Source organism: Hyalella azteca, unplaced genomic scaffold (genome assembly GCF_000764305.2).
Source record: "Hyalella azteca isolate HAZT.00-mixed unplaced genomic scaffold, Hazt_2.0.2 contig10740, whole genome shotgun sequence".
Lineage (NCBI taxonomy): Eukaryota > Metazoa > Arthropoda > Malacostraca > Amphipoda > Hyalellidae > Hyalella > Hyalella azteca.
This window is the reverse complement of record NW_025940764.1, coordinates 62,935-135,023: the sequence shown is the minus strand read 5'-3', so window position 1 is coordinate 135,023 and position 72,089 is coordinate 62,935. Positions and strand designations below refer to the sequence as shown.

Genomic DNA, 72,089 nt, shown 5'->3' with positions numbered 1-72,089 from the left:
GTTTGAGTCTGCTTTTTGCCATCATACCATCCATCACTTCTAATATCAAAGATTGCCAAACTAATGAACCAAAAGAGTATATGTACCCATAATATGTACCCATATCTAATAATATATGAACATATTTTTAATTTATTTGTCCGTGATGAGCTCGTAAGTTCCTAGCTAATTACATATGCTTCCGAGAAGTTCTATGAAAATACGACTGTATTAGAAAAGTTATTTTATCAAAATACGCATTTTTTGTCAGCATTACAAGTGTCTTTATTCAAAGTCAATACCTTCATCTTAAATTGCATGACTGAGAGCAGAGGCTAGATTTATTGCTTCGGTTTTTATAAAGAAGTTGACAGCCTAACGCAGGAGAGTTTATTAAACAATGAATATATACAAAGTTTTTGTCCTGAGAAACAAAGCTTGGTTTGTATAAAGCCTTTTGGTTAGCCTGATATTGACGCAGGACGCAGCGTCATCTATTTTTTTTTTTTTTTTCTGAAATATTGTCATGCCCATAGCGTCGTATTGTTTACCTGCACGTGTGCACAACACACCTCGCTACGTTGTATCAATCTTTGAATATGTTATATCAAAGAATAGAAAAATCTATCATCCTCCTCCTTTAATTCATGAAATCCATCCAGCATTAAAGGTCCGATAGAACTGTATCGGCAATTAAACCTTCCAATTTATAGTAAGCCTGGAATTTTTTCTTTGTTAATAATGATTAGATTGCAGCACATTAATAGTCAAGCGAACACAAAATAGAATAATGAAAAACTTTTTCAAGAAAGCCTTAAATAAGCAAAAGCCCAAGAAAATAGTTCGTTGGTGATATAGACAACATAGAGGAAAATTATTAAAGTAATCAGTAAGAAAAAACATTATTTAGAAACCTTGTTTCTGACTGTTTAACTTTGAAAAAGTGCTTCTAATGATGGTCAATGAAAAAAGTAAACAAAAAAAAGAAATAAGAAGTATCAAAAAGAATATTCTAAGGAAAAAAATAAAGAGTAAAGAACTGAATAAAGTGAAAAGATTTATTAAGAGGAGGCAAATTCATATTTCAAAAACCTTTTGATGTCTATAGCATTCTGTAATGACCTCAGATTTCACCGTAGGAGTGAGATTTCTATATAAGCAATGGCATAATTCAACCTTCGTTTCAACCTTACGATTTCTTTGAAATTTTTCACGACTGAGTAAATGAAGATCGTACTTCCTGATTTTTTAGAAAGATACCTCCAAAATCTCTGTTATTTGGCCTCAATGAAAAACCTGATTTTCGGCCCAAACGTAACCCATGGCAGTAATCGACGGAATTTGGCATGGTTCTTCCGTCATGGCGGTAAGTGGGACCATGACTATTAATTGTGAACGTATCTTTATTATATAAATAATTAGGGAGTTAATAAGGAAACATATTGTAACACATAGAAACTTTTTATTTTCATTGCTGCGTAACTGACTTCTTTAGAGCGAGAAACTTAAGTTCCATTCAGTGCTGTAGACAAAACAATAGTTTTCCTAATTTTAAATTCAATGAGATGAACTAATTAGAAGTTTTAACTTGAATTTAGATACTCGTAAGATTGGAAGAGAATTTCGATGGCCCTTAGAAATTCCATGTACGCTTAGGTATCAACTTTACTTTGGTTTCCGCTCCAAAAAAGTTTTCGCATATCGGTAAAAATGAAATAAATCAAACGAAATTCTTATATTATTTGCAAATCCAACTGCAGGGGAATTTTTTGGCAATGAGCATTTTTTAGAGCAAAATAACTTTTATGTTCTGATTTTATGTCATTTTTCAAATTCTACTATATACTTTATCAAATATTGTGCTAAAGTACCGAATCGCTGCTTGATCACAACAAGCCATCCAGTGAAATTTTAATGAAGAGGTAAAACTTAAGAAATTCTGACATGAAATTTACTCTGCAACTTTTCGTTACTGTTTGGTGAATCGGAATAAAGAAAATGCCGTCTCACTGTAGTTGCTGGGGTAACTTGCGTAAATAATTATACAGCTACACCACTGAAAAACATTCAGCAATCGTACTCGCAAATGACTCAATTTAGCTGTAAGTCCGTAGTCAATTATATCTGTTAAGACTTCAAACAACAATAAAGCAAAATGAAATTGAATATAAAATTTTATAGGTAAATATAACTATTTAGCGACTATTATTACTTTAAAATAATTTCTCTACACGTCGGTATATTTTCAAACGGTTAACTAATAAATACCCTAATAAATGGGGTAATTCATTTTAGTCTAAATAAAACGAATATCAAACACGGTTTTTTTATATCATTTTATTTTGTAATCTCATTATTTTTGAAGTAAATTATAGTCAATAACTTCACGATGAAAGATTAAGTTGAGGGTTTCCGAAAATAATTCTCTATATACTGACATCACAATTAATCGATTGTTTCTAAAGAAAAAATTCAATGAGGACGAATAATAACATTTTTGTGAGGAAATATGCTGCTATTCGCAATTACTCATTAAAGAATAAATAATATATACAGCCACCAAACCAGGAACAATTTTTTGGCGAAAATGTTTTTATTATCAATTCCAAAGCGAAATAATTCCAATATATGAGAATAAATTATATTCAATGTACGGTATCAGCAACCGTACAAATATTATCAGACTTTCCACCTAAATAAAGACGAGAGGATCCTGTTAATTCAGGTATCGCAATAGCAATAACGCCGAGAACAACGCCAAAAATTTAACAATCAATAAGTAAATTTAGCCTTAGTAACAGATTAAAGCTAGAATACACTTTAATTTGCGCAAAATCAGATGCATTCAGTTGTCATTCACTTCACACTTTACACGGAAGCCAGAAACTTCACAGTAACAGAAGGTTTTGTAGTTATGGCTTAAATCTTTTTAAATTGGTGGCTTGGTCAAGTCTTATATACTGCTGAGTAAAGAGCTAATAACAATGTTCGTTTTATGCAAACTCTAAGTAGAAAGAACGACAAGTTACTTCTTATTAAAACTCCCACTGAAATACGAAGTTTAAATTAGTGATATTTACGCTAAAATTCATACATACAAATTAAAAATCTTTTATGTATTTTACCCCATTTGTTTGGTAATTTTTTAAAATTCTAAGTTCAAAATAAAAAAAAATCAGATCCAGGTAATTTTTTAATGAACACACTATATACAGAAGCCAAATGTAGTCCATGTAAACCTCTGAAAATGTTCAGGTTAAGGTTCCTGTATTAATATTATGTGTAGTTGTGTTGCTAATCATCTTTGGTTCGAATGGTTTTCTTAATATTATTTACGATATATTCCTCTAAGTTCTCTTCGTGGTGTCTTAGTTGCTTGCTACTGGAAATTCGATTATTTATAAATGCGAACGCGTCCCCACAATACATGTCCTGTCAAAATATAACCCGGGCTTACAATTTTATATACATGTTTGGATCGCACAATTTGAGGAGGATTATCGAATTCGTATATCAATACAGACGGTGCTGCGGGGAAGCTGAGCAACATACATATTACCTAGATAGCTGATTACCCAGATATGACTGAATAGTTGTGACTTACTTGACATCATTTCAAGGGAACATAGAGAATAACAGTGCTAAATTTATTGAGTTAACACAAAATAAATGTCTATGAATTTGCCGTTGATCTACAATCTACATATTTAACCTAATTTACCTATTTAACTGATGACGGTCACTCGGTTCAAGAACCGATGACGGTCCCTTCGGTGGGTTCAGGGAATGTTTCTAGTGAATTAGTAAACTCTGCATCGGCTATTAGTAACGACCATTTACGCGTCACATTATGCTGCGTAAATGGTGATTATGGCTAGGAACAAATTAGACAAGATAATGAATTCATCAGTGAATGCAGTGGGGCTCGTTCTTTCAATTTTTCATCCCGACTTCCATTGCTAACTCGTTCCGTAATGACGCTTATAAGCACGAACGGTTATTCTTTATAATATCAATAGTTGGTGGAACTCTTTAAAGCTTTTTTGCAAGGGTCGCACCAAACACTTCGGCCCTGGCAACATTATTCCAGCACTGACGATTTTAGCACAAGATCTGGGCTGCGTTACATTATTCCCACACGGAAACCGGGTTTTGACACATCTTGATTAAAGAAGTATTTCTCTGGAATAATACTGACACAGGTAGGCATATGTTGAAGGCCTTGACAGGGAAATCACTGAAGCTGGTTTCCAGTGATCGACGCTCCAGTATCGCAACCTACATCGTTTGTCGGTCAAGTGCTGGTTTCCCAGGGTCCTTATGCGGCGAAGGTCAGAGGTACATGACCCAGTTCAATCTAACTCAATACTTATATCAATTTCGAGCAAAGCATGGCTGAAAAACGCAAGATTGTTGGTTCTTCAGACCTCGGTCCTGCTACAACGTCGTTGAGAACGATTGGACTGAGCCTCACTGCTCCTTGTCTATTATTCCGCATAGTTGATTTGTCATTGTTTACTTGAAAATTAATTCATAAGATAGTAAAGAGAGTCCGATTCAGTAATACACACTCGTAGAACAATATCTGCGAGACCTGCACAAACAAAGCAATCTGCTGAACGGTGCATCCGGACCGCCGCGATAGCAGAAGCTTTCGGTGACTGGGATGGCCGACTTAACGTCCGGTCGACATTTGAGTCTGGATGAAAAATGAATATGAGACGTACTGCTCACTGTCTCAGTGGTCAATGAGCTCATTCTTTACATAAAGGCGTTTATTTCGTCACTGCATAGATAAATTAAATTCACTACTGCATCCGTAATCAGTGAAACTATTCTACTTTGCAATTCGTTCATTTTGTCATTGCATACATAACTGTAACTCGCTCACTTCGTCAGTGGTCAATGTGAGCATTTTATTTTCCAAGACGTTTCTGTTGTCACTGTCACGCGCTCACTGCAGCACAGGTGAGTTAGAGATATTTTTTGTTAAGCCATAAACTACAATAGTTAATTGTTGGACAAAACTGACCAAAAATATAAATTGACCCTAGTTTAAGACCGACGTGAGAACCCTTCGTTTAGAATCATTATTCAAAACGCTAGCTTATAACTGAAGGACAGACAGAACGCTTGTTCAAAACAGAATTCGTGTAATTAGGCAGAAGTTCTTCAGTTATACAGGTTTTATTGAAGACCAGAGTTTGATTTTTATTAAAAAATTTTTTTACTGTTTTTGTTCTCCAATAAGCCGAACAAAATTTTTTGCTGGTGTTGGGAGATCAAATGCAGGTTATCAAATAAAATTTTACTGGAATACGACGTTTCGAATATTCGATGTTCATTCTCAAGTAGGCGAAGAGTTTTGGAAATGACATAAGTAAGTACAAAAGGTATTGTAGATACGATTCTAAATCAAAACTTAAAATTATCCCGGGAATAACTTCAACGTCTTGACAAATCTGGTGGTTTGTCAATTGATATACAGTAGCTGCGAAGACTGATCCTTAATGATGAGAGCTTCTGCTATTTCCAGTCTTGTAGTATCGGGGACACGGCACGATGATGCTGGTGCAGGCTCCTACATCGCGGGTGATGGTTGTATTATGAGGCTCAAATGGTTCTCAAATGGTTCTCAATGAGGCCCTCAAATGGTTCTTTGGTTTCTCCAGTTTGTTTTCCCGAAATAATTTTAGGTATTGATTTCAAACCGTAACTACGATATCTTTTGTATTCACTTATGTCATTTCCAGATTTCAAGTGTTGTAAAACATTTTGCCTACTTGTGAATGAATATTAAATATTCGAAACGTCGTATTCCAGTAAAATGTCATTTGTTAACCTTCTTTTCGTTCTCCCAAAGTCAGCAAGAAATTTTGTTCGGCTTTTTGAAAGAAAAAATTGAAAATTGTAAATAAAGAGCATGCTCTGGTCTTCAATAAAACTTGTCTAAAACATAATTACTAAACACTTGTTCAAAACCGGTGCTCATATTACTTGTTCGCAACCGGTGTACCAAACGCATATTTAAAACCTCTTCCTGCCCGCCATTTCACAACGAGTGTATGTAAAGCTTTTATTTATACGATATATTGAACACTTTGTAGGCACGTGGAATGTATAAATGTTTATGCTTGCCTTCCATGAGGCTTTTAAAACGTACGCTTCTTTTCGTAAAGAATTTGATCTGACTGTTGATCTGCACAGCTGACAGCAATAACTGAAGAGTTTCTATAGTTTTCAGTTCAGTTCCAATCGAAACGTGCTAAGCGTAAAATTATTTTTATACCTAAATATGATAATTTGGTAGTAAGAAAAATATAAATACCTCGAGTATTTATAATGATCAATTTAATGATATAATATGATGAGCATTTAATGATGAATTATGTGTATGTATGGCAATGAAGTCATGTCAAATGCACAGCGCACTCCAAGGCCACCGCTGCTGAACGTTTGCGTCGCTCTTCCGCTTTCTGACGCCTTACGACCTGGAAAATCCGCCTCCGTCATCCGCTCTTAAATGACGTCGCATAGCCAGGAAGTGCGGTTAGAATAAAAATACGAGACGACAGGGATCAAGGTGCCTGATATATTATTAATTAATGAGGAGAAACTATAAGGATTACATGCACAATAAGCAGTAAGGAAAGAGATCACTTATGCAATATAATGTTCAACCTGCCTTTAACCCATTCAACCTATCTGTAACCGGATCAAGGTCGATGTCCCCATTATATATTTTTGCTTTAAGTTTGACATTTGACCCTCAAATAAGCCAGAACAAGTTTTTCTGTTCCTTATTGTGTTCCTAAGTCAATATTATTGACGCAATCCTAGACAACAAAAAAGTCAATTCTCGTAAAAATAATTTTGACATCAAATTTTCGTTTACACGATGGTAAAAATTTCGAATAAAGACATTTTTTGCTCAGAAATTTTTTTATGCTCGAATAATACATTTTATTATTTATGAAATTAAATTTGATTTGCAAAGGGCTGTACTTGAATTGAATAGGATTAGTTGGCGTTGTTTTTTTACCAAATTTAGTTCAGAAAGGCCCAGGATCTCCTTATACCGAAACATTACAATTGAACTGATTTTTTTTGCATTTCTGAATGAAAACGAGTACGAAATATTGTTGAAAATATGGTATTGTAATATGATTTTAACTTAAATACTTAATTTTATACATACATAATGTATGTATAAAATTAATGAAAAATAATAAAATTAAATAAAAATGTATTAAAAATAAAATGTATGTATAAATTTTATACATACATAATTTTATACATTTTTCATGCAAAATGAGATAAAATTAAAATTTGATTGTGAACTACTATACAAGTAATTTTTGCGAGATTACATTATAAATAATTTTAAACTCTTCATTAAACTGTTCTCTGTAGCATCGAACATATAATCATATAATCCAAACTAATAGCATTTATTTTCATTATTTCGATTATGCTCCATGCGAATTTCGAATCAAGGCATCATAAAAGTTTCATTGCATCAAGGGCACGTAATTATGATAGAGTTTCTAGTAAATAATAATGTACTTAATGTTAAATCATACGAGTCCTTAATCTATTTACTGCATGGCAATGCTCTGTTCTTAGACTATTGAACGATGAATAGAATCAAATAATCATAGGAAAAATTTGAAATAATTTGAAAGGTTTTAATGGTGAATTCAAATAATGACTTCCGCTGGCAGTATAATTTTTTCTGAAATTCGTAAGGTTACCAACCATAAAGAGAACACTAGAAATTTTCTTCGGAATCTATCTGACGAACTATTTGCTTGTAGATTGACTGAATGAGACCCATCTTGTGTATAACTTGAGTACTTTGTATCTGATTCGTCTGAAATTACGATGAGCTTTCATAGCTGGAAAAAAGAGATTAATAACAATAATTGTAGTAGGTGTCCTCGAGACGTACGATAGCGTGAGCGCTCCAGTCGATGCGGGTTGGGCACCTGTTAGCGTCTGGCAGCGCGCGTCTGGCACCATGCGCAGCGTTCAAGTCTCAGTGGTACACAGGACAGTGCGGTGTTAGGCACCGCTCGTGGACTTTGAGTGCTCTGGATTCAAATAAAGCTTAAAATTCGGATCTTGGTTGTGTTTCTACCGTAACAAGTGAGTGGCCCGATGAAAATCCTTTATTGATGTTTGTGCTTACTTCTCGAGTTGGGTGATTAGCACCTGTCGTGGTCATCCAATCAGAAGCCTCGATGTGATCCACTTGACCAAGTTGAATCTTCACCGATCGAAAAAAGTGGAATTGGCTTGGTCCCAACAAACACCAGACGACTCATTACCAACGCAGGCGAATACCATTACTATATTTGAACCAATTTTGAAAGCTTGTAAGTTTGATTCAATACATACATATGTTAGTCACGCCATTTTGAAAAAATGTCCTAGTCTAAAAATGTAATCATAGTTCTCCTCAATTGATCTTTAAAATTTCTATGAACTGAAAAATCAGCATTACTGATCGGCTAATTAAAAACTATCGACTACTATCAGGTTACCCCGGCGTTGCTCGGGATATGTTATAACTGTGATATTATAATCACGTTATTCACAATCCCAACTTCCCGGATCCAGTTTTTAATTTTGAAACTAAAGTAAGTTATATAGAGAAAACTAGTAAAAAATTCACATTTAAGATGGTGGAACTATCGAAGGTCCATTTTTACATTTAACAGTGATTTCATAATAGATTTAGCTACAGTCGTGGCACAAAACCTATTTTCCGATTTGCCACACCAAGCTTATTTTGTTCCATGATTAATTTCATTTTAAAAAATTTACAATTATTTTAATCGTCTGGAACTGCTTGAGACTTTATAAGTCATGGTCTGTAACTTTTCGATGCATGTTTTTGGTGCGCTAAAAAGTTTTCTTGGAACTGCTGGTCGAGTCCCACGACGCGCACGTACAAACGCTACCACGAATCCCACAAGCAAACATTGATTTAAAAATATTATTCTCTTGTACAATCAATCAATATTCGGGTTTTCGACTGAGCCTAGTAGAAAACTCGAATAGGCTTATACGACTGTTATATGCAACGCGAATCCAATCAGAATGTAAGATCGTTGAAAAACTTTCGACCACAATGATGTTTTACAACTGCAAACAAATTTTTGCGACGGACTCGTCCTCTTAATTAAGATAAACGCTAAAACTTTGTTCCCTCTTAAGCATTGTGAACGAGAATTGATACTCAATATAAAGGAATTGGCAATCCACGCAATCATTTGGGAACATAACGTGTAATGAGTAATAATTTTTGTAAATTTACCATATGGTATTCCGTGTAATGAGTAATAATTCTTAGATCGTACTTGATATCAATCAGCCAATGCAGAGACGAGCATGAAAACAAGAGATTTCAGAGAGAAGCATAAAGACAATTACCTCTCCTAGAATTAGGGAATTCCTCTCCTTATAGAAAGAAAAAATTTCGCGCTAGACCAAAAATTTCAAAATTATATTTCTATTGATGTTTAGCTTAAGCGTAGTTTCAGACGCGTATGTGAGTGTACCCTATTTTTTTCGTGGGATGATCGATTACTTTCTCGAATTTCCAATTTCATGGAAGCAAAAGTATTTAGTGGGTATGAAATACATTTTTGAAGATAAAACACGAGCGCGTTCCAAACGTAGATAAATCTCTTACTTGGATAAAATGTTTCTTTCAAAATAAAATTATAAGTAATTTTACAAATTTAAATCAATAGTATTACGCTTCAAATTTATCACAGTTATAATGCTGGGATACTCGTTGATTGCTATTCCTCATCAAAATGTAGATGGTAGTGGAAGGAATCCATCTCAATATAAATTATGTCAATTTTGGTTTTTTCCCCCGATGCCCTCCAAACTTCCTTAAACAAAAATATGTTTCTCTGTGAAACAAAGAACAGTTTTAATCCGCTTGTATCCCACTAATCCCAGCTATGACTTAAAAAAAACAATGGAGCGCGAGAAAGATCAGGCTAAGTTTTATTGCCTCAATAACGCAAATTATCCTAAATGCATCCACGAGTAAATAACGTGCATATATGTAGGACATCATGAGGAGAGCATGAGCTACCATGATACTTAGGCTAGTAACTATACTAGACTAGAGAGTAACCGAGTTCAAACTAGACTCAAGTAGGTACGTACGAAACTTTGTTATCCTGCGCAACGTAGCGGGGACTTCCGTTGGGGGGGGGTTGATGTTGTTTTTTCCTTTTGGTAAAAATAGAATTTGTTGCTGCCTGTTTTTAACACGTTGACTACGTATTGGTACATATGCGTACCACGAAATGTATTTCTCCAGGAGGTAGTGGTACATAATTCAGGTTGCCTAAAATCGGCCAAATCCTAGAACAAAAATGGCCAAAAAAGGCCGATTATTTAATGTATACTAGTTTATTTGTAGGTTCCGCTATAAAAATTCAATTTATTTTCTTTTTGCGGTATTTAAAATATGATTAGGAAGTACCCCTATAATAAATTTTAGCCACAATAAATTAAATAATAGTACAAGATGAAGCAATCGTAGTCAACGTGTTTAAGGTTATCAGCGACGTAGTTGAACTGAGTGTGCAAGTAAATTGGACAAATCCAGTCTTTTTTATGCATCCCATCGTTAGACATCGAAACTTTCAAGCAGCATTTGCGAATACTGATGAAGCTTGAAGACAAAATGTATGAAAATTTTGGTTTAATATGAGATTAAAGCGTATAATAATGTAGCCATATTAACTTAAAACATCTAAGTAAAAAAACTTGCTTATTGGTCCCTTAATTACATCAAATAATGTTATAAAGATGTAAATAATTAGTTCTTATAAAATTTTTACCTTCATGCTGAATATCTATTTATTCAACGAATATTTCTATTGATAAATTCAGTTCATAATTAAAGTTTGTGCTAAAAACACGTCGCACCATCAACTACCCATAAATGCAAAAAGTTATTTTTTACCGTTTTTCCGTATTCAGCGTTATCTACATAACTTAATCAAAGTTTACAGTAATCAGTTTATATTAATCATGATCAAGTCTACGACCATGAGATCTCGTATGCTTCAGCAATGCAGAGCCTTTATTCGGATTTCACGCAAAACCTCAACTCAGCACAAAAACCTGTTACTAAAACACCACTGCATCTCTAAACCGGTTCAGCCGAGATAAAACTAAAAGAAGGAAAATTATTTGCAGTCTTAACGTTCTGTAATTCCACGAAGCCTGCAGTGCTGAGGCCAACTGTAAGAAAAAACAAAAATGTTGTGGAGTTGGAAAGCTAGTTTCTCGATCATACATTCAACATTATTTAACATAAATGATTTAAACGATACCATAAACATCTGTTCTGATCTCGTAGGTTTATTTAGTTAAGCTTAACTAAGCTTGTCGTACGAGAGAAATTAACGTCTTTTCCACTAATGAATAAAGTGTGATTGGTATAAATTAAATTAGTTTTACATGGTTGTTGAAAATTGTAAGAATGCGAAAACTGTACCGATTTTATTTTGATTCTCTTGTTGTTAGCAAATTATTCTTCTTGTTGTTAACAAATGATCTCTTTTTAAGATTACGTGTATTATTTTGAAATTACTTTGTTCAGTTCCAGCTGCACGAAAAATAACCTTGAACATTCGGTTTCAAAGTCAAACCCGGAACCTGTCGTCAGGTTCAGGCGCTTGCGTACGCCTGTGGAAGTGGAAAAAAGTGCAAAGTATCCATTTATTCTGAGTTTGTCCACTTATTCACAATATTTATGCCTGACTCTCAAACAACTGAAAGCTCACTAACGTATGGAGTCAAAATCTTTTAGATTTATTATTTATTGGGCCTATTTATTCAACGCCGACACTTCTATTCTATTCTATTCTATTGCAATATCAGCCTTGATTAAACATGAAATAAAAATTATTTGAATCTCAAAGAATTGCAAGCTAACCAAAGTTATAAGGTCAAATGCTTTTGGATTCATTATGCATATCATTATCAGACATTTTTTAATTATTCACTATTACCGTTATATATAAAGTCGAGACACATGACGTCGTTGAAGCGGAATATTATAAAGTTCGTCTATATTGTGATGTTGATTACCTGAGTTGATGAGTTTACTAGGTATCATGCTGACAGGTCTACTAGGTATTGAGCTGACTAGGTGACATGCTGACATATTTATTAGGTAATGAGTTAAATAGGTGACATGTTGACAGATTTTCTAGTTGATGAGTTGACTAGGTGACGTGCTGACAGACTTACTAGGTGATGAGCTGGCTAGGTGACGTGCAGACAGATTTACTAGGTGATAAACTGACTAGGTGACATGCTTACAGATTTACTAGTTGATGCTCTGACTAGGTGACATGCTGACATATTTACTAGGTGATGAGTTGACCAGGTGATGTGCTGACTCGGTGGCTAGGTAGTAAGCAAAGGTCTTGGCTGGGTGGTGAGCTGACTATGTGACATTACTAGTTGACTAGGTAGTAGTGAGCAGATAGGTAGCGTGGAAGAAAAAAAAAAATTCGAAAAATTAAAATTTTCATTTTTTTAGATATCAAATTATCGAAAATATATAAAAAAATCTAAGCTAAAAATTGAAAGAAATTACCGAAATTTTTGAAATATAAATAACTTACCACTACCACTATCGGGTATAATACTTGCACGGTGTATAAGCACCTCGAGTGACCATTTGGTGGTGAGGAACGGAATTTAGGAGGGAGGGTGCGCAACAGATGGCGCTATACTGTACGTAAAGATTGATCTGATTTCTGTGAATGTTGACTTCATTCGATGTAAATTATTGTTATTATCCTTGGAAATCGTGCGTAAAGCTTGGTAAAGAATTGCGCGATATGGCCTACATCGGCATCATATATAGACTTTGCACCGAACTGACTTGCCTATCTCATATAAGGAGGTATATTGTGTGCAAAGTATTCAAGAAACTAAACTACTTTTTAGCGACGTGTGCTTCCTTGAGTACTGCAATAAAAAGAACTGCCATTGGGCCAGCTAGTTTGAGCAGGACTAGGGCTTAGTAATAAAAAAAATATTTGTCAATACAGGTGTACGATTGCTTTGTTTTTAAGACAATTATGCATGTGAGTATTAAAAAATATACTTTGTTTAATATTTTATGTAAAATTAAAAAAGTTTAGCACATTATGATGCACATTTTTATTATGTTCAAGGTTGTCAGAAATTCAATGCCGTAAGCGTAAATTTACGTTTCGTTTAATTTTTAATCATTAAGAAAACTGCGTCCAAAACTCGAAACAATATGAAAAAATCCTTTTTTGAAAGTTCCGAGCGTTTTGGGTAACAATTGGAAATAATTTTTTGGGGTTATATGTCATAATTTAGGAAAACAGACAATCTGAAAGGCTTTCAAGTCAATTTTAAAATATGCGATCGTTTTCAGCTCCTGGTCACTGGAAATGAACAAGCAAATGGCTTAGACTTCCTTCACAATTAGACTAACATGTGCAACGTATACCATATATATAATATTTTTAGCACCTTAGTATATAGTAGGCAATTCAAGTGCATAATTCAGTACCTGATATACTACGGTTATCTTCGGCTATAAACTGTTGCATGTACGATACAAAGTTTCTCACGTCGTATCAGTACTGCAGATGAGACGACTCAGTGCTGTCATGACGTCAAGTGATCTCAAATGATACAATAATTTTCCACGGTGTACAACGTGGGTATTAGTTTTATGCTTACTTATTTATGTGTTATTTTGGCACGGAGGTACCACCCATTCCTGAAATTTATTTCATTTCCTGCGACAAATAAATTATTTTGAGCATCGAAAGATATTCATGATTTGCGATAAAAATTTAACTATTAAAATGAGGCCTGATGATCATCATATTTCTTATCGTGAAGTGTGTGCTGGCAGAGAACAAAATTCTGTATCTATTAAGGATCTCGTTCCCAAATTTTTGATAAAGGTAGTGATGCTTCTATCCCTTGTCTGGGCAATGCAAGAGACAACAGGATTAAATATATCCGTGTGTGTTAGCTTGAATTTTCTAATGATGCGTAATGTTTGCTAATGCCTCCCTCTGCCAAGTCAAGAAAATATGTACAGCTACATTAGCATTCCTTGTGGAAAAATCTATCATGATAAAATCGTGAGTTTAACTGAATAGTAACAATTAAAATTCGAATAAGCTTTCTCTAACGAATCAAATCGGTTTAGAGTGTAGTGTAAACTATTTAGTGTTGGTGGACCAGTGGCCCACAAAAGCTCATATACTAAATAGTAAGTTTATTTTTGAAATTTTATAGACTAGCTTAAACATACATAGTTTCGCCGCTGCAGGATTTTTCCACTTCGTCCCTCCAAGCTTCACAAAAGTTCATTCACCACCTTCATGTTGGTGAGCAATTTATAATTAGGGCACGAAATCACTCAGCATAAATCTATTGTGATGAAGAAAACGTTCCTGATTAAGTAAAGAATCCTTATAATCCAGAATCCAGACATCTTAAACGTAACGTATAGTTTACTTTTATGGCGTAACGTATGTTTTTGGTCTATTCACTCTGTTCTCTAATTTTGGTCCATTCACTCTAATGCTTCCATTAAAATTAGATGAACATCCCGTTTCATTTCCTTAGTAAAGAAAGAGGTCGCAGTTGCGCTAGCTCGCTTCTGAAGTATAAACCCAATAAAATCCCCCTTAAATTCGAACAAATAATTATTTTAGAGAAAACAAAAAGGAAGGCTCCACGTGGAAAAATCAGTTCGTCTTGCTGCTTTGAATACATGGTCCAAGAAAGATAACAGAGGACCTGAAACGAAACACGATGTCTTGATAAACACAGAATAGGAAAGCAATAACCTCAGGCCGAGCACGGAAACATTTCCCGGATATTTTGATGTTCGCTGACCAATGATCATTCCGAGGCTTGGACGTGACCAAAATGGTGAGCCATAAGCTGACATCGAGGCCTTAAATCAGCGAATCCTAAACTAGATAAAAACTAATAGACCAATGCGAAAAATTGCACGATGTGTGCAGTTTCACAGCTCAAGGTCACCTGTATGAAGTTCTCTATGTATATATTTTGTTTTCATTTCAAAGGATGGGAAGTTGAACGAGACGAAGATTATATGAGAAGATAAAATATAATAATATTATTTGAAATATTAAAAGTTTCTGGTTGATTGCAGATGATTCTGAGTAGTGGCTTGAGATTAAAGGCCGTTCCGTCAGATTTCCATCACTTATGGTTTCGTCAAAAAACCTTGCATTGTCAAAGAATTTTGACAAAAGTGGTTTTATAATCGATCTGAGATTGTTAACTGATAAAACTAAAAATATTATAATCAAGTTAATAATCGACCTGTAACAAATGCATTGATTTAAACTGCATGGGAAACTGAATATGTAGATCAGCCCAACAGTGGCTTAAATTTGTGTTTTTTTAGAAATTGAGAGCCTTTAAGCATTTATATGAGTCCTTTATACTATTCCTGTTGCTGCCTGAATGTTCCACCTTCTGAATTTGATTTAAATTTCAACTCTAAGTATGACTCGAACAACTTCAAAGCAGAAATGTGACTTCTTTTTGATAGCCGAATTTTTATAAATTAAGGTTCAGAGGAACTCTGAACAATATAATACAACCTTTATATAAGTGGAAGATTCGCTGTTCGCTCCACGTTTCAAAAACTGCACTCAAACATTGTCTGGAAGATGAGAAAATATTTTTCTGTCACCTCTTGAACAGGAAGTCTTCGTCGCTGTTTTATTGAATGTTGAATGCTGATGTGAAGAATTTTTTATCGAACATACTTCTCCCGTGTACATAAGGTTGTGACCTTTTACGTAGGACCAGAGTCAATGAGCTCAGGCAAAATTCAGTTTTAACTAAACTTGCAATTGATTGTTCAGCAATTTGGTATGTTATCATTTACTTGTGTTATGATTATTTTATTGCTTGTTAACCTCGATTATTTTCTCTATATTGTTTATAATTTCGAATAACCTCGACTTTGTGTTCAAAATGTTCATTATTTGTTTTCAGAAACCGTTACAATCCACAACGAGTTTTCATTCTGAACAATCCCCCGAACTAAAAGCCATAATCTTTAGAGCTGAATCAAAAACAATACGAGGCTGACCGTATTTAATAACATTTACTACGTAATATGATAGTTAATTTTTACGTAATATGATTTACGTAATATGATTGTTAAGAAGCGCATAATTTTCAATTGTCATCAGTAAAAGGCATACTAAAGTCTTTATAGATAAATTCATGATGATACATTTTGTTTGCTCTGTCGTGTTTGTCGTCACAATATCTATATAAACGCTGGTCGGTGATGACGGAAGATTTCATCATTAGACGAATGGCTTCGAATTGATTTAAACTCTATCTTCTTCTTATCAGTAATTAATTGCTCTACACTGGAATGTAGATAGTACCTGATCCAGCAAATATATAATTTAACCGGCCTTGACAAGTTCGCATTGAACAATCGAAAATTGAGCCCTATAAGATTGATCAGTTAGAACAGGCAGGAGTTCGCATTAATGTTGGCGCAACGAAAAAATATCAGGGATCTGCTGAGCAGAGAAATCCACGAATAACTATCATATAAGTTCATTTTATATACTTCTCAACAAATTATATATTTGGTTTACAGAGCGTAATGCAGGTGTGGTTAGGACTTCTCTTCGTCGGCGTGCTGGCGGCCGCGACGACCGACGATGGCACCGGCGACACGCTGGACGTGGCCGGCGGAGACCCGAGCTTGGTTCGCGTTAAACGCCAGTGTGAGTGACGTCTTAGTACATAATTTAGGCAGGTATGGCTTCATTGTAGTGAGGAGGAATATTTTGACTAGGTTACTGCAAGTTTAAAAGCTGTCTTCATTATTCAACAGTCATTTTTATTAAATTGCTTTTCAATTTTTATTTAATGATACGGCCAAAAAGTTTTACATTTTTTATTTTTAGGTATTTCCGGAGTTCTTAAGTTAAGAAGGCAAAATATGTAGTCTTAATACTTTAAGTAATGCTGGAATTAGTTACCTACCAGGATTAATAAGGATCAAAATACATTAATAATAATGCATTTATGTCAATATAATACGTTTTTTTACCCAATCAGTCGGACGCTGCCAATAAAAGCATTTTTTAGTTCTAGTAATTTTCACTTCGAACGTTTAATAAAATTATACATGTCTTCAAGTATCTTTTTTTTCAAGGTTTTCAGGATGTATTTTTCATACCAACGGATCAATTTCATTTGCAAAACGTTCAAAAATTTCCCACCTTGTTAAGATTGATCTAAACTTCTAAAGTTTTCGTTAAACCATCGACTACATCTTCTTTAGTATAAATTTTTTTTCATGATTCACCAAAATGGAGAATCGCTTCTTGGTCTTTAAATTGATTCACTAATGAAGCTACACGATATTGGCATAAAAGAAACACCGAGTTTTTTGAGCTGCCAGAAATCAGAAATTTATGCTGGTAGTTTTTTCGAGTCTAACTCTTTGTATTTAATTCCCTGTAAGTTTAGATCTTAATTAAGAGAATCTTTTAGATTCTGGAACATCATTTCTTATATATCAATTAGAATACTTTGTTTGTGCATATTAACGTCTAATTCAAACGTTGAATTTCAGTCAATAACTTCGGACACTTTCAAGGCCATCACGGAGGATTTTTCCCTCACAACCACGGCGGATTCTTCCCACAAAATCAGCATTTCCCGCAGGGTGAGTAGCCAAGAACAAAATACTATTAGAAAACAAAGTTCTCACTAAACCTTATTCGTATGAGTCACCTTACAAATGACAGCAAGTTGCACTTCCATCTGAGCTTATGTACATTCTTATACAGTGAAGCCAGCAAGTCGACTTTAATTCGCTGAAGCGTTAATCCGCTTACTCCTGAAGCGTCGAGTCCGAATAATTTTCTGCGAAAAATTGCTGAAAACCAGAAAAATTCGGTCTTCACTTACAAAAAAAAAATTCCATTAATGAGTGCATTTCAGCATGAATAAAAACAATGAAAATACGTAGCATAATACACCGTTTAATTATGTAATTTTCATTTATCAATTTATATGGCAATTTGAATTTTCTGGCCGATTCTGAAACACGGTGTGAGTCATTCTCGTACCTTTTAGTGACCGACAGTTTAAAGTCGAGAGTTCTTCTTATATTTATCATTCTCTGAATATATCTCCATCTCTGTTGTAGCTTTCTTGGACTCATTTTATTCGCTATAAAGAAAATTAAATTTCGTAAAACACACAAAAAGAGCAGCATAGTCAGGAATCTCAGAAACCAAGTACGAGATTCCTGAACAACGCAGCGGTGCTGAACAGCGGAGGAGGAGCGATGCAGAGCGGTGTTTGTTTGTCTCTAAATTTCCGTACTTCTGAGTAAAGACTTTGGCAAAATTTTTTATCGAGTTTAAAACCGGTTGAATTTTGGAAGCCACTGCTCACATGACCGAGATCCGAAATGAAATAAAAGTTTAAAGTATGTCAAATTAGTTAACAATCAAATAACCTCATTGCATTTTAAAAACTAAGCTAAACTACACCATGCACGCGTATACGAGGTAACTTCGATAAATTTTATACGCCAGCAAAAAAAAATGAATATTTTATGTTTGATTGAAAATTTGTGTGCTAAAAATTTCAAGCCCATGTAATCTTTATACCAGTGCAATGACAATGTAACTTCCATATGGAATTGCAATAATATTTAATAATAATATATTCTTTTTTAAGTGGGTGCTATAAATCTACATAGTCCGGCTGTTAAATCATCAGCCACCTAACTAACCATTAAAAACGACCGCCTCAAACTTAGCATCAGGAGAAGCTGTATCATAAATGAATGGAATAAACGAAAGGGCGAAAAATATTTTTCCACATGTAACTATCATAATACCTACATGAGGATGCTAATTCATTTAGGACAGTGGATGAGAGGTAGGTCGATTAACTTCACAGTCATGAACTCTGCAAGTCTGTGTCTACTATGGATGGCTTCATCTATGCTTGGGGGATTTTTTTATTTTTGCTTCATCTCAACTATTAATGTAGTTACCGCGCAAGCTTTATTCAAAGAAATGTTGAACGTCATTGTAGGCAATATATTTTTGAAGAAGGCAATCGATACAACACCGCATTCGGTCCCCTTGAACGAATGTGTGGGAACGGTACAGTTTGTTCCAGAAGCACAATCTTGTAAACTCTTGAAATTTTTTACGAACTTGCGTTAAAGTTTATTATTTATTTAATATTTTTATTCATCCCAATTAATGTAATTACCGCACAAGCTTCATTAATAGGAATGGTGAACGTCATTGTAGGAAATATCATTTTAAGGAATGCAATCGATAACACCTCATTCGGTCCCATTGAACGAATGTGTGGAAACTGTACAGCCTTTGTTCCAGAAGTAAAATCTTGTAAACTCTTGAAATTATTTACGAACTTGCGTTAAAGTTTAGATGAAGCTTCGGACAATAGACTGGCGAGATAGGAATTGTCAGGTGAATTTGATATATTATTCACCTATTTTTATTACACGTTTCACTGAACACGGAGATTATCTACAACATCAGGTTTCCGTTTTGTGTTTCATTAATTTGTCAGATTTTGGGCTATGCCGCTTTTTTCCTTACCTTAATTCCTCCCATCATCCTTTATACTGTTTTAAAAAAACTTTTTTAAACCTTCCGATTCATTTTTTTGTTCGTTGATTTATATGCACTGGAATTTTACCTGTTTTTTTTTTGTTATTGGCAGCCAGCAGCCAGTTTTTTTTCGGGGTAATACATGTAGCTTGCATACCTTACACAATAATGTAACCTTTCTTATCAGCTATTATTATCGGCTATTAATAAATAATCTAACCATGAATATTGTGATGTTACGATACGTAACATATGACCAGAAATCTATCTGTGTATCCAAAGCATTTTTTCGATAAAATATTTTGAATGATACGTAACATATGACCAGAAATCTATCTGTGTATCCAAATCAATTTTTCGATAAAATATTTTGAATCAATAAGTAGTCGTTTAATACGAAGAGACCAAGTTTCTAATCGCAGTGACAGGCATGCAGGGCCTTATTAACGAATCGTGTTTCTTTCCATGACGAAAATTCAATACTCATTAAAACACTGCAATGATATAACAGTAATCAAAATAAGTATCTATCGCCTTATATTGCTGGTAGTCTAATCAAGTAGAACTTACGCTTCCCACTAACCAATTATAGTTTAAGGCTACTACCGCAGTCAAGCAATGCTTTTGCTTCCCACTTACTGATTATACTGTATAATATTGTTAGGACCACAATTAATTTAAGCTTCCGCTTCTCGCAAACTGATAACATTGTACTGTTAATGCCACCGCCCCGTTGAAAAGAAAGCTTTCCAATCATAATATTTAAATTATTGATAAAGTTAGAACCATGTATCGATCTTGTGTCATAATGTACTGTTACCAGTATCCTGTGAAGGTAGTTTTTCTCAATGACCATTTTCCAAAATACGATGCAGTGTCGGTGCAACGTATTACGTATCTTATGTCTTGTTCTGTCAATCTGTCAAAGCACGAGCTGTGAAGACAACGCTTCTCGATGAACAAATTAAAAAATGTGGCCAGTCGCTGCAACGTATCTTGTGTCATATTGTTCCGGTGATAGCACGAGTTGTAAAAACAACTATAAACGAATGCTAAAATGTGATCAGCAAAGAATTTTTTATCTTATTGTACTGTCAATAACATAACCCCCGCATTACCTCTCCTCCTCCTGACCCCATCCCAGGTCAGCGGTTTCCCGGTCACGGTCAGTCATCAGTCAGTTTCCCAGGCCAGGGTCCCCAGACGTTTATAAGAGGTGTGCAGAAAAAAAACTGTAACCAATCACTAATTCTCAGAAGTTCAGTAATGAACTCATCATGCATGGTATGAATTATGGCCGAAGTTGGTGCACGTTGACATCTGTACAGTGTTGATAATCCACTTCACTGGTGTTGGTTTATGTTGGCAATGCATATATTCTATTGCACCTAATGATGATTAATCATTTTGTCGTATGTTGAGAAAGTTGAGTTTTTGTAAACTGGTTGAGGGTAAAAAACCGTATTTTTCTGTGCACTTTTTGTTTTTAACAAAGTTTCTATAATATAAGGTGTAGATTCTACGTATTAATTTTTACGACCTTCAACATCATTCACAATATCCGCAGTGTTGGCATATTTCAGCTTGCATTGGATTTTCCCGATTTCACTGAATTCAAACAAGTTTGCTCACTTCAACTGACTTGTCAACAGCCCCATTTTTGCATGACCAACCTAAATTCAACCATTTCATGTAATGTTGCTCCCGATTCTGATGAATGCAAAAAAAGGTTCAACATGAATTCATTTGAACCCACTGTTTTTGAGTCACAATTAATATGCCTTTTTTTAATCTGATATTTGCTTGTGAAAATAATGATGAACTGTTGGATTTTTAGACTTGCATACACATTTGGCTAAGAATTAACTTGAAAATGTAAAAATAGAAATTAAATTTCGATTGATTCACATATGAATTATATTTGTTGGTTAATCTGTAACCCCAATCAACATTTCCAAAGAGGCCAACGGAGCAATAAAATATATTTATATAAATATGGAGCCCGTCTAGAAGCAGTTTCAATATTTATCTCCAAACTAAAGTAATATACAATCGATCCAGGCTATAGAATCACATCACCTTTACAACCGATCACTCATTTGCGATTAAGTTTAATTTCAGAACAGTTTACGTTCCGGTTCATCGTCGTTCTTTACATTTAGCACTATTAATATTCGCTGCCGCTTTTTTGCAGTTGCAATGCGCAAGAGTGCTGACAACTAATTTTCTGTTCATTAACATCCACTATATCCTATTTCGAAACCGACTTTAAAGAGAAAATTTTTCTGAATATGATTTGGTTGCAATTTTTTTGCATTTGCACACATTTAATAACCCGAATTATATGAAATCAAATAAATTACATTTTCTAAAGAAAATTCTCATTTTACTTAAATTACATTCTTGCGAGTCAAAGAATCGCTCTGAAAACTTGAGCACGCAGTAACTGCATTGCTTTATGCGACGATTTTATGATAATAAAGCCTATGATACTAAGACTACTTCGGACGATATAGTGACGCCGGTTTCTTTTTCTGACCTTTCTGCAGGTGAAAACTCGGAAAACCTCGTAAGGCGGAAGAGAAACCGTAAGTCATAAGAGTTTTTCAACCCCGCCCACTGGGTTGCAGGTCTATCTATTTGCTAATCTATTTTGTTTTTGGGTGAATAACATCTTTACTAATTGCTAAGCTTCCCGGTTTCGCATTAAATGCATCGAATTTAGAAAATGCGTAATGCATCTGGACGATTTTGTTGAGTTGATTAATTTGCATGGGTCTCTGTAATGATTTACCGGCATTATGATATACATATGTATTCTTTTTAGTACTTCAGTAGGATTTTTTACTGAAATTATTGTGCTTCTAATGAAATAGGTAAATATTAGATGTACCATTCTAACCAAAAGAAAAATGGTTATTTTTTCTGACCGTCAAAAAATTGCCTCTGGGCTTGCCGACTTTTGATTTTGACAAAATTCCTGGTAAAACGATTCTTCTTTTAAATGTTCAGCATCTGCAACCGCGAATGTTGGTCTGTTTCTTTTTAGGAAGCATATTTACGCACAGAAGCACAATGATAATAGTTTCTTTCCCTTATAAAGTTCTACAATTAATCGGCACATCAATTAACGAATTGAAAATTCGCATTGATTTATAAGCAGTATTACTTTTTAAATTCAACATTTTCAAATTTCATATGGCATGATATCGAAGCAATATTGAAACCATAAGAAGTTGTTACAATTTATAACGGATTGTTGCTGTCAGAATTTTTGTTCGTCACTGCCCGGTAATAGACTTTTATGGGCTCGGAAACACTTTCATAAGTATTAGGAATATTAAATTATAAAACCCTCGTCATTTAGTGACAGCCGCAAACTCAAAATAATAGAAGCAAATTAATACCATAAAAATAAATGTTATAAACTTTGATTGCTGACAGTTTGTGCCTAACCAGCAGATCACCATAAACTCTTATCTGTATTTCTTGCCATTGATGACGAAATTACGCAAGTCTGAGATTTTGTCTACATAATTCCATGTTCTACCATAATTTTTTTATTCCATGTAGCTTGTTGAATTGTAACGCGATAAATTTATGCAGCATGACCAAAGGTTCTAGAAGAATTACCGTGTCATTGACTAGAAAATTCGTTCGATGATAAGGGTTTTCTGACATGGATGTAAATTTTTCTCTATTGACCGCCTTTAAGTATTAGGAATATTAAATTATAAAACCCTCGTCATTTATTGACAGCCGCAAACTCAAAAAAATAGAAGCAAATTAATACCACAAAATAAATGTTATAAACTTTGATCGCTGACAGTTTGTGCCTAACCAGCAGATCACCATAAACTCTTATCTGTATTTCTTGCCATTGATGACGAAATTAGGCAAGTCTGAGATTTTGTCTACATAATTCCATGTTCTACCATAATTTTTAGAATTCCATGTAGCTTGTTGAATCGTACATCGATAAATTTATGCAGCATGACTCTAGGTTCTAGAAGAATTACCGTGTCATTGACTAGAAAATTCGTTCGATGATAAGGGTTTTCTGACATGGATGTAAATTTTTCTCTATTGACCGCCTTCTCGTTATAGATTGTGCCAAATTGACAAGCAATTCTGAAGCAATTGAAATGCTTAAGGTGAATTGATGATACTGTAACAAATCTCGCACAGTTTCGTTTTTTGACGAATGTCCTGCGTATTTTTCAAATGAATTCAAATGCTCATCCATAAAATTCAATAAATCTTACTAATTCAATTCTGATCAAGCTTAAAATTAATTAATTAATTACTTTCACGTTAGCAAAAACACAAAAACCTATACCAATAGACTCAATCTCTGTTTATAATGTCGTCCCAACTGTAACATTTAAGTTGAAGTAAAATACGTTGCTCCTCTCTCAGGTCCTCATGGCTACGTTCCTGCTAATCAAGGCTTCGGTCCTAGCGCATTCCCCGGCAACGCGGCACCCAAGAACTGTAAAGGCAACCGCCGGTTTCTGCCTGAATGTTTAGCGGTAAACTTTGGTGACCCGGACGCGGCAAACTGAATTATTTATTTATTGTATTATTTATTATTTTATTTATTATATTATTTATTAATTTTATTATATTTGTCATTTATTGATAAATTTTCCATGAATTACTTTCAGCAGAGTCGTAATCAGTATTAATTTTATTAACCTGCAATTAGGAGTTAATCTAAAATTCGTTGTAAAGTTACCTCATCCTCTTAGTAACAAAATTTTTGCAACCAATTGATTTGATTTGCCACTATTTTTCTGAAATATAACTTTATTTCCCACATACGGTTTCGGTAAATGATTTCGTGGTAATTATAGAAAAAATTACTTAACGTTGACTTAGTTATTCACGCTGAAATGACTGCTTATTTCAAGTCGTATAGAAGATAACTCAAAGAAATTGATTAGTGAAACAGTGATCTTAGAATGTTCAATTTCAGAACGCAGAAGAAATCCCCGGATGTTCTCTATCGTTTTTGCTTGCGTACCTGTAGTGATTGTTCACAGATTTATTCTTACCTTCAAGATTCACTCGGCTAAATCTATAATAATCTGTCCAAGTTTGTCTGTTACTTTTTTCTGTAGTCTTGCGCTGTATATCCAAGGTTATGTATCTACGACGTTATAGTATCGGGGTATTATCTAGGACCTGAAAATTAATTCTTAGGAGAATAATAAGGCATTGCAAAACTGGTAAGGGAGGATTGTAACAAAAATGTACATTTTATTTTTATATCGGCGCACATAAATTTTTTAAAGGCCGCAAATTATATTTTCAGATTTCGAAACGAGTGTCAAATGGGGCTTTTATCTAAAATGTTGGATTGGACCACTTAATTGACAAATATCAAAAACTGCTCTGTCTGATAAGCCACTCTTTTAGATTGAGAATCCCGAAAAAAAACATCCATCAAGTGAAAGGTCTTCTGCCTCGAGCTCATTCTTCAAATTCAAATTTCACTTGGGCTGAAATACTCTTTTTGCCAGATACATTTTTGTTTTTTCAGATACATTATATAAGACATTTTCAACGAAACTCGTCCAATAGAAGTTTCAAAGGTGTGATTTGGACATGTACAAGTAACCACTCAAATGTATTTGCAAAAAATAAATTTTCCTTCAGAACGCTGCAGCTAACAACCCTAAGAACTGCAAGGGAATGAGGAAGCATCGACCAGAGTGCAACATTCAAACGGCGCCTCTTCACGATGAAAGTGAGCCGTTAAATTAACAAAAACTAGGATGCCTTCGTCATACTTCAGTAATGTTTAAAATAAAACGGTTGGTTTCGTAACTTTGAGATTTCGTAACTTCACTGATTGAGAATGATATTTTTGGTTTCGGTTTGATTTTTTACAGTTAATGCGCTAAATAGGTTGATATTCGTTTAAGAACAATTTTAAATTTTAGAAAAAATGGTAAAATCAATATTTACAAATGGTTAAGTTTTTAAATCCGGAAAATCCCGTAATTTATCTAAAAGTTAAATGTAAGTTTTCTGCAAATACTTTGTCATTGCGACATCTTGATTTTATAACCACAACTAAGATTAGTTAATATTTGGTGGTATAAGGGCAACCCACTTTGATGAGATTTGTAATGGAGTCGAATTGGCACATTCCTCACATGACGGCATGTTCTTAAATGTATTTCTGTTCATATGAAGCCTTCTTTATTGCATGGTCGAGCGAACGCGTTTGACATGAACGGCAAAATCACTTTTTATTACTTTGTCTCATTCATTTTTAGCTTATCTCTTATTAATCGGCCTTGCCAATGATTTGCCGTCCTTAATAATTGGCCTTGCCGAATAATGAGTCGAAAGGTATAATAGTACTTTTTAAGTTTAGAAAGAACATCGCAGGTACATAAAATACCAATTTTATGTTCATGTCTAGAAGGGAGTTAACTACAAGAAATGCCCTTACTTGCACCAAACTAAAAAAAAATAAAAAAAAAATAGACACACGCCGCCGGGAAAATATACTCAACGATCATCATTATAATAAAAAATTATTCTTGTTTCAGAGGTGATTTCGGCTTTCGAAAACATCGATTGGCTATCCCAACTCTCGCAGGACAATCATTCCATCGGTCTCCCCAACCTGCCTGACACTCCGACCGCTCAAGCTCAGTCCAGGAACTTCTTGCTGGGCGTCAACCAGCCCGACGTGCCTTTCCAGCAGTGCAGGACTCCTCGCTTCCAGCCTGGGCACTGCCGCTACCTGCAGCACTGCATCCTGCAGGACTTTGTCTTCAGCTTCCAGGCCTTCTTGCAATACGTGTGCTTCATCCAGGGGACGTGAGTACCGTACTACCAATATCCTAGAATAATGTTGTTCCAAAGTAAGTTTAATGTGTTTAATGTTGTTGTTGTTAATGTTGTTGTAAATTAATGTTTTAATGTGTTTAATGTTCTTCCAATGTTTATAGCAATGAGAACACAAGTTATGCTTCACTTTGACATGGCGTATTTTATCTCGAGAAGAAAATTAAAAGTAGAAATATTCAATAAACATACTTCGTCATAGATAGTGTTTTCTACAAAGTGCCTTGTTCAATTTGTTTCTGAGGGTAGTTTAACCGTAACAAATTCCAACGCTACTGATTATAGTGAACAATTTGATTTTAATTAGTGACATTGTTTATATTGCAAGCTCCCTGAAATGTATTTCTGCGCTCAGGTATGTCGGCGTGTGCTGTCCCGACAGCAGGTACCCTCAGTCCAGCACCACAACCACGTCCAGCACCACCACAACCACCACTCCTCGACCAACCCCATCTTCTGGCCTGGCTAACAGAGGTTTGAACTGCCTCCAATAAAAAGTCTATTTTACAAAAATCAAAAGTTCCATTTCCAATGCAATACTCATTTTATTTGGTGAATAAAGACGTTCACGTTCCTAACGAGGCCTTGCCCTTTATGGTGAAGTATTTGTTATATCTACTCCGTCAATAATTGATCAATGACATTCCTACCTACGTCATTAGATCACTCATGCTATTTCTACCTGCATCATAAATTGGTCAATGTTACTTCTTCCGGTATCTTTAATTTATCGAAACTACTACATCCTGCATCAAAAATTTATCAGTGTTATACCTACCTGCATCATTAATTGCTCAGCGCTATTCCTACCTACATCATAAATTGATCGAAGCTACTCCTTCCTGCATCATTAATTGATCAGTGTTATTCCTGCCAGCATCATTAACTTAACGTTTGGGATGTTTCTTTTCATAAACTTTTCAAGCATTTTTACTGCATGTAGTCGTACTTTCAACAAGAGAAAATGTTTTCAATTATTCTCAACAAATATCTCTCTTTTGCGGAATAATTGGACAAATGCCGCCCTGTACATTCGTCGAATGATCTGGGTGCTTTTTGTAACAGGAGCATAAATATTGGATGATTCCTCTTTTTTATTTAAGTATTTCTAATATACGGTCAGATATAACGTCCCAAATCCCATGCATTTTATTTTCCTATGTGCCCTTTTGCCAATTTCCCCCGCAACACAAAAATACGTAAATAAATGAATACCTATATCCCATAACAGCTTCACGGCTGACCGAATCATGGTGCGTCTGGGGGAGTACACGTTTGACAACCCCGACGACTCTGAGCACCACGACTATCCCGTCCAGTCCATCCAGAAGCACCTGGGCTACAACACAACCACCTTCGTCAACGACATCGCTATCCTGTCCCTGCCTCAAGCAGTGGCCTTCAACAACGACGTGTGGCCAGTGTGTCTGCCTACAGCCGGGCCTCTCTACACTGACGCAGAGGCAACTGTAACCGGTGAGTGACACGGTTTTGTTTTTTGAACCACTTCTTGAGCCACTAATGACAACACACTGACGCTAGGCAACCATAACTGGTGGGTGACATGGTTTGGCTTTTTGAACCAACTTTAAGAACACACACTGACTCTGACATCGGGCAACTGTTACTGGTAGGTGACATGGTTTTGCTTTTTGAACCACTTTTTGAACCACCTATAACAACGCACACTGACGCTAGGCAAATGTAACTAAGTGATGCAGCCTATTCGAATTTCAGCGTTATCCAACATTCACGCGAGTTATTTAATAAATTATTTTATACATAATTATTTTTCATGCATGCTCGACCACAGTGGTTCCCAAATTATGGAACGCACACCTTTGCACGCAAGGGCCGTACAGGTGCAACTCGACCGCTCTCAATTTCAGGAACTTGCTTCTTTTTGGTTATTACTTGACAAAATGATTTATTTCTAACGCAAATTAATTCGGAAATAATATACAGCTCTTGACGAACACCACACTAACCACCCAGTCCAAATGTCTCACCGTAACGTTCAAGAAACACATTTATTTAATTTAATTAATGCGCTAACCATTAGTGCATGAAATAAGATGGAATGCAAATGCAATAGCACATATTAACGGCTGACATGAGGTATATATTATACTGGATTGCATCTGGTGTTGGGCGATGACTGTATGGTTCTTCGAAGGGTACCCGATCGCAGAAATCTTAGATACCACTGCTCGGAAACATTCACTCAAATTATAATATGTTTCTCAGAAATCAGATCCAATAAAACACTAGTTTAAAAATAACAAACATCAGTTATAACGTAAAATATACGTCATATTCAGCTAGAAGTCGTTATCTGACTTCTGTTTCGTCATTTAATATTCTTCCCTTTGCTGTTAATCTCTTGAAATGGCTTGCAGCATTTCTGAAAAAAGTACGAGAATTTTTTATCTAAGTTATCAGTTTTAGCTATTGAAATCAGCCAAAACTTTGTAATTTACTTGATGTGTGCGCATTGTAACCCAACGTGTATAGCATTAAAACTAGGAAAATATCTGCTGAAAGGATGATCTTTATTTTTACGCTTTATTGAGAAATCAAGTAATAATCGATCGTGAACGATCTATCAATGATTTAAAATTCCTTGTATTATTCCTTGTATTATTCTTTGTATTATTAGGTTTTCCTTGTTTTATTTCAATTTAGAGCTAAGCTTAATTTTAGTGAAACTCAAATTGCAACCTTCACCAGCTATAGGTTCATTACACTTTTATGCTTGCAAAACGGATCTTCAAATTGCCTTTCAGGATGGGGTACGATCTACTTCGGAGGCCCAGTAGCCAAGACTTTGCAGGAAGTTACCATCCCCGTCTGGACGAACAAAGACTGTGACGACACATACGAGCAACCGATCGTGGACACCGTCTTGTGCGCGGGCGCCAAAACCGGCGGCAAGGACTCTTGCCAGGTATAGAGAGCGTGAAAGTTTTTTGTTTGTGTAATCAGTAAATTATACATTTAAGCAAAAAATTTGCTATGTGAATTTGATTTGTGTATGATTTGCTTAAAACTGTATTGGTCTAAACCCTGTTTTAAAGTATGTGGTTGTAGTAATCGTTAGGACCAACGTTTAAATTTGTTTCAAAAAACCCTACTTCGATCCAAAGTCTGAAAAGTTTCATTGTAGTCCTCTGCTGCTTTGAGCTTTCTTTCATCGATATCTAGATTAATATATTAACATGCAACGAGGTATATATGTAAATTAAATTTATTAAAAGCATGATTATCGTACAGGGTGACAGTGGCGGCCCCCTGCTGCTGCGCTCAGAAACGGGTCGTTGGGAGGCGATCGGCATCGTCTCCTGGGGCATACGCTGCGCCGAGCCCGGCTTCCCTGGCGTCTACACGCGCGTCAACAGATATCTTGACTGGATACAGCAAAACTCTATCTAAAATACCACTCTCGTCGTCTGAAAATTGGACATTATTGAAAACGTTGGCTTGAAAATTGGACATTATTGAAAACGCTGGCTGTTGAAACTCACTGAACTGTTAAACGCTGAAAACGTTAAACTGTTAAACGCTGAAACTGCTTGAACTGTTAAATGACCTCTGAACGATTTTTGTTATTTGTATGTTTTACGCATAAACGTTCGAAATTCTTCTTACATCAAGACTATTATTTTTGGTGCATCACCATTAAGTATAGCGATTGAATATCTTGTAAATGAGTTTCTGACGATTTACAGGATAAAATTATGCTTTAAATTCAGAGTAAACTTTACAATGGCCCCTTGATGCATGGGACTGAACATGAGCAGATGTATTTATATACTGGTAAAGTGTTGAGAATTAGAAGTTGCTTTGATTAAATTCACCAGATTTAAAATTCTTCTTCATGATGTGCCTAAGGACTCCATGTGATTTAGCATGAAGCTTCAGTAAATTTTTACGGAATTTTCATCATAAGGTGAACGCAATCATCATATTTTTACTTTATGGTTTGAAAGAAATTTATATTTATTCATTTTATTATTGCGTAACCGGAGGCGCGGCTAATAAAATGTTGACAGTAGATTTTTTTCTTGATAAAAGGATGTTTCTTATGATAATAGTACAATATTATTTACTTTCAAACAATTGATTGATACATTTGAAATTCTGAAGGCAGTAGTGCCCAGAAAATCCCAATATGAAATATTTCATTTCTGTCGCAATATTCAACAAGACTGCAAAACTATTAGAATCTCAATGTTTTAGCTATAGCGATCTAGAAGTATTCTTCTGTCCAGACTTATTTATAAATAGTCACTAAAATTAAATCATGGTTATAGATTTTTATGATATTTACACCCTGTTAGGGCTGCCGGGATATTTATCGCAGCAGGACCATCGGCAATCAACTAGATTTAAACAAATAATCATATTTATTATAATGGCTGGCTCACATTGCAGAGATTAAAAGACTTCCTCAACTTTTCACTGTTAGGCATTCGCATTTTGGGTGAGGCCAGTAGTTTTTTTATGATTAATTTTCATAGTAAAACCAGTGCATTTTCTTCCGTAAATGTGTTTCACTTCCCAAAATTTGCTCGTGCACGAGAAAAAATGCGTGAATGCTTTCCAGTATTTATTTATGAAATTTACTGCTTAAGTACCTAACGCTGTCCTCAATATGTTCATAGATAGTGGATGTTTCTACATTGAGTAGGATTGAGTTTTACCATTGGAAAACTTATAATTTTACAATTTTATGAGTATCAATTCAGTTATTTCTAAAATGGAATTGGTATTCATAACTTTTCAAATTCAAATCGAAAGTTCTCGCAAACCTTGAAATTTATTCACTTTAGAGCGTTAAAAAGTCTTAAAAAAAATTTCAAGAGTATCAGTTCAGCCGGGTCTAAAATGGAATTAGTATTCAATATATTTTGACTCCAAATCGGATGTTTTCGCTTTGAAGTGACAAAAAATCTGTTAAAATTTCTTGAGTATCAGTTCAACCGTTTCTAAATAGAATTAGTATTCATAACTTTTCACATTCAACCCTAAAGTTCTCCAAAACCTAAGAATTTGTTCACTCTAACGTGGCGAAAAATCTTACATTATTTCACGAGTATCAGTTCAGTTGTTTCTAAAATAGATTTGGTATGCATAACTTCTTAAATTCAACTCGGATGTTCTCCCAAACCTAGATATTTACTAACTTTCAGCGGCAAAAAGTCTGCTAAAATGTCACGAGTAGCAGTTCAGCATTTTCTAGAATAGAATTTGTTTTCAGCACTATTGAATTCAGCTCGACAATTTTTCCAAACCTGGAAATTTATTTAATTTAATTCAGCAAAGAGTCTGTTATAATTAAAAGACTCTTTCTCCGAAAACTATCACCAGATAACTCCTTCACACAAAATCTCATTTTATGTTTTTTGCAATTCCTTCTAAAATTTTTTGAGACAATATTATGTCTTGCTTGTCAAATAATTGCTGGCGAAACGAGCTTCAGACAAGAAGGTCAATAAAACGAGTTTTAAAAAAATTATACACAATTATGAGCCAACATTCAAGCTTACTAAATGATGAGTGGGGAGCAATGATGTGAAGGGAGCATAATCAACATATTTTAGCCATGCAGCCATGTTTCAACTCCTGAAGTAGACTAAGATCGTAACTCAGACTCTTTTAATATAGTAAGCCCAAAATAGTATTTTTAAAATAATCAACATTTCCATGTATGCATTATCTTTAAACACCTAATCCTCTCAGAAAATCGTTTCAGTTTTTTTTATTCCAATGGGTTGTTTATTTGCTAAAGCGTTTTTTTTACTTTTCATCATTTTGATATCTAGTAAAAACAGCAAGAAAAATAACATCATGGCAATACAACTATGGAAATTTTTGTGCATTGTAAACTTCGCAATAAAAAAGTTGATAACTAAACATTTTCGCCCAAAATCATTGCTTGGCAATTTCTGGCGACTTTAAATGGTACCTTATTTTAATCAGGTTTCAGCGGCTAAAATTAAAAACACTATTAAAGTCTTAATAACCTTTAACATTGACAAGCAAACAATAATAGACAAAAATGTATTTCGCCAGATTTAATGGGCAAAATCAATTTCGGACATGAGTCGGTTGTTTTAAAAATATCTGGGAAATTTACGTTTTTTACCCATGTCCTTTTGTTACTAGAACAGAATAAATGAGAATAATAAACTGAAGATATTAGAAACTGAAACTTTTAATATAGCTTTCAATCAATATGATTCGTTAATAAATCTAAAAGCGACTAAAGTTAAATAAAGTTATATACAAAATATTCGAATGCCCCTTTAGCTGCTCTGTTGAGTGTACCACCTCCAGCCTCAACAAACGCTATCAGTAAAACTCGTATTATGCATATTCTATCTCAACGCAGGAGTTTCATAACAAACCAAACCTAACGACATTTTTATTCCTGAGAATACTAAGCTGAAATATCAGCAATTTCAGTGTACGATCCAAGTTTAAGATTATTGATTGTGGGCGGAATAAGTGAATTCGTGCGTCATTGTACTGTATCGAATGATTCTTATGAATGAATAAAGCAGCTGATGCCTATAACATTTATCAACTTCGAAAAAAAGATAAGTGAAGTTTCGGAATAATAATTAATTAATAAATTAAGCCTATCAAAACAGCTAATGCGTGAATACAACATTTGAAATCCCTTCGAATTCTTATAATAATGGTAATTATATTTTAAAATAACTTTTTCATAACTTTTAATTGTTCTCGAATTCACAAAAAACTGTATACTGACAACCTGAGAGGTGCCGGATTCTCATCCTAATTAAGCAATCAAATTTCAAAAATGTTCCCTGTAGCGAGCGAAGCGATGTATTTAGCGATGTATTGCGCATTTAGTCCTCCGTGTTTGTTGAATTGAAGAATCAGGTGCATTGAGAGCAAATTTTTTTTGTCGTTTATTGGTTGTAGAGCGAAACACGCTCCTAAATCCTTGACACGTCACCTGGAGAGATAAAATATCAAAGATTACACTATGTTGGCAGCACATTAGTGAAATTTTTTTCAAGGTATTCCTCCAAATTAAAAAGTTGAATAAACTAAGATCATTCATCCAATAGAGAATTTCATTACGCTAACCTGCAATTTTGCAAAGTTATCAGAATAGTCGGAGGGCCGACACAATATCGAAATTTTAGTTATTTTAAAGATATTATGCATGACTGTAGTAAAAGTATTTGCAACCACAGAACAACCTACCAATGTGTCCGTCATTCAGAAACACAAGCATTTGACGGGATCCGATCCTGCGGATGGAGGTACGTCTTCTTCTGCTGTCCGTATCACTAGAACGATTCCCTCTGTTGTCTCTGGATTCTGACTCGTTCCCCTCCAGATCTCCGTCAAGATCGGACGCACTTTCACCAGACGCACTTTCTTCTGAGTTGTTGGCGTCCGCCATGTAGTCTTCCTCAGACGAGCCGTACTCGTTAAACTTGAAATCTACGGGAATTTCTCTTGAAAATGAAAGTCCAAGGGAATTTCTAGTGACAGGTCGAGGAGGACGTCGAGATGTGTGACTCACTAGAGAAGATGATTTTGATAATCTTGATCTACGTCCAGGGGCCAACATGTCGGGAGGAAGCGTCACTTTCTTGAAACTCACTTCTTGACCACCTGAGAAAAGTCCGGAACTAGGTTAAGCTGCAATTAATGACATAATGACAACAAGTTATTAGTGAAATTAAAGCATAGTCATTTTCTTTGACATTTTTTGAACCTTTCATCAGATATAATATTGATGAACTAAATTTTTACTAATTAGACTTATGAGGCTGAGGGTTGGTGATTTAAGGATATTCAGCAATTTTAGGACGAGTACATTTAACTTTAATCACTAAAAAAGTTTACCTCGTTTAATTAAAACCCAAAATGAAAACTTCAGATTGGATAATTTTAATACATGTTGGAATAGGTAATTTTCTAGCAGGATAAAATTTACGCCAAAAATTTACTTGACACCAAATGTTAATTTCTTGCAAATGCTGATTTAGAAGATTTGCGCCAGACAAACAATAATTTTTAAATAATGCATGCTATGAAATATATTCCATTTAGCAAAATAAATCTTCGCGTAATTCACGGTTATTATAAGAACAAAGTTACATAGTATATTGAACATAGACAACCGAGATTGTCTGCAATATTGAATTTACCGGTGCTAATATTTCAGTAAGCGTTGAATGGTATTCCGTTAAAAACACAAGGCTTACCAACGAATTGTCTGCCAGATGAATTGACTTCTTCATCGTCATATTCGTCGTTGTCGAATTGATCCAAGCTAGGGTCTATCTGCTGTACGGTGACCATTGTTGGATCCGTGCCCATTTTCTGGGCTGCTAGAGAGGCATTGTAAATGGAAGACGCTGCGGTAAAGTGGGACCGAAGTTCCAAGTCTCTGACGTCTTTCGAAAGCTGACTTGCAAGATACAATTTTCTAGCATACAAAAATAATACGATAATGGTTGCGCAGGATAAATTTCCTATCACCACTGCCGGGTCTCTGAAATAAAAATCTGCCTTCGTGGCAACAATGGTCCACACGAGCCAGACGACAACGCTCAAGAGAGAAGACAAAAGAATCCATCTCGTTTCTTTGGAATTTTCTTCGTGCTGCCATGTTTCCAGGCTAAATAGAACCGTTGCCGCAATAAGAATCATAACATAAACGAGAGAAATTACAAGGTCGGATTCGAAATATTCAGACGGAGTGCACCTCCAAGTGTTTCCATGAAGATCAACTGCGGGTGGGTATAGAATGAGCCAAGCGCTACACAGCACCACCTGGACCAGCGATAAGCTGATGGCTACAAAGAACAGTACTCCAGGACGAGTAAGCGATATGTAATTTTCTTCGTCGTTGTATGAAGATAGACGCCAGCTGTGCAGAACCTTGACAAGCATGGCAGAAAACGCTATAGCATAGCCAATGCCCATGAGGGAGCGACGAACGGCGCACGTACCCACAGTTGGCTGGAAAATAAAAGCAAAATTCGAAGCGTAAATGAACAAGCATCCAGTCAAAATCATATATCCTAAAACAGAGGTTCCAGCAGCGGTGGGGAAAGTCATCATGAAGTACACGATCGCAACCAAAATAACAATTACTCCTAAGAGGCTCAGAGTTGCGGTGGTGATCCCATACACATTCCTGAAGTTGACGTCAATTGGAAGAGGGTCTGGAAGACGGAGGGCTGCATACACAGTCGACTGAGAAGCACACACCTCCAAGCAGGATCCTTCGTTGCACTGGGATTCCGGTATGAACTTATCTCCGGATTTGAAGCGAAGATTCTTAAAATCTAAATTAATGATGCCATTTTCCCATTTTCCAACACTTGTGTAGCTGTGAGTTCCTCCAATATCGCGATAGTTCCAAAGCTGGAAGCCATACGCACCACCTTGGGTGTAAAGCGAAGTGTCTGTTGAGTCGTTCAGCGTTGATTTTCCTTGATACGCAATCTCCAATAGAACTTCCGACTGAACTATTTTGCAATCGCGTATAGATTCGACGTTTTTACATTGTTTACGCATGTAGGCATCCAATCCGTGCGCTATAGCGTTAACACTAAGAATAGTATGGAACACAAACGGATCTTGGACAATGTCGTCGGCATGCACTCGTTCTGAACCATCACACTCTTTTTTGAAATGCTCAAGTTTTCTTTCTGCCAGGGACAAATGACATTCGAAACGATTCTGATAATAGTCGTGGAACCAAGAATCCGGTATTGGTTCGTGATCATCTAAAGTCATGTTCGCAAGAAACAAACGAAAATCTGGTAAGTCGTACGTTTCCAGAGTAAATGTAAGTGCTCCAGATCCAACTCCATCCAAACCACCAACAAGATCTGGTTTATTTCCCCAAGATTTTCCAGCCAGGAATAAAAATGTGTCTGCTTTACCAAATCTTTGAGCGGCCTCGAGAATGGTTCGAATATTACTTGTATCATCAACAAGCAATATAATAACTCGTGGCTTCCAATGTGCTGAAAGAGCTTCGACAAGCTCCTGTGCATACTCTTCGGACACAATTTTATGGACTCCAAATGTATCCCCAACGCAAATGTGAACAGCTTTAGCTAATTTCTTGAATGTTTTTGCTAAATATTTTCCTACGGAATCATTATCAAATATAATACTGACATACTTCCAGTTCAACTCCCTTAGTATGCTCAGGTAGACATGAAGCTCTGCTGTCCTTGAGGGAACGCTTGAGATGATACTGGCATCCTTCCTGTATCCTTTCATGACCTCTGCCACTGGGGAACTGAAGTGCGGGATGTGGTTAGAGGACAAGATAGAGGATACCGACTCTGCAGCTTCATCGTCGAAACTTAATGATGCCACAATACGATCAGGGGTCATCGAAACAGAAATATCGTTAGCGGCTGTAGCTCCCGAGTAGAAACTGAACATTTGTTCGCGCGCACGTTCGTTTCTGTCACAGTAGTCGAAAAAGATGGCGCCCAAGCCAAGATCATCATCAGTGTTCAAGTTGATCTGCTTCAAGGCATAAACAACGGCGACCAAGTTTTGGAATATTGCCTCGCCGAAGAAGTCACCACATGCAAAGAATTGCTTGCCCTTTTTATGATACGGCACGAGGCCGCTGATGCCAAACCGCTTCTCCGGGTAAATCTGGAACAAAAATATCAAGCAAAAAAATGAAGTAACATTGACTCTGATTTTAAGAATAATATCTAAAAATCAAACTCTACTATAATATGCAGAAATTCTCAATTATTTTACAAAAAAGAGGCTTAGGACTATAATACAATTTTTGTACCATGAAGAATAATCCAAACTCGAGATTAATGATTAAATTTCTAACTTCAGCCTGGATGTCTAATCTTTATTATTTTATTCAAGTTATATCAGTGTAAATCCATAATTAACAACAATTTTAGTTTTTTAATTAATTTTAAAAACTTTCATCACGAAACAAACGTAATGGTGCACCTTAACCATGCGGACTCGTATTTACCTGCGAGTAGAGCCATTCTTAATCGCCTTAAAATGTTGATTAATTTAAACTACTGCCTATGCACCTATTAAAGAGACATGCATTAAGCTTTTTTTCACGTCCGTGCGAATTTTTCTTAAAATAATGATAATTCCCACACACATGGCATTTAGCATTGACGTTAAATTAACTTATCTCATCTATGTGATTACTCTAAATTTTATTCATACTCAAACTTTAACGCATTTGCCATTCAATATTCAGACATTCATGGGTGATTAAAACTGATAGAATATATTGACTTGAGTTTCATCAGTAAAGGAAACGTTTTCTGTTTAATATAACCACAAAACAATCGTGAATTATGAAATCATTAATGCACCATGCATTGAATAAAGTTCTTCATCGGCAAAAGATACTAATTAGAAATAAACCATGGCAATATTAATCTAACCTGTCGCCAAACATTAATTCATCAAAAATAACACATGCACAACAGTCCGATAACTTACTTGCATGTAGTTAACCTCGCCAGCATTCTTGGCCCCAACAATAACTTCTGTTACAGCGGACGTTTTAACTTCTTCTGAAACATGAGAAGATTTTCCACAGAGCGAGGGACCAGCACATTTCGATTGTACGTCTGTCATGGGCCTGGCGTCTCCACGAGCATCGTACGACAATGCCTGAGAAGAGTTCATAAGCAAACCTGTTTGCTCTCCAAATTCGCCAACTTTTACAAGTGTATGGATGCGAGTTTGGCCGATTTCCCGGTAGTTCAAAACCTGTAGAGAGAAAGTAACCATATAAATTTATATTTATTATCGATTGAGCTAAAAATTATCTTATATTTTAATTTGTTGCATTATCTTACATATGAGCGAGGCTAACTATAAAAATAATGTATCCCGGCTCTCCAGTATATCGCCTAATCATTATACGAATAGGTAGATATAATCAGATAGTGAATGGAAAAAAATACTTAATTTCACAAAAAAATTTTTATATGCATTGTTGTGAATTGAATCTTGAAATCTGCTCTTGCATTAAGCAGTAAATGAATTCAGAAACTTGGACCCTGAAACTAGGACAGCTATGTTTCCTGCAAGCCTGTATAAAGAAAACTTGAAAAAGGCCATGTCGGTGTTCATCTATAAAGATATTATATATCGAGATCATATAATACATCGTGTTCTTTTTCCTTAAAAATTCGTAAGAAGATTACTTAATATAATAAAACACGAAATATCGTGTTTGTGTTCATATATCAAAATATTATAATTCTATATCATATATCATATAGTGTTCTCATTTGTTCTTCAAAATGTTTTCTCGGGAGAAGACTTGAGGAATATAATGTTTGTGTTAATATATCACGATACTTTATATCATATAGTGTTCTCCTTCATCCTTAATATCAAAATTAACCTGAAGTACGGCGTGCTCGTTGCGACCATCACTGGCGAAGGCGTAGCTCTGACCGTCCAACGTATGGCCGCGCTCACGCAGCGCTGCTCTGTACATCGTCTCGCGGAACCTCGGGTCTGACACTACAGAGCCGCACTTGGGGTCCACCGTTGCTATAAACATACTTAATACGTTATTAGAGTCATTTAATATCATATCATTATCCGTCGAAATAATGTTTAATTCGGAACGAGAACGACAGATTAACTGGCAAAATTGCAGTCAACAACAACCATCACCTATACCATCAATGACACATAGCTTAAGTCTCCACTCAGAAGCTACTGCACTTAAATCGCCGCTCATTCCTAAAAACCATATAATGCTAGGCAGAACTACGAAATTATGGATTTGATCAACACATAATAACTAGGAAACTGTTACGATAGCGCTAGAAAAGTGTGGCTCAGTTTTGGTCACAAAATTGATCGTTTCTTTTTAATGCTTGCGACATAAGTGTTGTGGCGACGTTATTGGCATTGACGGTAGTCTAATGAATCAGTAATTATATTATTTCGCTCATCGCTCGCGTTTAACGTATGTGAGAAGCCACACTTAATTAGTGCGTGCTTATTTTAAGCCTTTATTAAAACAAATGTCTTGTTTTGTACGAAAGTCATGGGAACAAACCTGATCACAATCACAACGGATGAACTCTTATCACTTTACCGCTACAAAACGAGTCTCCTTTACCTTTATTAAAACAAATGTCATTATTTGTACAATATTCATAGGAACAAACGAGATCACAATCACAGCGGATGGAGTCTAATCAGCATACCGCTACAGAGCGGTAATCCGGCGTAATCGTTCCTGTTTGTCGCAGTTACTGGAGCACCATCACCGTCTGGTGGCCCAGCTGGAGGAGGGAGCTGGCGTGGACGTGGTATACCTAGACTTTGCTAAAGCATTTGACAAAGTTGACCATGGGGTGCTCTTTAGAAAGCTGTTTACCGTTACAGAGCGAGTCAACGGACGCGTGCAGAGCGGCCGAGAGCACCGCGACCGCCTCAGCTGTGGGGGCGACACCCTGAGCTATCCTCAGACGACGCGTGACGTCACCCAGTGTTTGGGACGGTCCCGTCAAGCAGCTGGCACCCTGACACCCAAACACCTGACAAACATTCCAATAAGTTTGTTGTTTATCTGAATAATTAAAACTAAATTAAAACAAAGTTAGAACCTTGACGTTAAAGTAATATTTTTATCTTCTTTTAGATAAATTTATAGGAATCGGGAAAAATTTTGATATTCAAGGTGTAACCAAGATGGTATTTACAAAAATAAATAATGAAGTTTTAACAATGTCAATGAAGTTTCTCCTACCACAGGCCCAAAACATTAATGCGCATAAAATTACATAAGCTGACCCTGTTCATGTACAGTATGGTGGCTCGCAAACCAAAATTTTCGAATTTCAAAATGCTTGAATTCAGGAAATTTTGGTTCTCTGTATAAAAATTAAGTGTACAAAATTTCAGGTCGATAGGAAAAGTTTTGGAGGTTGTACTATCGATCTGAATTTTATGATATTGATATATTACATTTATTGCTTAATTGTCTTGAAATTACTGACAATTCACTTGTTCAATCTGTTTACATACAATGTAACACTATGATATTTGATTTATATCATGTTGGATAACATATGAATATATTTAAATATCAAATCTAGGAATAAATAGAAGTTTCATGGATTTAAATTTGAAGAAGTTTTTATTTAATTTAAATATTTAATTATTTGATAAATCATTCCCAATAAATAAATACCAGCTCAAATTCTTTTCCTATCGACCTAACTATTTTCACAGCTTCTTTTCACACAGAGTTGCAGCTTTCCAGAGGTCATGCATTTTGAAATTCGAAAAATTTAATTTTACCACTAAAAACGAGCCACCCTACAATGTTCAGCCCTTTGCAGAAAAAAGAACATGATTAAAATCTCGTAAAACCCCGACATTAACGACCAAATAGTGAGCAGGATTGAATGTACTAAATTCAAAAAATTGTGAGTAAAAAAATTATTTAAGTCTAACCTGCGCCCAGAATTCAGCAAACCAAGGATACGGCGACGTGTGATTCAGCAAGGACAGACTCAAGAAATGTTCAGCGAACTCGGGAACTGTTCCCATCAGCGACTGGACCACCAGAGTGTTCAGTCCCTGCGAACTGAACATCATATGCATCAAATTACGTAATGATTGATGAACATTGTTCAAAATTATTGAGAGATAAATTTTATAGAATACGTCTGATAACGTCTAATAAATTCATTGTGAATCCGTCAGATAAATATTACTGAGCAAAGATAAAACGTTCTTAATGAAATTGATGCATTTAATGATATATGTTCTGTTTTTACTAGTTGTTCTGGTTATTACTAAGGAAGAAAAAACAATTAATAACACTGAAACTTGAGTGAATCGCAAACAAATAGTCGATTCTGTTATGTATTTCATGAAATAATAATTATACAACCAAATATTTTATTTACACATGATTATTTGACATATTTCAACATTAAATGGCCTAGTCTCGAGTTGAATCAATCAACGAAAATAGCAAAAGTTATAAATCGCATGAGAGATGATAGAATGGTTCGTCCGTGGGGAAATTGATGAATAATTTTACCTTAGTTAGTTTCTAGTAAAATCTAGAATAATTTGAGGAAACTAAATTAATTCAACCTTCCCAAAAAAATTAAGGCCGTTGTCTATGGTAAAGATTCTGAAAAAAATGCCATCTATGGAGTACTCAACCTTAGTTAGTTTATAGTAAAATTGAGAATAATTTTAGGAAACGAAATGAATTCTACTTTCCTAAAAAAATTAAGGCCGTCGTCTAATAAAAATTCTGATAAAAATGTCATTTATTGAGGACTCACGGATCTTTGAGGTAAGGTGCCGGGGACTCAGTCATGAGGAACACAAAGTCCCCCTGCCTGAGGAGGCCCTGGTGCCGAAGGGACGCCTCAGTGAGGAGGAAGAGCTCCAGGTGCGACGGCTGCAGCAGCAACACTACAGCCCGGGCGCCCTTCTGCGCCCCCTCTGCCAGGTGACCCCAAACCTCCAGCATGTGAGTGGGTTCATCTACCTGCGGGGTGTTGGGTATGTTGCGTCATGGTTTGATAGAGCACGAAATATTATTAGGGTTGTTGGTATGTTGTGTCATGCAGTGATAGAGCACGAAAAATTATTAGGGGTGTTGGGTATGTTGCTTCATGCAGTGATGGCGATTGAGCACTAAAAATTATTAGGGGTGTTGGTATGTTGCGTCATGCAGTGATAGAGCACGGAAAATTATTAGGGGTGTTGGGTATGTTGCGTCATGTTTTGATGGCGATAGAGCACTAAAAATTGTTATTTGCACCATTAATGATATTACAAATTTTATTAATGATAATGTTGTGTCATGCATTGATGGCGCTATAGCACTAAAAATTATTATTTGCACCACTAATATTATTACCTATATTATTATTGATAATGTGTATCATCTTTTGATGGCGATAGAGCACGAAAAATTATTATTTGCACCATTGTTATTCTTACAGATATTAATATTGATAATTTTGTTTCATGCATTGATGGCGATAGAGCACTAAAAATTGTTATTTTCACCATGAATATTATAACAGATATTATTAAGGATAATGTTGTTTCATGCATTGATGGCGCAATGGCAGAAAAGTTATTATTTGCACAATCAATATTATTACAGATATATTATCGATAATGATGTATCATGCATTGATGGCGCTATAGCACAAAATATTATTACATGTACCATTATTGTTACTACAGATATTATTATTGATAATGTTGTGTCATGTTTCGATGGCGATAGAGCATGAAAAATTATTATTTGTAACATTATTATTATTACGGATATTATTATTGATAATGTTGTATCATGCATTGATGGCGCTATTGCAGGAAAAATTATTCTTACCACCATTATTATTATTACAGATATTATTATTACAGATATTATTATTGATAATGTTGTTTCATGCATTGATGGCGCTATGGCACGAAAAATTATTATATGTACAATTATTATTACAACAGATATTATTATTGATAATGTTGTTTCATGCATTGATGGCGCTATGGCACGAAAAACTATTATTTGCACCATTAATATTATTACAGATATTATTATTGATAATGTTGTGTCATGCATTGATGGCGCTATAGCACGAAAAATTATTATATGTACCATTATTGTTATTACCGATATTATTATTGATAATGTTGCGTCATGCATTGATGATGCTTTAGCACAAAAAACATTATTTGCACCATTAATATTATTGCATATTATTTGTACCACTAATATTATCTTTGTTACTACATGACGTACAATACTAATAGATGACATGCTTATTCAGGTAGAAATATATTATTAAGCAGTGTGTGTTCATTTAATTGTACATGTTTTTTGAATGACCGCGATAGTTACACTTTATTTTATTTTACACTTTATTTTACTCATGTATGTACGACGGTTATCTATATTACTTTACTGTACTATGTTTAACATCGCAAAACAATTTTCTTAACTATTGAAAATAAGTATGCAAAGAAAAAAAGGTATGTCAAAATAAGTATGGCAGAAGGGTTTGCACCAACCTTAAGAGGAACCGGCTCAGTGACCGCAGGCTGAAGGTCCTGTTTGCTAGCTTCCCTGAGCAGATGCTTTGCGACGTCTCCAGCCTCGCCACCGTCAGAGTACACCACGCTGAACAACGTCCACTTGAACTCCTGCAGCAGTGATACCAGCGCCGCAGCCTGCGAGGAAAGACGGATGTTTAATACAGTTTTTTCAAAAATCTCAGGGTTTTTATGTAAGATAAACTAGTATGTTTTGGTATGATAATACTTTGGAAATCTGGTTTTTGAGAGGCTTGCTATCGGTGGTGCTACATGAGTTGTCCCAGATGAGCTATTTAAGACAGGCCAAACCTAATTTGAGCATAGACACAGATAATTTAAACCAAACACATATTAGTGTCTCAATAAATGATGAGAGCTATTATTGTAAGCTGCGAACTGTTGATTAGATGCCAGCAAACATTCAACTATTACTATTTTGCAGTTATCAATTATTGGATGATACCAAACTTGTTCCATTTGTTTCTTAGAGTTAAAGTAATTAGCGAACTAAAAAAAAATGGAGACTAAAAAGATTGACCTACTCCATCATCTAATTTTGTTATATAACGCTGTCGTTAATCAGGCCTTGGTACAATTATAGTAGTCAAGTAGGTTATACATTTTCATTCAATAATATATACCACATTACAATACAAATAACTTGCTTTAAGATCATTAGAAGGTGCTAGGCGCAGCACTGCTGGGAAGCGTCTGGTGTTGCCGAGGTGTGAGTGTGAAGCCAGCGTTGCGACGCTTGTGATGCCGTAGGGCTGTGTGATGTCTAGAACCTGCTGCGCCATCTCTCCAGTACCACCCACCACCACACCGATGATGTGGCTTGATGATGGCAACTGCCACGATAGTGTCAGTGTTAGCTTTTGGATAATTCAAACTAAATCTTCTTGGGTAATTGCGGATTTCAGGAGTAACTCGTGTAATGTGGTCGAGTGGCTTGATGATTTTCAACAGCCACTACGTGGTTCAAGGATAACTCAACTATATTTTATTGGATAATTGCAGATTTCAGGAGTAACTCATGTAAAATGGGTGAGTGTCTTGATGATTTTCAACTGCCAACACGTGGTTCAAGGATAAATCAACCAAATCGTCTTGGGTAATATCGAAATTTCAGGAGTTACTCATGCAATGTGGGCGAATTCTCTCGTTGACAATACGGCAAGGAGTTCCGGCGCTAATGTAGTGAAAAGTAAAGGCATTTCGAGACGGCAATACATGGAGATTAAAAGAGGCTGTTTATTGTTTAAAATGATTTCAAATTGGAGTAAAATTAGTTCGTTCAACTGGAAAGAGAAAATTAGAAGTAGAAGAAAATGGATTGATGTTTGAATAGCGATCGCGTTTTCCCACAAAAATGGGACGCACGGTAACGACTCTTTTCGCCCCTCGTCATTCACGCACGACAATGACCACAGAAACGCTTCGGCCTCTTGAATGCCATGTAATGCGTATATTTGCATGCAGGCTGATGGTTTCATGTAATCATGTAATATATGAATGTAACTTTTCACCTTTTTTTCATCGCCACCCTTTATTGTGAAAATCACTTACCAACAAAAAAAGGCGATGCACTTGAACGGTAAGTTTTTCTGACTTTTTATGTAGGTAATGTATGTTACCTCATAGTAATGCTCCACCCCTTAGCCCTAGACTGATGAAAAGAGTTCATTGCTTTTTGCCAAAACATTTCCTACTAATTATAACCTATGATCGGTACCGATTGCAGTGGTAATACCGAATTTAATTATTACCAGGCAGTTACGCATATTTCGTTTTCAAAAACATTTCTGGTAGAGAAACTTTACCAAATTGCATGGCTACTTGAGAGAACATGAAACTCGTAAATTGAACTACACTGCTCACTTATGAAGGAAAAAACTGCTCTCTTATAGAAGCAGTTCAGTCGTGGGTGGTTCATATGGGACAGCTTATCCTCCTGTTGTTAACATCACCGATTAAGACAACGAATATTATTGTGTCCACATTCGTATACTCACTCATCTATACTCTGGTAATCTCAGGTATCCACTCAGGTGGAACTCTTTTCACCCGGTCTCTTCTCAGGTCTCTCACTCAAGTAAAACTCTTGGCACCTGGTTCTATTTTGTTATTACAGTTATTTGTTTCACCTGACCCCTCACGGAGATGCACACTTCAGGAAAACTCTTTTCGTACAATCCTACCTCTGATTAATGCGTGCGTGTAATTTGTCTTCTCACCTGTTCTTCCCTGAGTCGTACACACTCAAGTGTAACTTTCACCAGGTTATAACTCCCAGGTCCACACTCTTATATTCTTCTCAACGGGTTCTCTCTCATGTGTTCATTCTATCTTAGGTTCTTATTATTATTATCATTTTCACCTGTTTCCGTCTCAGATGTCCACTGTTAAAAAACAATCTTCTCCCCTGGCCTTACCTCTGAAACTCACATTCGTATTATTCTTATTCTCACCTGGTCCCCTCTCAGAGGTCCACACTCCAGAGGTTTATTGCCCGTCGTATGGACGTTGAGTGCCGCCACGATGTAGAGTTTATCAGGAGACTCGACGAAGATGTAGTCTGTATCCTGATGGGTGCAGGAGGCGGCACATGAGGCCGTACAAGAGGAAGGCAGCTCGTCTAGAGATACCAGCCTCCTATCAGGACCTTCGGCAATGGGGGTCTTCATCGAGAGTTCGCCGTTGAAATAACGACCGATCTGTAAAAAATTGCAGATCCGTATCCAATGAGATAGTTGTATCTTTCAAAGTACGAGGACTGTGTGGTGAAAGTCTCGAAAGTTGAAGCTTTTTCATTAATATTATGAAGTTATATTACATTGAATGTCAATACTAGCTGACTTCGATTATCTTACTCTATGGTTTCAAGCGGGTTTCAACACTTCAGTGTAATGGAACAGTTGTGATATTTTGCAAATTTAGGCTTTTCCATCAGATATAATTTGGTTAAACGGTAAAAATATATTCAGAGCGACAATAGGCATTTATCTGAATACAAAGTTTGGGCCTGTTAAGTAATAGAGTATCTCTCACAAGTATTAGGTAATGCATTACGCGTTACAATGGAAAACTTTTATTCCAGCCGTGAAGAATCTTTGAAAGCCTCTCATATCAAATAGTCACTTCATATTAATTAGATGCTACATTGAATATTCAATGATACACCAACCTTCAAACTATTATTTATACATGGTTCATTACCTGGACGTAATTGAGCTGAGAATTTTCGCTGGCCGCAGAGTTGAGAACTGGAAGGGCGAGGGAGGAGCTTACTGGAGTTCTTTGTACGTTCAAGACCTGAAAGATATTCATTACACTCATCACTTAAATTAATAGTACATATTCGAACATAGCACATATTTATTTTCATGTAAATTGTACTTAAACCTCAACGCAGACTATTTAGGATAGATCTACCCGGAATTACAGTCAGCGTTTGCTCCAAATATCACAACTTGGAACTCAGCATGGGCATACATGAATAAATTAGCATGAGTGAACTTCCATCTACGTCAGTATCAACAATTAAACAATTAGTTAAAGCCTAAGACTTTATTGTCTCTGCATAAAATCATCACCTCAAGAGGAGCATTGCCGTGAAAGTTTTCAGTGAACTGGAAGAACTCGCGGGGCTTGTCCACCCTCGACACCTCTGTGTTGCGGAGGAACTCGTTCAGCACCGTACGCCTGCGCCACCTGCAGGGGAGAACATGAGGAGAAATGTGATAAATTATACGTAAATGCGTAATATGTTTTTTAGGATTTGACATAAATTCGTACAAAATTATAAACCAAATCTTTCATTTATTTCATCAACAGAAAGGCCAGTAAAGCTGATGGATTAGATATGAATATTAGCAGCTGGGCACCACTACTTCACTGGATACCGCTACAGCTACATGCTCTAAATGTAGCGGGCGCTATCGCTACGCTCACTAGATTGTAGCGCCGCTACCGCTACTGAAAATGTAGCGCGCTACTGCCCACCTCTGAATATTAGTCAGGCGAAGCCAAAAGAGGGGCGAATATTAATTTGTGTAAATCAGGGTGATGGTGAGTGTATAAATATGAACTCGTAGCGCCAAGTGCATGCGGTGATGACCACAATTGACCAGTTACTGTTAAGACATGGCTAGGTATCAAATTTTGCTCGAGTGCACCTAGAGAATGACGAATTACTAACTATTCGCCTGGTACAGCTAGAACATGGCTCGTTATTAGTTATAGCCCGAGTAAACCTAAAATATGGTTCGTTACTAGATGTTGCTTAGGCGCACCTAGAACATGGCTGGCTACTTGATATTGCCCGGGAGCACCTAGAACATGGTTATATAGCTACTATAGATATTGCCCTGGTACGCATAGAACTTAGATATTTAAAGAGATATTGCTATTGTGCACCTAGAACATAGCTATTCACTAGATTTTACCATGATGCACCTATAAGATTCGATTGATTAACTAGATAATTTCCTGGTGCACCTAGAATATAGCTATTCAGTAGATATTGACCTGGTGTACCTAGATCATAGTAATTCACTAGATATTACCCTTGTGCACCTAGAACATAACAATTCACTAGATATTGCCCTGTTGCACCTAGATCATAGTAATTCACTAGATATTACCCTTGTGCACCTAGAAAACAGCTATTCACAAGATATTGACCTAGTGAGGCCGGGGCACATGTGACCATCAGCGTGTGGGCAGAGGTGCTGCAGCAGCTGTGTGAGGGCGGCACCAAAGGAGAAGACAGCTTGCACGACGCGCGGTGTCGGGGGCGTGGGGCGGTACGGCAGTACAGGCGGGTGGTGAGTGTGCTCTTCACTACACACGCTTTCACCACACCCGAACTCCTGACAAAACATCATGAAAACTGTGATGTAAGGAAATATCATTTGTAAAAATCATCCTAACATTAAGCGGTGAATTGCCATTTCTAACTATACTTATCTGATGACTTCCAAATATTACAGTAATAAGTTAGAGTGGAGGCTTTGGACTTCGAATTGGTGGTGTAAGAAAATTAATATCGACATACCAGAAAATATTGAAATAGAATATGTTTACACGGGTGTAAATTGTCACTCTCGTGAAAAATAACAATATTAATTCATTTTAAAATAAATGTTGTCTAAAATACATCCAATATATATAATGAAATGCAATAATACCTGCTTCCAAAATTGCCTGAACCAAGGGTTACGCGTGTTGTTCTCAGGAGTGAGCAGCCTGTAGTGCAGGCTGAAGTCCTTCACGTCCTGCTGACCATCCTTCAGCAGCACAGAGCCGGGCGGAGCTGAACTCGGTTCAAGCTGAAGCAGATGTTCAGAAATTCATATTTATGCTCTGTTTCTTAAGTAGTTACAAAGTCAGTTGTTGAATTGAGATGGATAAATAAGGCTTAACAATAAAAATGGTATTTAATGCCAATCGAGTATATAGAATTTAAATGTAATGCAAATTGAACTATCTTCTAAACTAAGCATTCCTTGCCTAAGATCTAGGTTGTAATATACATGAAAAAATCCTTGTAAACTCCTACTCTGAGTCGTGATTAACAATTACTTATATTAAAAACGGCGATGCGTTTTTAATTTAATTAACCTCTTTTACGAAATTTTGTAACGAAACTCTTGGGCAGAATTTTTTTCCGAGATGCAAAATTGGCTCATATATCTGCTGAAATTTTTTTATTTGTCACCATATATATTTGCAAATTTCGATGGAAACAACAGCTATGAATTCACCATGTTGGGCGACAGTTGTATATCATACAAATAAAACTTCGGAAAATATATTAATTAATTCGACACGATCCTAAGCGAAAAACTACGAACTCGACTCAAATTGCCCCAGAAATTAATTGTGAATAAAATCACTAATGTTAGGTAAGGTAATGTTTCAGAAAATTTCGGGGCAAAAATTACGTCATTGAACTAAGGAAGAGCTAAGAATGCACGGTTTTTATATACTGAATACGCCAAAAAGAATAAAAATCACAATTGAAGTCAACTTAAAGATTGCAATTGAAGTCAATTGAAAAATCGCGATTCAAGTCAATTGGAAAAGGATAATTAAAGTGGATTAAAAAATTATAATTGAAGTCAATTGAAAAATCGCAGTTCAAGTTAATTGGAAGATCATAATTGAAGTCAATTAAAAAAATCGCAATTGAAGTCAATTGGAAGAACATAATTGAAGTCAATTGGAAGCTCATAATTGAAGTCAATTAAAAAATCGCAATTGAAGTTAAGTGGAAGATCATAATTGAAGTCAGTTGAAAATTTGAATTTGTACCCGTTACAACATTCTCCGCCACCCTTCCGCTTGAACATTACTCACCACCCACCCGTTATATCATCCCCCACCACCCACCCGTTACAACATCCCCCACCACCCACCAGGTCAACTTTATCACGGTTCGTGAGCTCGTCAGGTCCGGTGGTGAGACTGAGTTCTAAGGCCACGCAGACGCGGGCTGCGCGGGCCACGGTGTGCAGGGCGGCCGCCCCCACGGTGTACTCGGCCATACCGCCTGATACAACCACGGACACGAAGTCCCAGCCTAGATATTGTAGCACCTGCACACGGAAGTAGGGGGCTTTAGTGTAGGTATACAGTAGCACCTGTACACGGAGGTAGGGAGGATACCAAATACCAAGGATACCAAGGAGTTCAGTACAGATATACAGAAGCACCAGCCGCTGGAGGTAGGGTGTAGAGTCCAGGTCCACAGCAGCACCTGCACACGGAGGTAGGGGGCTTTAATGTAGGTATACAGTAGCACCTGTACATGGAGGTAGGGAGGATACCAAATACCAAGGAGACCAAGGAGTACAGTACAGATATACAGAAGCACCAGCCGCTGGAGGTAAGGGGAACAGTCCAAGTATACAGCTGCACCTGCACACTGAGGTGGGGGGTTCAGCCCAGGTATTGTAGCACCTGCACACGGAGGCCAACACGGTCAGTCCAGGTATGCGGCAGCCACTGCACAACCAAATACTGCAGTATATCAACACGAGGGTAATTATTTCTGCACAGATACTGCATTGCCTGCAAACGGAGGGTTAGTACAAGCCTGTTACTGCAATATCCAAGCATGTTGTGAATAAACTGATCCTATTTGGTGTACAACCTATNCCCAGATACCTGCAGTACCTGCAAAAGGAAGTTCAGCCCTGGCATAGCAGCACATGCAGAGGGTGATAAGTACATGGCATGTATAATCTCATGTCCATGTAGTGTAAATTCTGTGTACGGGAGAAGGAATGAGTACAGCACAGTTAGCGGAGCACATCTCACATGAGGCGTGAATGTGTACAGCCCAGCTACTACATGCATATAGTACCAGAACCCTGTTGGGATGCACAGTACAACACAGTCTGCGCAGGTAGTGTAGTACCGTCACTTTGGGGAGGGAAAATGCACAGCTCAGGTACTTAAGATATTGTCACACGTCCTGCACGAAAAATATTTACGTATTGCTGATAGGTTAAACGAAAAAAAATTCTAATCACTTCACATCAATAGAGCAAAAAACATTATTATCCGTCAGCTGTTATCGAATTATTAGTTGTTTTTGTATAGATTGAAAAAATTGTGAAGCGGTTGATTGTCAATGAGAGGAATTACTCACTTGTTAACAGAAATAAATGGTCAAATTATTTGTTGAGCAAAAGTTAATAAAGGAGTTTTAATATTAGGAAAAGATAACTTTCGCAAATAAGCCTCGGATTAGAGGTAAAATAAATAAACGGAGGCAGTTTCTACATTTTAATAAGTAGAATTGACCTGCAAAAAAAGCTTCTGCTTTGAGGTCGAGGATAAATTAAATCCTATTGTTATAACAAGGGACTATGAAAACATAACCTGTACAAAAGTGTCTAGCTCGATATTAAGAATAAAACAAACTGATGCTTTTACCATTAAAATTCCAATAATTTACCGGTACGATTGCTTCAACCTCGAGGTTGGAAGGCGGGCTCTTCTAAAGCCCACCTAAGCTTTTAATATTATAATTACACGACTTTACCTGAACGATTGCCTCGAACTCGAGGTTTAGGGTTTAGGATATATTAATGCGATGCTTTTGATATTATAATTACAAGACTTAACTTGTACGATTGTCTCAGCCTCGAGGTTGAGGATGTATTAATGCATTGGTTCTAATATTACAATTGCCCGACTTTACCTGTACGATTGCCTCGGCTTCGAGGTTGGGGATATGTTAACGCTATGATTTTAATATTATAATTACACGACATTACCTGTACGATTGCTTAGGCCTCGAGGTTGAGGATATATTAATGCGTTGGTTTTTATATTACAATTACACGACTTTACCTGTACGATTGCTTCGGCCTCGAGGTTGGGAGGCGGGCTCATCTGAAGCGCAAACGGCGAGTGCGCGAGCGACTGGCCGAGGTTGATCGACGTGATGTTGAGCGACGCCAACATCTCGCCCACCACCTTTGCCGTGTTCAGCTCCAGCGATGTTATGAAGGCATAAATGTTGTCCAAGCCTATGTTCAAGCCGGGCTGTGTTCCTTTGATGATACTCGTTACTTGGTTCGTGGCGCGTATCTGATCAGCAGAAATATTTATATTAACAATGTGTTAGGAACAATGAGGTTTTTATTTTCATATTTGATTTATTAATTAATTCAACATGGGGTTCAGGTGCTCTTAAGAGTATGAATTATATTCTACCAATTGTTGCAACATTGAAATAATTCCTGCAATAACTGCTGGAAAAACGAAATCGAAAAGACAGGTTTGAAGAAAGAGAAAATATGAACTTTTTTTTACAACTACTCAGAGGAAACGGGTACTATACCGTTTCCAAAAATAACAGCCTATAACAGCACTTGAAACTGATGTGGGCACTTCATCCGAATCTGCAACTGTCCTGGGCACCACACTATAGGACCTGCAACTGACCTGGGCACCACACTAGGACCTGTAACTGATCTGGGCACCACACTAGGACCTGCAACTTACCTGGGCACCGCAAGTGTCCAGTACGACAGCTCCCAGCTGTGTGTTAGGTAGCAGCTGGTTGTGTCTGTTGATTTGCTGGATCGCCCAGATCATCGCTTCCACTTCCTGGATTGCCTCTGCCATCACTGCTGGGCCACATCCGGTTCCTGGAAACGGGTAAAACTTCAAATTGGTTTTGTATGTAAAAAGAGTTGTGGATCATTACAGCCTCGTTTCATAAGAGAACGGATTCTCATTAAGTAGTCTTTCATGAAATATTGAAATTTAATTTAGAGTATATTAATTTTGTGATGATTGAGGAACTTGTAACGTAAGTTAATATCACTTATAGTAAATTCTGGTCGTTTTAGACCTACTGAGGGTAACTATCATTACAAAGTCTTTAAATATTATTAACAGTTATCTATTGACAGTTATTTTATAACAGTTTTGGCACCTGTAGAAAAAGAAAGTTAACGGGCAGATTTTACAGGCATAACAAAGAATTATATAAAGTCATACATAAGATTTTACTAGTTTCTCACCGTCTTGTGATGGTTCATGCACGGCAAACATGCCCACGACGTAGATGTCGTGAGGGGACGTGAGCAGCACAAACGGCTCGGCCTGTGAAGCACTTTGATCCTGTGGCACCTGCTTCGCTGGCTGATAGACAAATTATAAAGCTTTTGTCATTTTACACTAGGAGCCATAAGGAATGTTTGATTAGCCTTACATTAATTTTTATGTTGAAACTTTCAAACACGTATAACACCTCTCAGCGATCCCTGCGCCATTGAAGGCAGTAATTAAGTTTGTCAAAGTCTCTCAAGGCTTTGCGTGCCATCAGATTGCATAAATTAAGGTGAATTAACGTGAAAAACGTTAGAATTGTGGCATATTAATGATACATCAATTTAAAATTTATGCAAGCGCATTCAGTGGTAAATTTGTTAATAGACGCAAAAAATATACCTATCTATACACCACATTTTGAAATTACTTACTCGTACTCGCACATAAATTTCTTTTATTTGTGCCTTAGAAAGCATGTTACATGACGTTATTTTCGCCTTCTTTTGCAAATTTTTCATATAAAGAAGTAAGTACTACGAAGAATAAAGGAATTTTTTCTTGAGCTATGTTCTTAAATGAACTTCGAACGAATTTAAATAACACTCAAGTCAAAGTTTACGGAACACGCAAATTCTTTTGCCGCCATGTTAAAAATCATTTAATGTGCACCATGTCGACAAACTAATAATTTTTAACTGATTTTTTTTTACTTCTGATTGTATTTGTATTCTATGAAGTTGTGAGCTGATGATGGAGCTGCGGTCTCCGAAACGTTTTCATTAAATAAATCGTGGATTTACTTGGCGTTTTCTCTGCTTTAATTGGTGAGCTTGCAAAAATTATTGATGAATTTGCAATTTAAGCAGACTGCCTGATACTTTGATGCACGCATGGAAGAAATTGTATGTTCATGACACATAAGAGTTCGTCATGTATAAATAAACAGAGGCAGTTCACAATATAACACAACATAACACACGCCTTACCTCAGGTACATCAGCAAGGCACTTGACGCAATGCTTGCCGAAGCAACGAGGGTTTTGTTGATGCGGCAACGAAAAATTCGATAGATTCTGCACCTCCTTGCCGCCGTTGATCACCTCGAGAACCTGTCAAATAAAATTTTTATTGCTGAGAGCCATGATTATCTATTGCATTTGCCAGAAGAACTAAAACTTTTGTTGCTGAGAGCCATGAATATCTATTGCATTTGCCAGAAGAACTAAAACTTTTGTTGCTGAGAGNGTGTATAAGAGACAGATTTATTACTGAGAGCCACGAATATCTATTGCATTTGCCAGAAGAACTAAAACTTTTGTTGCTGAGAGCCACGAATATCTATTGCATTTGCCAGAAGAACTGAAACACTTATTACTGAGAGCCACGAATATCTATTGCATTTGCCAGAAAAACTAAAACTTTTATTACTGAGAGCCACGAATATCTATTGCATTTGCCACAAAAACTAAAACTTTTATTACTGAGAGCCACGAATATCTGTTCGAATTTGCAAAAATTAGTGTTTATTTGTATGAGTGCTTGACTGTCATCGGAATTATAAAGGAGCTATTTGAGTGCGTATTCCCAATTTTGCATCTTGATTGAAAATTGCCTGGATGTGAAATTATATGTGTATTGGAGGAATCTAGAGAAAACGCATATCAATTGATTGATTTAAAAATTCATAATTTTTCATTGAGTTGAATTACATTTTACGAAATTTTTCAATATAGAATTTACTAACTAAAATGGTTATTCTTTTTTTTTAATCGCGGCTTACGTTTGTCATTTCTGATTAATATTTATTTGTGATAGAGTTTGAGAAAATACGATGTGGCTTCTCTCAGATTCCAGGCAATTGATAATTCATGAGGTTATCATTGTTCAGATAACATAATTATTCAGGTACGCGAGCGAGCAAACAATTTTTGCCTGCCTCAATGACAAAGATTCATTTCCGTGTATAAACTGATAAATAATATTTATGTCTAGAAACCAGTCGCAGATTATATGGTTCATAATACAATTTTGCAATCCACATATAAAACCGTAATCATACTACCAAGTTTCACAGCTTGTACGAGAACTCCAGAGTAAAGATAGTAAGTGATCAAAACAAAACTAAGAAAGTCGTTGACGAATATGAACAAAAAATGAACAATGAACAGAAATTCACTGATTTCATGGCAAACAAATTCAATTTATTCATTCGTTGATTATTCCCTTTGTTCAGGTGCTAAATTTAAAGTACTGTTGTAGTGTATATGCAGCGAATGCAATTTAGTACGTATTGCGAACAAAAACTGGGGCAAATTTTTGATATCATAGAATCAATGCTATAGAAAATTTACTTAAAATTCTATATGCGACTTTTACACATTTTGTAATTACCATCTTCAATTGAAATTTTCTTACCAACGAGGTCATGATACTGCCGTCGAAATTTTGAACCCTGTGCAATGCAAAGCTAGACCCTGCCAGCTGGGCCCCTGGATCTTGGGACTTTTTACCTCCCGTGAGGCCCAGAGGACTGCGGGACCCAGGCCCCATGTGGTCTGCTTCTAATACTGATAAGTAATTGTAGTAGAAATCCTGCAGTGAGAGTGACTGAAGGGCGGTACAGGCTCCGGGACTGTAAATATAAATTAATTAATGCTACCAACGTGAAATAAGAACCAATTAATTCACCATTAAATTGTTAAAATTAACTCATTCATTCATTAATTATTAAATGGTAAAATTGGAATGGTCGCGAGTTCTGCGGTGACAAAAACTAAAGCGTATAATCAGAGTCTCTTTATACTGCGTATTTCCGGGCCGCGTCTCGAATGCGATCGTTTATAACGAGAGAAATTAGTCAGATTTTCAATGTAAATTTCAGTGTGCAAGTGTGTCGGTCTCATTTTATCATTCCACTCCTGAACTGATCCGATCGTTACGTATACAGCAATTCTCTGGTCATCACGACAATGTATGACTAAATATTTATTTGGAGACTTCTAATCAAAATGAAATAATTAACTCAATGCACAGCAACATGAAAATTGAATGAACATTTTGAGCAGGAAGACCAACATTAAAAATTTTCAAGTAGAACAAATCGGACTTATAAAAGTAAAATAAATGCTTCGAGCTAGCAGACCAACAGTAAAAATTTTCGAACTGAACATAATTAGAACATAAAAGTTGAATAAAAACCAAGACTAACAGTTAAAATTTGTCCAACCCTCACCGCCCATCGCATTTTCGTCGCCAGGCGTTATGCACAGCGTTGGCGAGTGTGAAGAGTCCGTGTAAGACCGGCACTACGGCCCGTGTTCTCTGCACGGCGTCAAAGCCTTTGACGTTACCGGCGGCTTTATCGATGAAAGACGCAGACCGGCAGTCCGGATACGCAGATCCTTGACGTTGTTCTTCTAACGGCGCCTTGCAGTTGGTCTGCTGTTGGAGGTACTGCAGAAAGATGTCGCTCGATGGCGTTCCCTGAATTTAGCAAAATAAAATTACTCTATTAATATTAAAATTTCAGATATTGTGAAAACGAAAAAAAAAATTCTCCGTGATCTACATGTATAAGGTGGGCAGCATTGAGACTTCAGGCCGAGCATTCGCAAATATGGATATTATTTTCAAATTACAATGACATTCAGTATCACACTTGGCAAATGCACGTATGCAGTCAATGCTTCGGACCCATAATATGAGATCCAAACAGAAAAAAAAGATCAAAGTATTTAAAGTTTCTATAAGTTTCTATAAGAATAGAAATCTATTACAAAGATATATTCTTCTATAATCTATAACAAAGTAATTTTTCTGTAAGATCTTTGGAAACTTATAGCGTTGCTATGGCTCACCTCAGTCAGCGAGAGCGGCAGCTGCTGCCAATGGTTTTCAAACTCAGTGAGAGGAGCCCCGGATGTCAGCAGCAGCAGCGGCACGCCTGTCGCAACGATCCTGCTGATGTCAAATGCTGAATTCGGAACGTCAGTCAACAGCCAAGGTACGTCAGCTCGCAGCTGAGGAGCAGCCGACGTCAGTGCTGACAGCGTCTACATAGCAATTGACATTAAAAAACGCGCGAACCCGATTTTTGTTCGTGTTATTTTCTGCACTACTTCTTCTACCACCTCCACGTTTAGGTCCGAACCGAACGATCCTTCTTTTTATCGTTCCCCCTGCGCCAATTATTAAAATTTTCATGTTTTAGCTCTCACGGGCCGAATATTTACCGTCCCGCTATCGTACAATTAAAGAGCTATGTATTAATAGCTATGTACTCCTGCTCTTATGTGGGTCATATTGACCCAGTTTGGCCGGGAAAAAAGACATATCAGTGCTACACAGCATGTGTGTCACTATTTGGACAATATGAAACATTCATTTTCATGAGGGTAGCCTGCACACACCTGCTGCAGGCCGGCGCCTGACGCGAGAACCACGACACCGTGCAGGCCTCCGAAGCGCAGCATCCTGCGCACGCGTCCTACGGCCTCGCGCTGCCGTGGCTCCTGCGCCAGGCCTGGGGGACAGTGTGAGCTTAGAGAGTCCGTAGGAATAACATTGGGATGCTAAAAAGAGGTTAATAGAGAATCCATAGGAATAACATTGGGATGTTAAAAAGAGGTTAATAGAAAATCCGTAGGAATAACATTGGGGTGCTAAAAAGAGGTTAATAGACAATCCGTAGGAATAACATTGGGATGCTAAAAAGAGGTTAATAGAAAATCCGTAGGAATAACATTGGGATGATAAAAAGAGGTTTATAGAAAATCAGTAGGAATAACATTGGGATGATTAAAAGAGGTTAATAGACAATCCGTAGGAATAACATTGGGATGCTAAAAAGAGGTTAATAGAAAATCCGTAGGAATAACATTGCGGTGATAAAGAGGTAAACAGTATAATTTTGAACAGTTTTGCGATGATCAAAAGGGTTCACAGTTTGAGAAGTAACAGGATTGTGAATACTCAATATAGCTTATAACCCACGATGAAAGAACAGCATAACTATGGAATAAAAAATCTTAATCCAGAACGAAACCGGAACGATCGACCCCCGAAAACTTATTGGGCAGCAACGAAAGTTTGTTCGCGATTTCTATTTATAAAAAAATAAATGCAATAATAAATTATAATACACTTGATGCATGTTTACGTCAAGTCACTATTTTTCAAAATGATTGATAATATCTGAAATAACTAACTAAATAATAAACTGTGTGTAACTATGACTCTCAATATTCAATGACATTGAAGTTTGGGAATGGGAAGAATTTTCTATTTAGAAAGCGAATTAGGAATATATACAGTGAGATACAAATAAATTGAACATGAATATGTCAGATAAATTAAGTAATTTCTAGTATTTAATAACCTTCAGACAAAATACTAACCGTTTACGTCATCAGGAAGATGTTCAATAACGCTGATGCAAACGTTAAAAGCCGGCGATAAGCGCGTTATCAACTGCAAGGAAAAAGAATGTTTATCAATAAATAATCGTGACTTTATTACTCTAAGTTAGGAAATTATTAATACAATAAATAGTTGCGTGAAAAATGGCATTAAGTTTAATACGTAAATCCACCAGCTCAAAAACACGCGCGAATTAAAACTCCTGTTTATAATTATATTCATGATAAAAAACTCCTGTTCAGAATTATATTCTTGATAAAAAACTCCTGTTTAGAATATTATTCATGAAAAAGAAACTCCTCTTTAGAATTATATTCATAATAAAAAAACTCCTGTTTATAAATATATCAATAAATAAAAACCCAAGTTTATAATAATATCATAATAAAAACTCCTGTTTATAATTATATTCGTAATAAAATCTCCTGTTTATAATTATATTCATAATAAAAAACTCCTGTTTATAATTATATTCATTATAAAAACTCCTGTTTATAATTATATTCATAACTGTTTATAATTATATTCATAATAAAAACTCCTGTTTATAATTACATTCGTAATAAAAACTCCTCTTTAGAATTATATTAACAAAATACATAGCAAAGTTACGTTGAGTAGAGGAATGAAAGTCGTGCTTACAGGCTGCACACACACACACACACACACAGTCTCACGTACACGACGAAGCCTTCACGTGCACACAAAAAAAATGAGTTAGATTCGTCAAAATAGCGATGCACTTTTCAGCCTCGCGTGGGTCGTCCTGACCCAGTTTGTCCCGACAAAAAGGGTGCATCAATGCTACTAGTAGTAGTAATATTTGGGTATTATAACCCATTGTGTTTTCTGAGTGTGCATGGCGCAGACGCCCTCACCTGCGCCATCTGTTTCTGCGGCGCGCGCTGCTCCACGAGCAGCAGCGTACGGTTCCACTGCAGCGCAGCGGCGACGCGCAGGATAGCCTGCGCACATGTAAATATGATGAGATGTAAATATGATGAAATGTAAATATGATATGAGGTAAATATAATAAGGTGTAAATGTAATAAGATGTAAATATGATGAGATGTAAATATAATAAGATGTAAATATAATGAGATGTAAATACGTATGATAAGATGTAAATATAGTAAGATGTAAATATGTGTAGCTATAACTCTCATATGATGAGGCAAACAGATAAAGGCAAAAAAAGATGTAAATATAATGAGATGTAAATATAATAAGGTATAAATGTAATAAAATGTAAACATAATAAGATGTAAATATAATAGGATGGAAAGTAAGCGAATTTTAAAGCATCGTATACGTAATACTGATAGTTTGTAGAACGAATCATATTTCAATAGAATATACATATATACGCCTGACGACGAGGAGTGATGATTTTTCAAATAACTGCACCCTATGAATCAAATATAATAGGAAGAACGGGACATTAGCAGGGCGATACAAAGGCATATATCGACAGATGTTTGAACGGATTAAAATGAACGGGAGACTAGCAGACCAGTACAAGAGTTTGTTTCAACAGAAATTTTAATATTTTCAAAATTATAGAGCATTCATAAAAAATTTTGAGAGACGTTGTAAAACATTACGGAAATGCGCTAAATATTCAAAAAGGTAAAAAAAGGCAAAATGCTTCAGTAATTATTTAAAACCTATTTAATTACGCAACAGATTGATTTAACATTCAAAAGTTTACGACATCGACCCAACTCTCAAAATTTAACTGGAAAATTCTTTATTTCTGAATAAATATCTTCTCTAGAGATTTAGTTTCATTCAATGCAACGAACTATCTGCGTAGTGAAATTGTGGTTTAATGTACGAAATTTATTCCAAAACATTAGAAAAGAGAGAAATAGAAATAGTAAAATGCATTTATGTTCATCACTTTAAATATTTACGTTGATATAAATACTAAAAACTAATAAAAATCAAAATCAGCTAAAGAACAAGGGTGTAAGTCCAGAATAATGGCAAATTAAATGAATTTAAACTACTAACATTGAAGTACTTTGATTAAGGAATAGTCGAGCCGTCTAGAAAATAATTCTCGAAGAGTGAACGTAAGTAAGCAAAATTAAATCCTGAATATGTATAAACATTTATACTGACATTGATATCAATATTCCAAGCACACTAAATTAATTTTAGTGTTGTAAATACATCGTTTGAGTGGAAATTTTTGAGACGAATATTGTATTAATAGACAAACCTGAGCTCGCTCGTCGGCAGGCGCCACCAGGGTTGGGTTGAGGTCGAGGATTGGCAGACCAGGATACGCTTGTGATCTGCACGAGTATAAAAGAATAAACTTTAATCTAGTTCAGTAAGAGTTAGAAAATTAAAATAAGTAAATAAATTAGAAGTATTGGTATAATTTGGCAGAAGCTTTTATTTTATACAAGATTGATTAAAAACTCGTGCTTTCTATAATCAAACTTGCATAAATTAGAAGTAGTAGATGGTTATCTCCCAGTGCAAGAAATTAGAAAATTACATACTCGCATTGCAAGTAGTACAAATTTCTTACTCGCCATGCAAGTACAGCTGTAGTAGAGTAATTGGCTCGCAAGTATTGCAAGAGGTCAGTTTATTGCGTTTTTTTTAATGTAAAAAGTTTATAAACTAATAGCTCCATTGTGTTCATCGTATACATTCAAAAGTGTAAAAGTGATACTCATCAGGATTTGGAATGTTTACCTTGAGAAAATGAGCTTCAAAATTTCATTTGGTCTTATAAAGCGAAAAATTGTCATCGGATTCAAATAGAAATGAAGCGATCAGCTTGGTATCTATAATGGCATTAGAAGCTATGCACTATGATGAGCCAGATGCGTCACGTAGTGAAGTAACGATTAGCATTTCAAACTATAGACAATACAGTGCAAAAATGCATCCTATGGTGCTCAATATGAGCGAATAAACGATCATAATATTGTACAATAGATGGTTCCATGTGAATATGGTAATTAAATTTAGAATATATTCTTTCATCTCTTAATTGTCACCATCAAACGATATCGTTCTAAATTGAGTTTAAGTTTTCTTCGTATTGGGAGTTAAAAGCTAAACATTAAACAAGATCTCGATTGATTCCGGACAAGATGATGCTATTCTTGCCTAAATCCAATTTAAACTACTCTGGAAGAATTTATGTTTTAAACCCTTTAAGGCCAAACAAAATTATATTGCTATTCTCCAATTTGTTATTCTTACCAAGCATAGAGATTCTAGAGCGTTCGCAATGAAACAATATGAGGAATGTCATAGTTTATATATTATAACGTAATTATAAAATCTTAAAAGTAATTATGAAGTTTTAGTTTAGGCTAATTACTTTTCATTCTATCTTGCCCATTGCACAATTCTATCAATGACATTGTATGCGCACTTTTGTGATTACCGATGATGCATTAATTTTCCATTAGGCGACATTTTTTTCACAGAGCGAGGTAAATTTAATGAAAATTGTCCAGACTTGAAAAATATTATTCCTACGGGAAAGAAGAACATTTTTTCGCAGAACGAGGTAAATTTAATCAAAATTGTACAGACTTGAACAATATTATTCCTACGGGAATGAAGATTTTGCAAAACATAGAGAAAAATTATGCTGAACAGACATACCTGGGGAGCTTTTTTCGCAGAACGAGGTAAATTTAATCAAAATTGAACAGACTTGAACAATATTATTCCTACGGGAATGAAGATTTTGCAAAATATAGAGAAAAATTATGCTGAACAGACGTACCTGGGGGAGCTTTTTTCGCAGAACGAGGTAAATTCAGTCAAAATTGTTTCAGCCAAACTTGAACAATATTATTCCCACGGGAATGAATATTTTGCTAAATATCTAAGAAAATATATACTGAACAGACGTACCTAGGGGAGCTGAGGTTGATCACACCCGCCGCGAAGAGGGCGGGAGGAGGGGGGCACTGCGAGGCACCCAGCAGTTGTGGGTAGAACGTCTGTAGGGACGAAGCGCTGGCTGAGTCTCGGTCGCATGTGTCCACCACACGTGCTCCTGACGCGGTTAATTTAGATACAGTGATATTGTCTACAAATTATTTTGTTTATCACGGTAATGTAAGTGATATTGTCTACAAATTATTTTGTTTATCACGGTAATGTAAGTGATATTGTCTACAAACTATTTTGTTTATCACGGTAATGTAAGTGATATTGTCTACAAATTATTTTGTTTATCACGGTAATGTAAGTGATATTGTCTACAAATTCATATTGCCTATAATTCAAGTAATTTATTTTCAATAATTTCTTTTGATGTCATGGTGATCCGAATACGATAGCGGATCGCATTTTCTTATCAATTTTTCGTTTTGCCATGTCACTGGAATCAGATTTAGATTTTTTCAGATTCTTACACTTTTGCAGTCAAATTTTATAAAAATTCGTGTCGCGTTTGGGTAATTTTCAGTAAATTCTGATGGGTCTGTTATAAAGCCAACAATAAACCAACATTGAGCTTCCATATTCCTGTTATTAGATTATATTTATCTTATATATATTCCCACAGTGGGCTTTTTTATTAGAAACATTCAATTCAAGAAAAGTTATAAAATGATTTATTCGTCTATTTTTGAATAGGAAATACTAACCGAAAGTGAGGCCCGGAACGTAAGCGTTGGTGACGATTCGTTGGCCAACCTGTCCCCTGCGCTGGTTGAGGCGAGCTAGGCCCCATCTGAGGGCCTCGAGGCCTGCAACCCAGGCGCCCTGTAAAGGCCCACACTCTGCAGTGAGGCCAACGCTTGAAGAAAGAGGCATGGCCACTCCTGTGGGAGGTATTTGAACATGAGCGGCCAGTCGGTGAAGACTGCAGGTCAGTATATTGCTAACATTAGAACATGAGCGGTCAGGCGGTGAAGAATGCAGGTCTGTATATCGCTAACATTAGAACATGAGCGGTCAGGCGGTGAAGAATGCAGGTCTGTATATCGCTAACATTAGAACATGAGCGGACAGGCGGTGAAGAATGCAGGTCACTATATCGCTAACATCAGAACATGAGCGGTCAGGGGTGAAGAATGCAGGTCAGTATATCGCTAACATCATAACATGAGCGGTCAGGCGGTGAAGACTGCAGGTCAATATATCGCTATTATCAGAACATGAGCGATCAGGTGGTGAAGAATGCAGGTCAGTATATCGCTAACATTAGAACATGAGCGGTCAGGCGGTAAAGACTGCACGTCAGTTCATCACTGGCATTAAATCACGTAAGATCAGCCGATGAGGCCTACAGAACTCGTGTCATGGGAGAAATATCTTCCAGTGAAAAGCCACTCAAGGTATAATTTCTGCTTTAAATTTTCTTAAACTAATCTTCCAAATAACAATTGAATGAAAACTCATTTCACATACACGAAATTTCATTGTAAAACTGAAATTTTTATTTTATTGCCTATCAGTTCTTTATTGTGTGTAGGTTGTCATAGGTAACACGTGCAATACAATTTTACAGACTTTCAAATCATTTGAATCTAGGATAATTTGAAGATAATGCAAAATGGTTAAACATAGAAATTTAAGGACTACTCGTTATATATAATTCATGGTTCAACGCCTCATTTCAATTCTCATGCCGAAAATGTGAAGAAAACAACTATAAATATTAGGAATTAGCTACAAAACCCTTAAAATTAAAATTCTAGACGAACTAAGTCCCTTAAATTTAAATTAAGGAAATGTGACGTTGACCGTGTACGGAAGAGGTGCAAAATTTCTACCATTATATTTAATTTCAAAACTAGAATACTTTGCAAAAAAATGCACACATTCATAAGAGAACTCTACTATTTCAAATTTTAGGCAAAATCAAGAATCTGATATATCATATTTATTTTTCTAATTTCCCGTTATAAAATAGCTTGAAATTTTCAAATTGTTCGTATTTGAGTAAGAAATAACAGATAACCTTCTTGAAATGAAAGAATTAAGGAGTTTCTGATCCTTTTAAATCAGAAGTCGCCCAAACGCGTTTCTTTTGATCAATGAAGTTAATCTTAGGATGTTCAAGTATTCGAAAGGAAGAGAGTAAAAGTAATGGGAAAGTTACAACAAGAAACACACTCTTCAATAGCACATGAAAGTTCAGCGTCCACCATCTGGCACGGCAAGCAAATCGTTTAAAGATTTTCTGAAGCTCACACCTGAACAGCCAAACGCAAGCTCGATGCTATATAATAGCTCGAAGTTCAAATTTTTAACGGAGTTTTAGTTAATCAATTAGTCATTTATTTAATGGCTTCAATTTGTACCAAAAAAAGAATCATTAATCATTTATTTATTGGTTTTAATTTGTACCTAAAGAGTGAATCATTTTGTAGCTCGTAAAGTATTCGTCAATGTAACCCATCTGCTATGTATGAAAAATTTAATACTTTGTTGATCGCGCCAAAAAAAGTGAACAACTAAAAAATCGAAAATTATAATTTTATCTTTCTAGAATAGAAGTAGGTGAACAACTATTGATATCCAATATGTACTAAGACAAATGAATGTTAAGCTCGAGAAAAATAAATCAGACATTTTTAAAAGTAAATAAAAATAGAGGTTTAAATGACCGATTAATTGTCGCTCACTCGGAAGATGTGATGTGGATCAAAGGTCTGGTGAATCTCAAAATATGCAATCGTAAAATTAATATGCAGGTTAACAAAATGATCCATTGATGTGTTGTGTTCAAGTGTGCAACATCTGGAAGTAAAAATTTTGTATCTAATTTAATACAAAAACTACAAGGTTAATAATGAACAGAAAACTAAATTGCCGGAAAATTTAGTTAGTTAGTTTAGTTAGCAGTAGGTTGAGAGTTTGATCCTAGCTAGCAGTAACACTTCTAGTCAAAATCAGCAAGTTGACCGGGTGGTTGACAGCAGCAACATTAGAGCAGCGAGCTGCAGGTTCAAAGCGACAAAAAGCAGCAAGAATTATTTATAGTGTAAAATCGGCTATAAACGTATTTTATCCTAATCAACGTTATTCTATTGCTATAGCTAGATAAACAGAGGCTCGGCTTAAATTTAAAATCGGAAAAAATACGGCAAATATTTCTATGAAATAAATAATTCATTAAATTCGGCTCACCTATGAAGACGTCAGCATCTGGATTAATGATGAGCTCTTGGTCAGTGAATGCCCAGCATTCGCGTCCCTCGGCAATCCTGAGCTCTGAGTGAGAGTGATCATTACTCTGATCACCCTCATCGTCGTCGAGATAATCATCCTCGTTACTTGAAGCATTACGACGAACGGCATAGGGAGTGACGGTATCTCGTCGATCATCGTCATGACGATGGTTATCGTCGTTACCTGCATCGTGACGACGCACGTCGTTTCTGTTTTTACCGCCATTCGCTAAATCGTAACGAGTTTTTTTATCCCTAGAGCCTTGACGATGAACTTCCCTATAATGAGTATCATCCTCATATGAACTATCTTCATTATCATCATCACCATCATGAGGCTTCCTTGCATCCGATTGTGTGTTGTCATCGTGTACGTTCGTATGGCGTTCATCATCGTACTGTACATCACTGGACTGATCACGCTGCACGTCGCTGGCAGAGTAATCTTCGTAAGCCTCGGGATCAGCGCTTACTGCAAGATCTGGAGCGTGAGAAGCAACACCGCTCGATGATACAAGAAAGTTTTCTTCTCGAGCACCAGGCTCCGACGATCTGTTGACGTATTGCTGGGCTGATGAGCCGGGCCTATTGTCGTATTGCTGGGCTGATGAGCCGGGCCTATTATCGTATTGCTGGGCTGATGAACCGGGCCTATTGTCGTATTGCTGGGCTGATGAGCCGGATCTTTTGTATTGTTGGGCTAATGAGCCGGGCCTGTTTCCGTATTGCTGGACTGATGAGCCGGGCCTTTTGTCGTATTGCTGGGCTGATGATCCGGTCCTATTATTGTATTGCTGGACCGATGAGCCGGATCTATTTTTAAGAGACGGTGAAAACTCATCGTCATTCCCAGAATCAAGTTTTCCGTTAATAGGTTCGAGTTTCTCCATTTTAGAATTCTGGTGATCGTGAGCAGAAATTGAATCGTATTCACTGCCAATTACATCTAATTGTCTTTCAGATTGCTCAGCCGTTTTCTCTTTTTCTTCAAATTCGTATTCACGATTACGGAAGACTTGCAAAAAGTTACTTTCGCTATCACTAACCAAATTATCTTGATGCAATGGCGTGGCAATAACCACTTCTGGCTTTTCATGCTTATAGATGGTCTCATGATTAACATCATTTTCAAAATCAGTGTAAAGATTCGATTGATTCTCTTCGTTGTCATCAATATTAGATATGAGGGACACAGCAGTCGTTGTGGCAGATGAAGTCACTGCATCGTTGGAATGAGTATGTACAGGAGCAAGAATTTCAGATGCAGGACGATAGGGGGAAGACCTTAGCAAATTAAATTGCTGTAATAACGATGCCGGAGGTGAGAAATTTCGAAGTGCCTGATCATATGAGGGAGTGGTTTTGGTACTGTTCCTGAGAGGCAAGTTGTGAGGAATTTCGGTGGTAACGCCGTAAGAACTAACGAGAGGGAGAACTCGAACAATCGAATCTTGTCTTGGTACTGTGAACTGTTGGGAAAACTGGGACCCATCTTCTGATAATGGTAGAGGGCTAATAATTTTATTATTTTGCAATGTGGAAGATGTTAATGTCGTCGGAATCAAAGGTCTTCTGTAACTACTCTGTTGGGAATCATAAGGCTGGGCCTGCAATTGGATTCCCGGTGGAGGAGGCACATACGTTAAGGAAGGAGGATCATGCATACTTTGAGTTTTGCGTTTCTCTTCGGCATGTTGCAGGAGCAGGAGGTTTGGCTCTATTGGTGGCGGAGGAGTATAGGATAAAGATGGAAGTCGAGGTCGATCATGCATGCTATGGTGAGCAAACTGCGATCGTTGTGGACTGGACATCGAACTAGGAAAAGGGTCTTTATGGGTATTCTGGCTCAAATAGGGGTGTGAAACTACCGATGATCCAAAATTGTCTGATTTGGGACTGAAATCAGGTCCATGTGCCGAATTTCCTGACTCAGATAAACCTGGATTATTAATAAACAGTGGAACGGAAGAACTGTGTAAGAGGTTTCCTGCTGTGGGACTGAGCTGATTACTCGAAGTGTTCTGTTCTATGTTTCCTACATGCGAATATATGAAATTACTTGGTCCGTGTGGTGATTTTTCATTGGGAAATTTATTTATCCCACCGTATTCAATAGGACGGTCTGCAGCCCCATTCTCAGTGTAATATGGAGCTTGAATCACTTCATCTTGCTGCTGGATCTCCGGTTTACTATGTGCCTCGATGTTTTTGTTAACACTTCCCATTGCAAAAGAAGGTGACTTGCTTCGTGTAGGTATATCATAAACACGTGAGACAGGGGAAAGCCTTATTACGTTACTGTTTAAGGAATCAGAATTTTGTGATGCCTCAGACCTGGAAGGCGCCTGAAGAAATTGTGCAGTGGACCGAAAATTTAACGCTGGCGGTGGCAGCATTGAGGGCACCGGCACATGAGGATTATAATAGCCAGAAGAATCAAACGAACTATTGCTAAAAAGTTGTTTGCTGGTCACAGGATCAGAAGTTTCAAAATAAGGTTGTTGTCTATTTGTATTAGTATTTCTGACCTCGGAGACTATGCCCTGCGCTTTAGTGATTGTAATTTTTTCCAAAGCAGAAATTGGGTTTCTATGGCTATTGATTTTCCGTACTTGGTGACTGGCAACATTTGAAGGCTGGTATCCTTCTAGAACAGCGTACCGAACGTCAGCGGCGGATACGTGAGAAATAAGATGTTTTTTATGATCTTCATTGATCAACGGTGCATTAGGTGAGGTTCGTTGAATCCCAACATTGTTTTCAGAGCGACGATTGGTGTCTAGTATTCCTCCATGATCGCGATGCACGAATATTGGTTTCATCGCGGTAATTGTGATACGTCCAGAAGAGGCTCCGGAAGGGCTCGATGACACACTTACATTTCCTTGACGATCGTTATTAGAATTCTGCTCAATAATTTGACTTGGTAATGAATTTTTAATTTCAATTGTCGGTTTTGAAACTATTTGCTGTCTTTCACTAAAATGGAGGGAAGGCTGATTGGGTGAGCTTCCAAAATGTACAAAATTTAAGTTTCTTTGATCGCTGGGTTCGCGCTTTTCACTGGACCTGGAACCGGAAGAAGCGTTGGAAACGGTGTCTCTGGTTACAATTTTATTTATGGTTTCATCTGATTTTCTAAAATTGTCAGGCACTGAGCGCAAAGAAGATTCATCTCCTTTTCTGTGAGTTGTTGACACGTTGTTTTGAGGTTGATGTTTTTGAACCTGCAGAAGATTTCCATTATCGGCTGGCGCATTTACACTCGCTTTTAGGTTCGTTCCATCTGTAATATATTTTTCATAACTGTTTAAGATCGGCAATGGAAAAACAGGTGGCATTGAAGTTCCCGTGGCCAGAGGAACAGATTTCTTCATCGCTTCTGCCTTCTCACCCACAAAATACTGGACTTTATGTGTTTCTCTGCCGTACATTTCATCCAAGCTGTAGAGAGCTTCTTGGGATGGTTCCTGACCTGGCACAACAAAATGTGGCCGATCGTAAGGTAAGCGGCTAGGAAACTTCCCGGGAGACCTTGCTTCTGAAAGACCGGGCTCACGTTTATTAATTATTTGAGAACCCAGACTAGGTGCTTGAACAACGGATATCGCTTTAGGGTGGTTGAAGGGCAGCAGCACCTTATTAGCTGATGGAGGGTCGGCTTTTGAAGAATCCGGGTACATGACAAAATCATTTTGGATGTCATTACGATTTTGATTAGCACTTGAATCGGTCAATGCTCCTTCATACAAGATCGCTTTAGTCGATGAGACATCATTGTCACTCGGGGGCTTAAACTCTTGATATCCGGGGCTAGGCAGAATCAAAGAAGGCACATTTTCATTGGTGATTTCTGGTGAGTCATTTTTCGACACAGTTGACGGTGGATGATGATTGGTAGAATTGAAACTCGTTCCATCAGTTAACTTGTCATTTACTTTCGTTGGCTCCTTTGCAAGTTTTGACTGAAGAACTGATTCGGGAACATACCCGTTAGCAAGTTCTTCTTTAGGAGTAAGCATTTTGTCAATTGATGTCAGAGCACCGTCAGCGGACTGCTTTTGTTCTTTGTTTACTGTATAAGTCGCGTTTGGTTTTTCAGCAGCAAAATCTGTGTTATTCGAATAGATCCAGTGTTTTTCATTGTGATCTACAGTAATAGTTGACAACTTGGAAAAGCCGGCTGACATTGAATCTGGTGCAGGAATGTCAGAAGTTTCATAATTTATACTCGCTGAATCTGTTGGTAGGTCAGTGGTGACGACGAGAATTTCGTTCTGAGATTCAGAGGGTGAGCTGGAAGTACGATTTCTGGTATTTAAAGTTGGTGCTTTGCCTAATGGTTCTTCCATCATTTTATGCATCTCTTTTTTATTTTCAACCGAACTTGGAATTGCTGAGTTTTTATTAACTTCAAGTAAAGAAATATTTTTACTAGTGTCAGAAATATTTTCTGCTCCAATTTCTCCGAGCGATTTAAGATCATCCAAATTATCAGAATTCATTTTATGAACATCGGACAAGCCGATGGAAAGGTCTAGTACATTATTCACGTTTAAAGGTCCGTTGCGGACATTTTCGCTTCTATTTAAACCGTCAAATTTGTCAGTCATTATGGGATTAGCTCTATTTTGCTCATGTTCCGACTTATTTTTAGCGCTCAATGACGGTATGTTCTTTGGAAAACCATGGTCGTCGTCGTATTTTTCGCCTCTTATAACTTCACTTATATTTTTCTGTTTCTGAACTTCGATGAGATTGCTGGACGTCTGTTTTGATTTCCCGTCAGATGTTCCCGGTGAATTTGTAACTAACATATTTTGAGGCTTGGTGCGTAAGCTCCATGAATTTTCATCCCACCTATGAGATTCTTCAAGAAATGCAGAGGAAAAATCTTCTTTGATCCATGGTCCTTCCACGATCTCAAGAGACGCACTCATTGTCGTTTTGGGTTCAGGGGTCGGAATTGTAGGTGTCCTTATCCACGGACCTTCTACCAGTTCCGGAGACGCAAATGCAACTTGCATTATAGGAGAGTTCGTGAATCCAAAGCCTCCGATTCTCCGACTTTTAGAAGGCGGTTCATGATGTGGGGCCGACGTCAGAACCGCCGGGCCTCTGTTCGGTCCAATCCACTTGCCGTGTACCACTTCCGGAGACACGGCAGCGACTGAAACGGGGCCGCGATTCGGATTAGAATCTGCTATGAAGTCGATAACATCGGGGGACACGGCACTATTATTTTTACCCGCAACGCCTGGAAATTTCCCCAGATTTTCTCCATTGAAGTTGAATGCTGTGGACACTCCCACTGTTCCGACGACTTTCATGTAGTTTGGATCAGATGTTATCATGCTATTGTCGCCAGGGTTAGGGCCTCGGTACTGCCGTCTATATTCGAACGGCTTCAGTAGACTTGGTTTAGATTCAGATTGGCTGTAGGTAACATGGAATTTCAGAATTGAAATTGATAATATGTTGAAAACAGTCAACTTTAATACTGTAATTCCACGCTGTCTTAATGACAGCATTTGCAACAAAAGCACCATCAAGACTTAGTTCTCATTTCTCAACTGGTAAAAACAGACATGTTACCTGGAACAAAAGGTTGGAAAAGTTATAAGAGGAAAATATCATTTACATTAGGAAATGTGGGAAAAAATCACTTAAATATAAGGAAACGGTGCCTCAAAACAATATTCCAACACATATTTAGTTGAAAAAAGAAAATGTTCCAAAAATAAACTAAATCACCAAAATAAAAAATTGCGGTACCAAATTATCACGAAAAATTACTCGACACGATTCTTAAAAATATGAAATGGTTGAAAAGTGTGTACGCTAATTCTACGTGATATTTATGACGTAAAGATACGCTGCTGGTGAAAGCTCCTAAGCTAAGAGCCTGCACCACGAATATAGGGCTAGCTTTGTAAACGCCATATGGCTCACTCGAAGCGACGAAGGCTCACCTCCGACCATCTACGTGCGTGGAGCCACGGACTGCTTGAGAAAGTTTCTTATTCCTGTGGTTTAAGCCTCCTCCATCCGAAATATGTTCACACTTATGATAAGAAATTTTGCATTTATAGCGGGTAATATTTCATGGAAAATATCAGGTCGTGAAGCGATGGGAACTTCTTCCTCTCGAATGCATTGATTTATATCGTTTTAATAATTGATTTAATATTGGTTCGAACCTTCATTTCTA

The 72,089-nt window shown here is 36.6% G+C and overlaps 2 protein-coding genes across 2 annotated transcripts; one reads left to right on the top strand and one right to left on the bottom strand.

The window, feature by feature from the left end:
* The first annotated feature begins 14,931 nt into the window (after positions 1-14,931).
* LOC108679448 (proclotting enzyme) lies at positions 14,932-30,156 on the top strand. The gene is made up of 13 exons (XM_047882563.1): positions 14,932-14,964; positions 16,694-16,823; positions 17,681-17,773; positions 20,857-20,928; positions 22,262-22,300; positions 24,132-24,244; positions 25,374-25,464; positions 26,279-26,552; positions 26,935-27,053; positions 27,142-27,181; positions 27,811-28,055; positions 29,366-29,526; positions 29,853-30,156. The coding sequence occupies exons 1-13, from the start codon at positions 14,962-14,964 to the stop codon at positions 30,009-30,011; spliced, it is 1,539 nt and encodes a 512-aa protein (XP_047738519.1). The 5' UTR covers positions 14,932-14,961; the 3' UTR covers positions 30,012-30,156.
* A 1,946-nt stretch (positions 30,157-32,102) lies between these two features.
* LOC108679447 lies at positions 32,103-71,232 on the bottom strand. Its single transcript, XM_047882562.1, has 32 exons — positions 70,739-71,232; positions 69,211-70,174; positions 65,838-67,719; positions 63,347-63,523; positions 62,607-62,751; positions 60,937-61,012; positions 59,588-59,674; positions 58,688-58,760; positions 57,701-57,813; positions 57,149-57,343; positions 56,524-56,774; positions 55,707-55,923; positions 54,278-54,400; positions 53,261-53,381; positions 52,737-52,882; positions 52,080-52,319; positions 50,135-50,314; positions 48,905-49,045; positions 48,399-48,586; positions 47,309-47,426; positions 46,932-47,027; positions 46,184-46,429; positions 44,378-44,563; positions 43,689-43,847; positions 41,939-42,147; positions 41,091-41,223; positions 40,009-40,168; positions 39,016-39,167; positions 38,100-38,372; positions 34,835-37,262; positions 33,822-34,238; positions 32,103-33,567 (listed from the first exon to the last, which is right to left on the bottom strand). Exons 1-32 carry the CDS (start codon positions 71,230-71,232, stop codon positions 33,548-33,550), a joined length of 10,410 nt encoding a protein of 3,469 aa, XP_047738518.1. The 3' UTR covers positions 32,103-33,547.
* Between the last annotated feature and the right edge of the window lie 857 nt (positions 71,233-72,089).

Excerpts from the sequence above, each read along its gene's own strand:
- LOC108679448 (XM_047882563.1), top strand. Across the intron at positions 16,824-17,680 it reads GGTTCGCGTTAAACGCCAGT|TCAATAACTTCGGACACTTT; the intron begins GTGAGTGACGTC and ends GTTGAATTTCAG. Across the intron at positions 24,245-25,373 it reads TTCTGCCTGAATGTTTAGCG|AACGCTGCAGCTAACAACCC; the intron begins GTAAACTTTGGT and ends ATTTTCCTTCAG.
- LOC108679447 (XM_047882562.1), bottom strand. The coding sequence starts at position 71,232 with ATGATAACATCTGATCCAAACTACATGAAAGTCGTCGGAACAGTGGGA. Across the intron at positions 46,430-46,931 it reads CTCAGCTCAATTACGTCCAG|ATCGGTCGTTATTTCAACGG; the intron begins GTAATGAACCAT and ends AATTTTTTACAG. Across the intron at positions 43,848-44,377 it reads CACCTTCTAATGATCTTAAA|GCTGCGGCGCTGGTATCACT; the intron begins GCAAGTTATTTG and ends CTTTCCTCGCAG.